General features: G+C 35.7%; 4 protein-coding genes and 1 pseudogene across 5 annotated transcripts in view; 2 read left to right on the top strand and 3 right to left on the bottom strand.

The window, feature by feature from the left end:
- LOC147283690 (uncharacterized) overlaps window positions 1-2,240 on the bottom strand; it is a 3,202-nt gene extending 962 nt beyond the window's left edge. The window contains exons 1-5 of the mRNA XM_086244683.1: window positions 1,467-2,240; window positions 1,109-1,178; window positions 809-864; window positions 566-641; window positions 410-446 (exon numbers count right to left, since the gene is read on the bottom strand). Coding sequence (XP_086100809.1) covers window positions 410-446; window positions 566-641; window positions 809-864; window positions 1,109-1,178; window positions 1,467-1,771 — 544 coding nt within the window. The 5' untranslated portion in view covers window positions 1,772-2,240. The remainder of the gene's footprint in view (window positions 1-409; window positions 447-565; window positions 642-808; window positions 865-1,108; window positions 1,179-1,466) is intronic.
- Window positions 2,241-11,186: 8,946 nt separating this feature from the next.
- Window positions 11,187-12,210, bottom strand: LOC147283689 (secreted RxLR effector protein 161 pseudogene; annotated as a pseudogene).
- Window positions 12,211-15,343: 3,133 nt separating this feature from the next.
- On the bottom strand, window positions 15,344-20,415 carry LOC147283688 (uncharacterized). The gene has a single exon (XM_086245535.1). The coding sequence runs from the start codon at window positions 20,230-20,232 to the stop codon at window positions 17,416-17,418; it is 2,817 nt and encodes a 938-aa protein (XP_086101661.1). The 5' UTR covers window positions 20,233-20,415; the 3' UTR covers window positions 15,344-17,415.
- A 22,940-nt stretch (window positions 20,416-43,355) lies between these two features.
- On the top strand, window positions 43,356-56,615 carry LOC147283687 (Protein prenylyltransferase superfamily protein). Its single transcript, XM_086243533.1, has 21 exons — window positions 43,356-43,850; window positions 43,974-44,103; window positions 44,515-44,846; window positions 45,301-45,382; window positions 45,475-45,787; window positions 46,277-46,335; window positions 48,140-48,229; window positions 50,020-50,111; window positions 50,243-50,341; window positions 50,459-50,536; window positions 51,319-51,403; window positions 51,491-51,549; window positions 51,683-51,752; window positions 51,928-52,019; window positions 52,836-52,898; window positions 53,052-53,118; window positions 53,524-53,790; window positions 54,711-54,827; window positions 55,429-55,581; window positions 55,758-55,915; window positions 56,323-56,615. The coding sequence occupies exons 1-20, from the start codon at window positions 43,432-43,434 to the stop codon at window positions 55,851-55,853; spliced, it is 2,763 nt and encodes a 920-aa protein (XP_086099659.1). The 5' UTR covers window positions 43,356-43,431; the 3' UTR covers window positions 55,854-55,915; window positions 56,323-56,615.
- Window positions 56,616-58,527: 1,912 nt separating this feature from the next.
- On the top strand, window positions 58,528-67,661 carry LOC147283686 (aldehyde dehydrogenase family 3 member H1-like). Of its 2 annotated transcripts, none has more exons than XM_086243374.1 (12): window positions 58,528-58,698; window positions 60,554-60,652; window positions 60,792-61,047; window positions 62,407-62,475; window positions 62,614-62,710; window positions 63,484-63,690; window positions 64,520-64,635; window positions 64,732-64,836; window positions 65,504-65,676; window positions 65,785-65,875; window positions 66,526-66,675; window positions 67,248-67,661. In XM_086243374.1, the coding sequence occupies exons 1-12, from the start codon at window positions 58,661-58,663 to the stop codon at window positions 67,476-67,478; spliced, it is 1,632 nt and encodes a 543-aa protein (XP_086099500.1). In that variant the 5' UTR covers window positions 58,528-58,660; the 3' UTR covers window positions 67,479-67,661. The 2 variants fall into 2 exon arrangements, with proteins under 2 accessions (XP_086099500.1, XP_086099499.1); XM_086243373.1 differs by having other exon boundaries at window positions 60,554-60,658.
- The last annotated feature ends 4,428 nt before the right edge of the window (window positions 67,662-72,089 follow it).

Below are 72,089 nucleotides of genomic sequence, written 5' to 3'. Positions count from 1 at the left end.
TCTAACAGGTCCAAAACCCTAACTTCCATAGTCACAGTATAACTAGTGGATCCCAAAAAAGAAAAGCATTCTGCTGATTTGCACAGACAACATCCATTAAAAGCCTCTGCCTTTTTTGTTTGATAGATCACCAAGTGTTGAAGTTTAATCCAGCATTCTTGACGGATTTGAAAAGAGTATTATAACATCTTTCCTTCATTTTTTATTTGTGTTACTTTATTTTTTATTTTTTCACCTTTTATCTCTATGGCAATGCAAGGTTTTCAAACAGACTCCAGTAGTCCAGTATGAAAGCCAAAGTCAGTGTCACAAGATAAGTTGTTAAAAAACTAAAAAATAAGAAAATTGCAGTGCCACACTCTGAGCAAGGTGAAGATTGAATTGATATGTAAGAATGAAAGGAACTCACCAAAAGTCATGAGTGTGCCTGCACTTCTTTCCACCTCCTGTGTACACACAAATAAATAAGAAAATTAAATATTGCATCCCACCAAAAGCTTCACATTATCATTGCATAGAAGGTAAATGAATAATAAATGGAAAATACAAAAATACAGCAACTAACCTGAACCATCAGTTGACGTGTACGGCGAAGGCTCTCTGTAATGCTTTCTGCGGCAGATGTCATTCCAGCCTTTGTCCTGGAACAAAATGAGAAATTACATGCTTTAAATAACAAATTCATATAATAGTAAACTGTATTCATCCCCATCAAAATTATCCCCAAGTTAAGACAATGCATACGCAAACCAACAAGCATACATGAGTACTCTTTTACTGAAAGCCATTCAAAATAATTGATACATACTGTAAGTTGCGTCTACGAATTGTGGACTCTTCTCCACCTCCCAAAAGAAGTTCTCTCTGAAACAAACACAGTCAAATCAATCGCACATAAATAAACTACAAGTCCATAACTTTTTATGTTTATTATCAAGATGGAAAGTGCATCAATTAACTTATTGTGCCTCAAATCAGGGTAAAAGTATCCACATAAAAATGGTTTAACATGAAGATAATAGTAATAAGTAACCAACATTTCATGATGATGATGTGAAGGAGCAATGTTGAAGACAATAAACTGGCGTCCAGAAAGTCGTTTTGTTACCTCTTTCTGAGCAGCTTTGCTCATGTTAGCCTTTGCTTGCAAGTTGGCATTCCTCATGCTCAACCGCAAACTGATCAGAAAGACAACAAAAACTAGCATTACCAAAACAATTACATACACAGACAGAGCTTTAACATAAAAATGATAGCTGAGAGCTTCAATTGTTGCATTAAATTGAAAGACATAATTAACTTAAAAGCATTCCAAACTACAAAAAACAAAAACTCTTTTTTTTTTTTTTCCTAACATTCAAGATTTTCTTTTCCTTTATTTCTACGAAAACAGAACTGAAAATTTTCCTACGTTTTCTGCCACTTTCTCTGCAACCAAACAGAGGTAGAGAGCATGAAATTGATACCTTTGGGATCGGTTTTTCCAGGACTCAAGCAAGGCCTTGGCGGACTGGACCTGATCGTCAGTAGGCAACTGAGGAGCAAACAGATCGAGCTTGAACTGCAAAGAATTGAGCAAGGCCAAGCAGTCCTGTGCGATCCCGTTCATTCTCGGCAGCGAGTCTTTATGCGTCTCCATTTTGGTACCGGTAGTACTAAGCGCAGGTGATTTACCATAATCCTCAATTGCCTTTATTTGCTCTACGACCTTATTGTATGTTTCGTCCCACTCCTTCTTCACCTTCTCCACCTCCTCCTCTACCATGTCCATCCACACTTACAATTTGTTTCGGCCGAAATGTGGCTTTTTGGAGTCCCCGATACCGATAGGGAGCTGAAGCAAAATCTTCACCGCCGATATTTTCGATAGATATCGCAAATCCCCGGTATAAATATTATACCGAAATTCAGAGGAAAAAATTGAAAAAAAAAAAAAAAAAAGGGGAAGAACGAGAAATTAAGCCAAATTAGCCCTAATTTTCCATACCCAACTACTAATGAAGAAACCTAATCAATGAATTAACATTAGAATATCAAAACCCAAACTAAGACTCTCAATAAGTTGCACCAATTTATGAGAGTTTCAGCACCCAAAATTTGAGCAGGAACCTTCAATCAGCAACTGTGAGCTTTGTGTTCTATATGTCTTGCTTTGTGCTCTCTCTGTCTTGCTCTGTCTGTCTCTCCTCCTCTTTCTCTGTCTCGCTCTCTCTATCTCACTCTTTCTGTCTCGCTCTCTCTGTCTCACCCTCTTTCTCTCTTTCAATCGCGCGGTGTCTGTGGGCTTAGTTTTATGAATCTTTTATTAATTTTGGGTTTTTTATTAGTGGGTTTGGGCTCAAACTTTCACCACTAATTTTGGGTTTAAAATAATATTATTTGGGCTCTAAATTTACTAGTTTTTTTAGAATTATTTTATTAATTAAATATCTCAATTTTACATTATAATTTAATATGATAACATTCTAATAATAATTTAAAAAAATGTATAAGAAAATGGTTTTTTTTAGGGTTAATTTTAGCTAAAGGACTCCAACTATACCTCATATCTCTATTCAGGATATGAATTTCAATTTGTGTATATTTTGTGTCAATTAAGGAACTTGTTTTTTTTTCTTTTTACCCATTGGCCAAAAAAAAAAAAAGACCTTATTTTTTTTAGTTTTTATCTCAACTTTGGTCCGACGTTAGACCCATTAAACCTCCACCAAATTTAGAAAAATTATATTGGGTTTAAAGATATGCATCTCTTCTTTGTAATCATATAAAGATCACTTAAATCGGACCTCTATAACTCCAAATAATTGGCCCCAAACTAGAATACTCAAAACTGTCCAATTTTCCAGATATTTTCCTAAAGGTTCGATTAGACAGTTTCGGGTACCTTACTTTGGGGCTGATTATCTAGAGTTGTAGATGTCTGATTTGAGTGATCTTTATATAATTGTAAAAAGGAGATGCATAGCTTTAAAGTTAGTATAAGTTTGCTGAATTTGGTGGAGGTTTAATAGGTCTAACATCAGGCCAAAGTTGAGATAAAACTGGAAAAAAAAAAATAGGGTTCTTAATTGACACAAATTGAAAGTGTCAATCTTTAGTTGATACAAAGCGAAATTCATGTTCAAAATAGAGACATGGGGTATAGTTACAGTCCTTTAACTAAAATTTTCCCCTTTTTCTTATTTAATAATCTTGTATTTATATACTAGTTTTTATAATAGCTATGTTTATATTTGATTATATGTTTGTAATTTAATTTTAAAAGCTTTATTGTTTACTGATATTTGTAAATTGGACATGTCTTCTTTTTGTTAGAGTTTTACAATTACATACAATAAACTATTGTTAATAGGTTTATTATATAAACTATATACTTAAACTGTTATGAAACTTACCTATCATATACTTATTATATAGGCCCTAATTTAGGACATTTATATGTTTAATACATGCATTAATAATTGATTTACCATTTCCTGAAGTTTCATTTAAAAATTATGTGTTTGAAGCCAATATCTATTGTTTTTGTGAACGGTTGCTGATATTGATTTTTCCGTCGATATTTCCTTATTTTAGAGTCTCAATAATATCTCCACGACCTATATTTTGAACCTTGGTTTCAATGAATTGTTATGGGCAAACGGGAAGACAATAATTGTTTGGCTTCTGAGAAAATATGGGAAAGAAGGAAATATGAGATTCTGTATGGTTACTTTAGTCATAAAACGTACACTAGGGATGACAACATGGTGGGTCGGGGCCGAAGGTGCCACCCCTATCTCTGAATCCGCCCCAATTCTCTGGGTACTTAAACTGGAATTCCCCGTCCTCGACCTCACTGGGAGTGGCTTCCCTGAACCCACCCGAAATCCCCGACCTCGTTTTTTTTTTGTTTTTTTGCCTAAGTAACATTTATAATCATGTTCTAAAGTGCCAAACAAATTATAAAGGGTAAATTACAATTTAATACCTCAACTTTACCTTGGATTTCAAGTTAGTACCTCAAGTTCAAAAAGTTGCAATTTCACGTCTCAACTTTCATTTTGTTTCAAGTTAATACCTCCGTTAGATTTTTTGTCAATCGACCGTTATCTTTGATGACGTGGCAGAGATATGTTTATCTTTTCACCCTAATTTTGTCCACTTAAACTCTAATTAGCCACCTAAGTTGCCACATGTAAAAAAAAAAAATATTTTAATATTTAAAAAAACTTTAAATCATTTCAACAAAAATTTTTTTTTTGGTCAAAAACAAAAATCTTCAAACTCACCATCTTTCTCCCCAACTCCTTCACTCTCTCTGCAACTTTCTCTCCCCGGCCAGTTGTCTTCCTCCCCTCTCTCCCCTCTCCCCCGCCCCCAAACCCTCCTCCTCCCTACCCCTCCCTGCGTCCACCTCCCCTCGTCAGCCACCCCCCCACCATGTCCCGGCCTCGTCGCACCCCCCACCCGAGCAATCCCCACCTAAACTAGCATCTTCTTCACCACTTTGCCCCCACCCAACACCACCAACCCCCTCCACGCCCCTCTCCCCCCACTCAGAACCACCAACTCCCTCCACACCTCTCTCCCCCAACCCACCCAACCCAGCCCGACCCACCCCTTCCCTTTTCTCTTCCCTAACTTCTGCAACTCTCTCTCTCTCTCTGACGAGTTGGTCGGCGTTTTAAGGCTAGTTGCAGTGGACGATAGCAGCGCTGTTGGGCAATGGAGGATCGCAGCTACGCCGGCGTTTTAAGGCTGGTTGCAGTGGAGGATCGCAGAGTCGTTGGGCAGTTTCCGGCCATGTCACGATGTCGAACTCACTGGGCTTTCACCCCCTCGGCACGACGAGTCCTTTGGCACCTTCAATTTGTTCATCTGAGCTGCTACAGCACCTTCCAAAGTCTGGGTTTTTTTCTTTGTTTTTTTTTTTTTGGTCAAGATCTAGGCATTTTGGTTTTATTCTTGAGTATATGAATTGGTATTGTTTCTTGGTTTTATTCTTGGATCTCTAAAACAGTTATTGCTGAAGATGGTCTTGTTGTGTTGCAGGCGGGTTTGGGCTGGGGATGTTAGGGGTTGCTGGGAATGGCAGGGGTTGCTGGGCGAGATGGCAGGGGTTGTGGACCACTAGGCCGCCGACCAGTCGGGAATGGTTAGCGATGGAGTAGGTGTGGTTCGGGCGAGGGAAGAGGGTTCTTGGCCGGTGGCCAGAGAGGGGGAAGGAGGTTGGTAGGTTGGGTGGCCAACAGGGGAGGCGAACAGAGGAGGGTTGGGGCCTGCGGGGTTGCTAGGCTCTCAGCCTTCTTTTTGTTTTTTGTTTTTTTTTTGTTTCTTTATTTTTTTTTGTTATTCAATTATTTATTTTTTATATTTTTAATCATTTTAAAAGTTTAATTAGGTTTTTTTATTAATTTATGTCCACTTGGCTATTTTTAAAAGTCAAGTCGATATGACACATCAATACTTAATGGACTTTCTAACGGTCAGACTAACGAAGGTATCAAATTGACACGAATTCGAAGTTAAGGCATGAAATTGTAACTTTTTGAACTTGAGGTACTAACTTGAAATCCGAGGTAAAATTGAGGTATTAAATTGTAATTTACCCAATTATAAATTAGCAGTCCATACGTACATAAAACTATATATATATATCCATCAATTCTTAAATTTGTAGTCTATAATCCATAATCATGTAATCAACAAAAGTACTTAAAAAAATTGAATCCATAATCATGTAATCTGCATAATTTTTCATAACCAAAAGAGAAGACAATCTGCACCCAAGAAATAAAAAGAGAAGTCAACCAAAGATTAATTTCTCAAACATTACACCAAAAAAATTAAGAAAACATATAACTTGAGTTGCAGCACATACCTTAGTGAAAACCCGAAGCAACAAAGGAGAGGGCGGCGACGGTGGACCTCTGGATTGACGAAGAGGAGGAGGAGGGAGTGGTCTACCGAGTGGGGAGAGGGCGTTCGGCGAGAGTGCGATGATGGGTTTCTAAGAAAAGAGAGAGTGAGAGTCTAAGAGAGAGGGCGGTGAGACAAGGGCTAGTTTCTGGGTTTTGGATCGAGACTGGGAGAGAGTGGGAGTCTAAGAAAAGATAGAGTGAGAGTGAGATCGAGAATGAGAGATGAGGTTTTTTTTTTTTTTTTTTTTTGTCAGACATTATTAGGGTATTAAAAATGTAATAAAACCTAATTATATATTGTTTTATAAACTAAAGTTACTAAACCAACGAAAACAATATAAAACAATATAAACTAAACTATATAAACAATATAGTTTATATAAAACAATATAAACTAAACTATAGTTTATATTGTTTTATAAAGTTATAAACAAAACCTAATTAAAACAATATGGGTTTAGTAATTTTAGTTTATAACTTTATGTACTAGTAAGTAGCAACTACTTTATAACTTTTAAACTTTATATAACTACTACAAGTTCATGTTATACTAACTAGTATAAAACTTTATATAAGTTTATTACTAGTTTGTAACTAGCTTAGGCTTTATTATTAGTTCAGGGTTTAGGGAATTAATAATAAATTTTGTGTATTAATTAATAGAATTTAGGGTTTAGGGTTTATGGTGGTTAGTAAGGGTTTAGGGTTATCTAAAGTGTGTATAAATATATACAATGGAAGAATAAATCACAAATTCTTAGTAGTATGATGGGTAAGACCATGATACCTCATTGTGAGCCACTTTATGCTGTGCTTATATTTTTAACATTAAAAATAAAGGTAATGTATATATATAATCGGGATGGGTTCGTTATTTCGTCCAAGCCAAACGCTGCATTTTATTAGGGCCACTCCAATAGGCCAGAGATCAACTGAATCTGAGTGGCCCACAAGTCACATATTTATGAGTCCAAAAGATTGGTAATATGGTATTCATACTTATGAGCCCAATAGAGGGAGAGGCCAACCAAGGCCCATCACTTCTATATAAAGTTTATATTTTTTTTATTCTAAGTTTTAAACTTTAAAAAAAATGGACAATTTTACTTACATCCCCTGAGATTTGATGAAATTACATGCACACCCCCTAGGTTTCGAAAATTACACGCACACCCCTGCCGTTAGTTACTTTTGACAAAAGTTACTTTTTGATTGTTTTGACTTTGAAAATGTCCTTTTTAGCCTTACATCTAAACTAATAAGTGACTTTTTTTTTTTTTTTTGTCATTTTGTGTATCTAATATCCCGTTTCTCTAACTTTTGGAATTCTTTAAATAAAATAAATTCTATTCAAATTTTTTATTGTTGGTGGTGGCAATGTTAGAAGGTTTTCAGGCCTATTTATGAATTTGTTTACAGGATTATTTCAAAGTTCCATTTGTAAATTTACTGAAAAAAAAACACTACAAAATTGTTATGCATAGGTTCTGCAAATTTTTTTCTTCAAACTTTATCATCCATAATTTCCTTCCTTGCACATCTCAAAATGACTGAACTATAATTTGCTACAAAATTTGAAAAATTTGCTACATAAAACATTTAAGGAGGCATGCCACATAAAACATTTAAGGAGTCATACTCTATAGAAAAAAAAAAAAAAAAAAGGGTCATAAACATAACATTAATAGTCATAACAAAACATAACCCAATCAAAGGGGACACAACCCCATCAAGAAAAAAGGGTCATCATTCATAATGAAAACATAATCTAACGATGACAACCCCAGTCAACAAAAAGAGAATAATAGATAAATATACTAACTTATTTTTTTTTTGGCCCAAGATAAACATACTAACTTAAACTAAGTGTATGACAACAAAAAGAGCATATTTAAAACAACCTAACTCTACTGCTTCCCAAAAGTTCCTAACTCTAGTGCCTCCCAAAAGTTCCACCATTGAAAGCTACATGCTTTGCAACCTGAGTAACGTACCAAGCTTTGTCTTAGAAAATTATTAACAAAAAAAAAAATCAATAATCAATTGATGGTGAAAGACTTACCAATTTAGAATCCAGCGTATTGAGATCCAGATTCCTCAACATGTGAAGCTTGTGTTGAAGTGTTATGTAGATATAAATGGATAAGAAATTAGGAATGTCAAGTAATAACTCAAAACAAATTCCTAAATTATATAAAATCACAAGTTGCAATGGCAAATTACCTATGTTGATACTTGTGATGAAAGTGTTCTGTAGATATCCATGGACAAAAGTGAAAGTTTAATTTAGGTGATCTATTCACTCAATTAACTTGATTAATTTCACTTTCAGTGATCGGACCCCAATTTTTGGTTTATGTGATCACTCACGAACTAGTCAACCAAACACAACTCTGACGGTCCAGTAACAAAATGTGAAACTCCACATTGACTTCTAAAAAACAAAAGTCACTTCAGTAAAACAACACAAGTCAAACACACCAAGGATCAAGTGACATCCTATACACTCAGAGGACCCATCACAATAGGCATCCCAGTGTTATCCACAACTACAGTGGTGTGTGATTATCTAAACAGTTATATAAGTCATATATCAATTTTAAGCAAATAGCTCCAGTACAGATTTGTGTTTAAAAGATGAGTGAGTCAGTAATCATAACAACACAAATATGGAAGACAGAAACACACAAGATGTTCACCCAGAAAAACCACAAAGGGTAAAAACTGGGGGTCTATCCAGCTGACCAGGCAATCCACTAAATCAGAAGTTCAATACAAAAGAGGGTACTCAGCACACAAGCTCTATCACTAAGTCCTAGACTAAGTGGCAGCTATCTTACCCATTTTGTGCAACTTCCATACGCAAGGCAGATGGTCATTCATGAAGAAGGCAGCTCCACTCCAAGCTCATCAACCCATGGCACCAATCCGCACCAAGCTCAGTGGTTTCATCAATGCATGAACATGATATGCAAATGTAGGATTCACAAACAAAGATCAATCTTCTCAAGCTATCGGCATGAAAAGATCAATATTGAATCCTTCAACTTAAATCTAAAATGAATGTGTTTGAAGTATGTATGAAGACATTTAAGCACTCAAACCCATATAGAATTTCAGATTTAACAAAAAACAATTTCAGAAAATCTCTATGTGATTTTTCAAGAATTAAAAACCATTTTCTGAAAATTATGAAGATGAGCACCTCACATGGAAAATACCCAGCAGTGAAAACCCACGAATTCACGCTCTAAAATTGCTCATAAAACATGCCGAACAGATCTCCACCAAAACAGCCCATATACCCGTACACACTCACGCAAGAGGCATGTTCGCCCATGCCACGTGGAAGCCAATCAATGGCTGTCCACAAGAGACGGATTAAAGGCATATTTCCTTTGTCCTAGAGGGGTATCCTAGTATTTACTAAGGATAGAAATAAGCAGCTGTCAAAAAGAATTTTGCATTTAAAAATCAGAATGAAGAAGATGATGAATAGTGTGTGTGCGTGAATGGGAAAGAGGAATCAGATCTGATTTGAAAACATTGGGGGAACCAAGTCATGTGTTGTGCACATGCATGTCTAATACCAAACAGAATATGGGCTTTCAAAGAATTGGGCTTAAAAAGCAAAACCCGAAATGACCCACTGTAGCAACTGTGACTTAAGTAACAGTCACTGTACGTGAAAAACAGTGTTCATTATGATCAGTGAATGACTAGTCAAATAGACAAAAATCTGTTAATTTCATGAAATGAATGAAGTGCAGTATACCTTGTGACTTGTTCATTCTTGACTTCTTCAAAGCAGCAGACCTTGTCCTAAATCTAGCCTAGAGCTTGTGAGTGAATAAATACAAATTAATACAATTGTTTTGACACGGAAAATAGCCAACATTAACAAATCCTAGAAACTAACAATCTCCCCCTTTGGCTTTCCTTGACAAAACAATAACCCATTCACCTCACAAGACTCTCAACACACAGCCCAACACTTGTTATAATGTACCTGCAAGAAGAAGAACTTGCACAACACAAAATATGATAGTATGCAGTTTAAACGCAGCAAGCAATGGAGATTAAACAACAACCAATGTACATTCTCCCCCTTTTTGTCATGGAAAGACAAAAGGATATACATAAAAGAAAATTTAGTTCAGAAGCACAGAAAAATTGGAGCGAAATGCAATAGAAAAATACATGCTCAAAGAGTAAATTCCATAAAATTCTAACTCCCCCTAAATTCTAACTCCCCCTAAATGCTAACTCCCCTAAAGACAAACTCCCCCTAAAGACAAACTCCCCCTAAATGCAACATCTCGATACCGGGCTTGCAGAATATAGACATGTAATATGAGGGACAGCTAGAGAAGAACATAGGTATGCAGAAAAGTCTGAAATGCCCTTTAATTAACAGTAATCCAAGGTGCAGAATGGTCCTGTGAAAATTGACTGTATTTGACGATTGTTAGACTAGTCAAAATGAACAAATTGCGTACTGGAACATAAAACAAAAAAGATAGAGGAATCCTTAGAGAATTGGAAGCAATGACACACAAAAAAATCTAGGAGTTAGATGTGCTTCAGGGATTTTTATTTTTGACAAAGCAAATGTGACAAAAACAACAAACACAATTGAAAAGAATTATCCACCAATGTCAACACTCTCATAGATATGGAAAATGAAGATTGCAGACTTTGTGCAAGAAAATAAGCATATTTGGGATATAGGGAGGTCAATGCTAGCATGCAAGACTTGTTCAAGATGGTAAAACAATGTCAATGACAATCAAAGAGGTTAAATAAGTTTCATCCACTACAAGAGATTGGAATTTAACCACTCAAGAGAATTTCTAATTTGGGAACAAATCTTGAAAGCAAAGATTTTCAACTCATGACAATGGCTATGAGAAAATTATTTTCATTTGTTTTGTTTAGGCACATCCCAAGTCAAGTGCAATGATTTGGTCCAATTTTGCGACTCTTTACCCTAGAACACCATAAAAACACCTTGTTTCTTCCTAGGGCCGTGACTTCTTTGGTCACACTTCCTTTTTTTTTTTTTTTTGTTATTTTGTATGGTGCACATTTGTTCAAATGAGAAAAGTGTAGCTGAAGATGGATCACAAATGAGGAATTATATTGAAGGGCTAAATTGCATCCTCAAACAAATTGTCTTTGAAAAGCATTTAACAAGTTTGATTGATTATGACAAAGTGTTTAAATAAATCAAGGCTAATATTTGACAAGAAGGAGGGATTATGCTTATAGACAAGACTCAAGTTATGCAAGAACCTTTTTGAATATCAAAGAGAGTGTGACACATAATGTTAAGACCTTTCAAGGTGGTTATTTTCTTTAAAAGAAAAACTACTTAACCAAATAAAAGAAACTTAAACAATGAAGCACATTTAACTACAAAGACTCATGCATGTGTACAAATGCCAATTGACTTCCGAAGACTAATGTGCTTTGGATTCTCTAGAGCTTTTGTAAAGATGTCTGCAAGTTGTTGTTCGGAAGGAACAAAAGTCAAGGTAAGAGTGCCACTCTCCACAAGATCTCGAATGAAATGATGTCTTATGTCAATATGCTTGGTTCTAGTATGTTGCACCGGGTTCTTGGAGATATCTATAGCACTCATGTTATCACAATAGATGAGAAAAGTTTTCTCATCAATTCCATAATCAGCTAACATTTGCCTCATCCAAATGAGTTGTGTACAACAACTCCCTGCTGCTATGTATTCAGCCTCAGCAGTCGACAAAGAGACAGAATTCTGTTTCTTGCTATGCCAAGACACTAAGTTATTCCCAACATAGAAAGCACCACCCGAGGTGCTCTTCAAATCATCACTACACCCAGCCCAATCGGAGTCACTAAATCCAACCAATTTAGTGTTGGTGTCATGGGTATACCACAACCCATAGTCAAGAGTCCCACTTACATATTTGATGATTCTTTTTGTTGCAAACAAATGGGATTCTTTGGGATCACTTTGGAACCTAGCACACACTCCTACCGCAAACGATATGTCCGGTCTACTAGCTGTGAGGTAGAGGAGACTTCCTATCATGCTTCTATACAAGGTTTGGTCCACTTGCTTACCATTTGGATCCCTATGAAGTTTGGAGCTTTTACTCATTGGAGTAGTAGCCACTTTGGAAGACTCAAGCCCAAACTTTTTGACCAAGTTTCTAGCATACTTAGATTGGGAGATAAATATCCCACTATCTACTTGCTTGACTTGAAGCCCTAAAAAGAAATTCATTTCACCAACTAGACTCATTTCAAATTCACTAGACATTACATCAATGAATCTCTTAACATGAAAATCTGAAGTAGAACCAAAAACAATATCATCCACATAAACTTAAGCAATCAAGACATCATTTTTCAACCTTTTTACAAATAGGGTCTTGTCAACCGACCCTCTTTGATACCCATTGGACAACAAGTGATGAGAGAGTCTCTCATACCAAGCTCTTGGAGCTTGCTTCAGCCCATACAAGGCTTTCCTCAATTTATAGACACCATCTCTCATGTGAGGATCCTCAAAACCTTTTGGTTGTTCTACAAAAACTTCCTCATTCAAGTATCCATTTAAAAACGCTGTTTTGACATCCATTTGATACAATTTGAACTTAAGATGACATGCAATGGCACAAAGCAACCTAACGGACTCTAGTCTAGCAACGGGTGCAAAAGTCTCATCAAAATCAATACCCTCTAGTTGAGAGTACCCTTGAGCAACAAGCCTAGCCTTGTTTCTAACGACATTCCCAAATTCATCGGATTTATTTTTGAATATCCATTTGGTTCCAATGACATTTGTGTTGGTTGGTCTCTCTACAAGAGTCCACACTTGGTTTCTCTCAAATTGGTTCAATTCCTCATGCATTGCACTCACCCATTCCTCATGATTGAGTGCTTCTTTGACATTTTTAGGTTCAACAATGGACACATAGCACACATGAGCAAGTTCATTTGCCATTTGTTTTCTAGTCCTAACTGGCTGGTCTAAAGAACCTAGAATTACATCTTCACCATGGTTACACCTCACCCATCTTGGTTTTTCAGATCTGTCACTCAGAGTTTTGTCATTTTGTTCGCTCTCTGACTTGTCAAACTCAACAATTTTTGAGTCACCAGTAGGTTCATCACTGCCTGACTTGGACTCTTCTTTAACCAAACTAACCTCTTTAGGATCAGATTGTGGGAACAATCCATCCTTATCTGCAGCCATTTCAATAGATGCATCATGATCATCTATTTTCACATTTATGGATTCCAACATAGAATTTGTTCGCAAATTGAAGACTCTAAATGCTCTACTGTTGGATGAATAGCCTAAAAACAGACCCTCATCTCTCTTGGAATCAAATTTTCCCAAATGTTCTCTATCCCTAAGGATGTAACATGCACTCCCAAACACTCTAAAGTGTGTAACCTTAGGTTTCCTACCCTTCCACAGTTCATAGGGAGTCTTTTTGGTTCCCGGCCTAAGATAGACTCTATTTATGATGTAACATGCCGTGTTTACCGCCTCAGCCCAGAAATGTTTAGCAAGATTTTTGCTATTCAACATCACTCTAGCCATCTCAATCAAAACCCTATTCTTTCTCTCAACGATTCCATTTTGTTGGGGTGTTATTGGAGCTGAGAATTCATGTTTGATACCCATTTGACAACAAAACTCATCGAATTGAGAGTTTTCAAACTCAGTACCATGGTCTGATCTGATTCTGGACAGGGTTGACAGACTCGACATACCTTCACTTTTCTGCAGTTTCACAATCTTGACAAAATGATGAAATGTCTCCGACTTGTCCTTAAGAAATGACACCCAAGTGTACCTAGAAAAATCATCTACCATGACTAGAATGTATTTCTTTCCACCTATTGACAAGGTTTGGACCGGACCAACTAAATCCAAGTGAATTAGTTCAAGTGTCCTAGAGGTGCCTATGTCTTTGACTCTTTTGTGTGGTTCTTTGGTTTGCTTCCCCATTTGACATGGACGGTGAATTTCCTGCAAGTATACAGGGTGGATGTAATATAGTATATGGATAAAAGGTTGTCGTACCCACGAGGATTATTAATTTAATTCAAAAATTTAAATTCCTTATTTGGATCTAATAAAAATAAACACAACTTGAAAATTAAAAATGACTTTAGAAGAGTAGTGTGATGATTTATGATGAGAGCAAATGAAAACGCAACAATTAAAAACAAGGATCAAGAACAATAAGTAAACTAATGAAAATAAAATATTATGGTTTAACAATCAATTGGAAGAACTAGGGATTCGGAATCAACCACAAGCAATCCAGTTTAGGTTTTAATACATTCAACAAATTCTTTGAATTCTTTAGATGATAATTCTCGTATCTAAGTTCCTCTCAGACACTTAGACCATAGTTTTCCTTAAGTGCATGATTCTTTCCTTCTCAGGCAAAGGTCGTATACCCTAACATGCAATTTATCCTTCTCAGGCACAAATTTAACAAATAGGATTCATTACGCTCTAGAAAACAAGAGAACCAAGCAAATCATTATTCTCTCTCGAGCAACAATGTAATTTACCACACTCAACCACAAAAAGCTAATTCAAATTATATTGCCTCTCAGCCTCAAATTCAACTTCAAATTACTAGATGCAAAGCCCTAAGATGCGCAGTCAAAGAACTTAACAAATAGCAACAATTAAAACAGTGATTAAGCATTCATCTAAAAGAAACTAGAAATCCATTGAATAAATATTAAAAACCATAAACATTCATGCTAGGGCATCATCCTATCCCTAGAAAAAGAGTTTAGTTGCTCATGTTTAAAGAAAACATAATTAAAAATCTAGAAAACATTAAAAAAAACTTATGAACTATGACGACGGATGGAATAAAACAATGATGGCAGCCACTTCTTCTCTCTCTTTCTTCCCTCTCAGCTCACCCGAAAAGATGATGATCTCCTTCCTTTAAATAAGAAACAAATCTTTTTCTTCTTTGGTAAAAGCTTTCCTTGTTGGACTTGGATTACTCTTATGATGAGTTGTCATTGATGATTTGGCACCCAAAATCCCAACAAAGATAGGATTAGACCTTAAAAGAATAAACCTGGATCCCTCTAGATATTTCCCAAATACACATAACATCAATTGGGCTCCAAGAAAGAAATCTAAAAAAAATTACTTTGCATTTTCGCACAAACTTTTCTGCCTGAACTGCCTTCAGTCAAATAGCCATAACTTCTCCTAGAAAAATGCAAATCACGAACCGTAAAATTCCTCGGAAAGCTAACATCCGTATCTTTCCAACGGTATAGGGCACAACATCTGGTTTGCTCCGAGGAGGTGCAGTTTATTCCGCGAACTTGACTGATTTGCCCAGTAATTTCCACTTCAAAAATATCCCTTTTGCTTTGTTTTCTCCTCTTTACTCTTCAAACCTATAAAAATATAAAACTAAATTAAAACGAACTAAAAACACTCTAAAACATAACAATAATCCAAGAACAAGAGTATAAAAGTATATGAAATAATGGTCAGATCAAATACCCCCAAACTTGAACTTTGCTTGTCCTCAAGCAACAAAACAAAATAAAAACAGAAATTAAAAACACAAACACACCAAGAATAAACCATAAAAAGTCCTAAACCTTCCAATAATTACCTCAGAGAACTAAAGTGCAGCATTAGAGTATCAAAGGTTCATAAAACATTAAAACAGGTCCATCAGAACTCTTAATCACGTGTGGACAAAGTTCATATCAATCATGCTCAAATATAGTGTAAAATAGTCATGAGTTCATGCAGAACTTCAATATCCAAATAAACATGTAAGAATTAGTTTTAACTCCAAAATCTCACCAAGACATACACTCACAATGAAGCACACAAATTTTCTGGCTAGTCCATAACTTTTCACTCATGTTTATGTGAGAAGAATAATGTATATGACAACAAATAGCTCACATAAATTTATTATAAAAGAAAGCTCTTTTTCTGAAAATAACATGATCTCAATAAAAGATAGGAAATTGCTTCCATATGCTCCCTTCTTTACCTTATCTCCACAGATCAAATTCACATAATCTCTAAGATCAAAAGGTCTTTACTCATGGTTGTAATGGGGCTTGGGGGTAAGGGCAAAAGAAAGAAAGGATAAGGATATCACAAAGATTCTATGAAAATTAGTAGAGCAAATGATGATCACAAGGGAATTAGTAGAGCAAATGATGATCACAAGGGAATTAGCAGAGAATACATGATCAGGGTAAGTTGGAAAATACTTCAAAACTGTAGGCTGCACAAGAATCCAAATTTTCCAAACCCAAAATCAATTCTAATGCCAACAATTCGTAGGTCCAGATGAACATTTATGCTGAGGTGAAAACAAAAGAAGAATAATGGTATCTGAATATTGATCAATGCCATGTACTAAAGATTTCAAAACCTGATGGGATCACGGCTGTATCTACAATTCCTTTTTTTTTTTTTTTCAATTCTTTTTTTTTTTCTTTATTGCTTATTTTTCTTCTTGTAGACACTCCAACCTTATTCTTCTCAACAAAACATACTAGTCTCAACACATCATGCCGTCAATAATCAAAATTGCTTTTTTTTTTTTTTTTTTTTTTTTTTCTTTGTCAAAAGATAAGCAGTGAAATAGCTATAAATTATTAGTAAATTAATGCAACTGTCACAAAGATCAGATATTCAGAGTAATATAAGAGTTGTGTACTCAAATATGTCCAAGACACAATTTCCATGACTTACTAACACCTTCCAGCCCCCACATTTTTCTTTGAGCTGCTACTTGCTGACTGAGAACCAATCTGAACCATTAATAATCATGCATTCCCTTATAGCAATTTTTCTCTACTAATCTCATAAAATAGGGTAAGGATATGTGTTTAAGTTCAGGACTGAGGATGATGTGGTTTCATGAAAGAAACGGCTTATTTAGGCACAAAGGGGCTATCTAAAGGATAATATGTTAAGGACACAAGCTTGTTTGGTCATAGTGGTTAATCCTACATGCCTTAATCACTTCCTAAAGATCATGAAAATTAATTCAAAGTCTCAAGAGGTATTGAAGGAAGTTCTAGAGTTACAATTCAAAAATGAGACCATAAAAAAATACAAGAAAAAGAAAGATGATGAAACAATAAATATCACTCTCAAAGATAGGTAACTAGGCTCAATACTCACAGGGGTTATACAAGTCCAACTTAGTTCTCACATAGTTTTTCAGATATCAAAAGTTCCACACCAACCTAAGCTACGCACAATGAGAATTTAAGCATGATGAAAAACTACAAATTAAGATCTAGACCCAAATCAATGCTCAATGTTCCTTCTAGCTCTTGCAGATCAAGTTCCTATTCCCATCATTGGATTTGGAAGGCAACTAAACACACAAAAATGATTTTTTTATTTTTTATTTTTTTTATTTCAAAAAGAAATTAAAAGACACCACCCCCAAACTTGAATAGAACATTGTCCCCAATGTTAAAAGATTGAAAATAACATGCAAGGAATCAGATAAATAAGGGAGGAACAAATAGACACAGTAAAGAAGAGAAAATATATATGTGTAAAGATCAAGGAGGTTAAGTTGAGAGCTCCCTGGGTATTAGAAGTCATGGTCGGCAGCAGTGCGCGAATACGAAGGTCAAGCTCCCATCTCATCCATCCCAACACTTGGGTTGCCTCCCAAGAAGCGTTGAATTTAAAGTCGTCAGCCCGACTCAGCAAATATACATATTTTAAAGTCTTTGGAAGGGGCTTCAGTTCAAGTGTTGGAGGTTGGATGATGGAAGGAACGAGTTTGGCATGTGAGGATGGCAACACTTCGAACTTAGGATGGCTTGTAGGAGGGTAAGAGTTCACAGCTTGAAGTTCTTGGGCTGCTGCTAGTACTGAGACTTTGTCAAAATTCATGCCATGTTGAGTTATGCAAACTTCTAGAGGATCGGTGGAGCTTGATTCAATAAATGTAGTCTCAATTATGCGATCCACAGCTTCCACATGAAAACAATCATACAGATCCATGGGTTTCTTCAAAACCTCAAAGACCTGAAATTTAACAGTAGTATCTTGCACAGTCATGGTTAGTAACCCTTCTTTAACATCAATTTTTGTGCCCGCAGTGGCCATGAAGGGTCTACCAAGAATGAGAGGTAGCTTGCGGTCCGGAAGTTCAACTTCTTCCATGTCCAAAACAATAAAATCAGCAGGGAGAATAAATTCATCAACTTTGACAAGTACGTCCTCAATGATGCCTCTTGGATATTTTACAGAACGATCCGCGAATTGTAGAGATATTGAAATAGGTTTCAGCTCACCCAAACCAAGGTGTTCATAAACAGAATAAGGCATTAAGTTCACACTTGCTCCCAGATCCAGTAATGCTCTGTCAAAATTCCTTGCTCCAATTGTACATGGTACTGTAAAGCTGCCAGGATCTTTGAGTTTCGGTGGCAATTTCCTTTGAAGCACAGCACTAACTTCCTCTGACAACATCACCTTTTCATGTTCATCAAATTTCCTTTTGTTGGTGCATAAATCCTTCAAAAACTTTGCATAAGAAGGAATTTGTTTGATAGCCTCTAGCAAAGGAATATTAATTTGCACCTTCTTGAATTGCTCTAGAATATCTCCCATGTTCTTCTCTTTTCTTGCTTGCTTTGCACGTTGAGGAAAAGGCAAAGAAGTTATTGGAGGGCTGGGCAAGGTATCTTGCTGCAATGAAGCAGTTTTAAAACCTTGTTGGTCTGCATTGGAACTAAAGGACACTTGCTGGTCTGATTTGGCAGCTTTAGCAAGGCTAGTTGTCTGCTTGTCATGCTCAGATTCGACCTTTCTTTCTTCCATCTCTCCATGATTTCCAACCTTGTTATCTATTATTTTTCCACTCCTCAAAGTTGTAATAGCTTGAACTTGCTCATTATTCCTTGGATTAGCTTCCGTTTGGCTAGGAAATTGTCCTTGTCCTCTCGCCAAACTACTCACAGCAGTAGCTATTTGACTTAATTGAACCTCGAGCTTTGACTGACTTTTCTCCAAAATTGATTGGCTTTGTTTCAGTGATGCTACCTCTTGTTTATAGCTTGACATCTCCTTTACGAGATGAGTTAACATCTCCTTGATAGAAGGGTCCTCTTGTTGCACTGGAGGAGCTTGATAGGATTGCTGATACGGCCTTGAAAAATTAGATGGTCCCAAGGTATTCTGTGAGTTACTCCAAGAAAAGTTAGGATGTTGTTTCCACCCCGGATTATAAGTGTTTGAATAAGGATCATTCCGCGGCCTTCCATTGAATGCATTAACCTCTTGCACATCTTCTAATGTAGGATTCGACGGACAATTTGCGGTGTCATGAGCGATGCTAGCACACAAAGTACATGGTTGTGCTGTGACCTTGGTCACTAATGGTGCGAGAAGCTTTGTTAGAGCTGCAACCTGTGCTTCCAAACCTGTCCTAGAATTAACTTCATACATGCCTCCTTTCTTTGTTACTGGTGGAGCCGTAACTTGAGAATCTGTCGTAGGAAGGTCCCAATGCTCAGAGTTCTCACAAATAGTCTCAAAAATATCGATCGCCTCATCTGCAGTTTTATCCATTAAGCTTCCACCCACTGTTGAATCAACCATACTCCTGCTCTGAGGTTTAAGCCCTCTATAAAAATACTGGACTTTCTGCCAAGTATCTATCCCATGATGAGGACATTGAAGATAAAAATCCTTGTAACGTTCCCAGCTTTCATGAAATTGTTCGCCGTCCAGTTGACGGAAACTCATAATGTTATTCAACACAGCATTAGTTTTTCGAGCAGGAAAATATTTACTCAGAAATTTCTTGGATAACTCTGTCCAAGAGTTGATAGATGCCGCAGGAAGAGAGTCTAACCAATTCAATGCCTTATCCCTCAACGAGAATGGAAACAAACGGAGTCGAACTTGTTCCTCAGTTATCCCAGCATAGCTGAATGTGGAGCAAATATTGAAAAATGTCTTGAGATGGTTGTAAGGATTTTCTTCTTCTTTTCCATGGAAGATGGGCAAGGATTGAATGGTTTGTGGACGAATCTCGAAACGTTGCACGATCGGAGTTAAGACAATACATGAAGGAGCACTGTATTCTGCAGGGGCGGTGTAATCTCGAAGCTTCTTGGGTGGTTCTGGGTTAGGTAGTATTAGTTGATCCCCCATAGTTGGTCTTAAAATAGTCTGCTGCGTTTTCTCCCTTCGCTGATTACGGAGAGTGTGCTCAAGTTCGTGATCGATTGGAATAAGCGCTAGATTGAGCGATCGTCTCCCGTGCATACACTTTGTGCAAACTTGTACTTATTGACCCCCAAATTAAATGGGCAAATAGAGAATACCAACAAATACCGGAAAATAACCAATAAAATCCAAATACACTTTGTGCTATTTACCTCTGTTTCAAATGGATTGGCAGCAAATCCAAACTAATTAGAATCTCAAATTAAATATCAACTCACCAGAAGTCTGGAGCGGTTAATCGACGGGGCTCCACTGTGGGCTGTCGTCAAAACAAAGCTATGATACCCATTTGCTCTGCTCGACGGGGAGAGAGGGATTCTAGTGGCTGGAAGTCTTGGGAAGCGTCGACTTGGACTCAAATCGGTAGTGCCAACTTAGCTGATGGGTCAAACTCAGATCACCCAAAAACGTGATGAATCTTTGCTGTGATGCCAATGGGCTTTGCTGAGAAAATAGGAAAGGAACTTGCCGATAATGCCGAAGTCGAAGATGGTGGTTTCGGCGTCGAGCTTGATGTTGATGGAGCTTTGCTGATAAGAGAAGAGAGATCGGATATCCTTTTGAGTTGAAAAAAAAAATTCCGCTTGCTGCAAGTGAACGAGCCTTTTTGATTTGAGAAGAGATATATGTATTGCTGGTAGGAATGGATGCTAGAAAGAGAAGAAGCCCATCTCTTAGAGTAGATAATGGGTCCTACACCAATTAGCTTTCCTTGTCTTCTCCTTTTTCAATTTCAACCCCACTTGCCAAAATCAATCACGTGCACATTTTTTTTGGAAGGAAGAGATATTTCTTTTTCTTGCTGTATCTAGGAAATGGGCACAAACAAAAAAATTCAGCTCCTTATCTAGAAAGGAAAGAAAAGTCAAAATAGTCTTTTTTTTTTTTTTTTTTTAAGAAAGTAAAAATTGTATTCCTAAACTAACTAGAAAACAAAAAAAAATTAGATGAAAATTAGCAATCCAAATTCTAAACTAAATTAAATAATCCCCGGCAACGGCGCCAAAAACTTGGTGAATTTCCTGCAAGTATACAGGGTGGATGTAATATAGTATATGGATAAAAGGTTGTCGTACCCACGAGGATTATTAATTTAATTCAAAAATTTAAATTCCTTATTTGGATCTAATAAAAATAAACACAACTTGAAAATTAAAAATGACTTTAGAAGAGTAGTGTGATGATTTATGATGAGAGCAAATGAAAACGCAACAATTAAAAACAAGGATCAAGAACAATAAGTAAACTAATGAAAATAAAATATTATGGTTTAACAATCAATTGGAAGAACTAGGGATTCGGAATCAACCACAAGCAATCCAGTTTAGGTTTTAATACATTCAACAAATTCTTTGAATTCTTTAGATGATAATTCTCGTATCTAAGTTCCTCTCAGACACTTAGACCATAGTTTTCCTTAAGTGCATGATTCTTTCCTTCTCAGGCAAAGGTCGTATACCCTAACATGCAATTTATCCTTCTCAGGCACAAATTTAACAAATAGGATTCATTACGCTCTAGAAAACAAGAGAACCAAGCAAATCATTATTCTCTCTCGAGCAACAATGTAATTTACCACACTCAACCACAAAAAGCTAATTCAAATTATATTGCCTCTCAGCCTCAAATTCAACTTCAAATTACTAGATGCAAAGCCCTAAGATGCGCAGTCAAAGAACTTAACAAATAGCAACAATTAAAACAGTGATTAAGCATTCATCTAAAAGAAACTAGAAATCCATTGAATAAATATTAAAAACCATAAACATTCATGCTAGGGCATCATCCTATCCCTAGAAAAAGAGTTTAGTTGCTCATGTTTAAAGAAAACATAATTAAAAATCTAGAAAACATTAAAAAAAACTTATGAACTATGACGACGGATGGAATAAAACAATGATGGCAGCCACTTCTTCTCTCTCTTTCTTCCCTCTCAGCTCACCCGAAAAGATGATGATCTCCTTCCTTTAAATAAGAAACAAATCTTTTTCTTCTTTGGTAAAAGCTTTCCTTGTTGGACTTGGATTACTCTTATGATGAGTTGTCATTGATGATTTGGCACCCAAAATCCCAACAAAGATAGGATTAGACCTTAAAAGAATAAACCTGGATCCCTCTAGATATTTCCCAAATACACATAACATCAATTGGGCTCCAAGAAAGAAATCTAAAAAAAATTACTTTGCATTTTCGCACAAACTTTTCTGCCTGAACTGCCTTCAGTCAAATAGCCATAACTTCTCCTAGAAAAATGCAAATCACGAACCGTAAAATTCCTCGGAAAGCTAACATCCGTATCTTTCCAACGGTATAGGGCACAACATCTGGTTTGCTCCGAGGAGGTGCAGTTTATTCCGCGAACTTGACTGATTTGCCCAGTAATTTCCACTTCAAAAATATCCCTTTTGCTTTGTTTTCTCCTCTTTACTCTTCAAACCTATAAAAATATAAAACTAAATTAAAACGAACTAAAAACACTCTAAAACATAACAATAATCCAAGAACAAGAGTATAAAAGTATATGAAATAATGGTCAGATCACCACAAACAAAAGTTTCGGGCTTTCCTATCTTTGGAAGACCTCTAACAACCTCATGCTTAGACAACTTGTAAAGGTCATGAACATTAATGTGACCAAGTCTTTGATGCCAAAGAGAGCTAGTGTCATCAATAGCTCTATTGCAAGTATTCTCAATTTTTCCAACATTGCCATCAAACACATAGCAATCATCCCTAGACCTAGGGGCATTCAAGATCTCCCTTCCTTGGGAGTCAACAATTCTACATCCACTCTTGGACATACACACTTCACCACCCCATTCATCACAAAGTTGGCTAATGCTAAGCAAATTAGAATTTAGCCCATCAACAAATCTTACATTTTTCAATTCGGGTATACCGGGTATGTGTACAACCCCCTTTCCACTCACATAGGACTTCTCTCCTCCTCCAAAAGTCACACTACCACCATCATAAGGAGCAAGAGAGGTAAAGACCTCCTTATCTCCCGTCATATGTTTGGAACACCCACTATCTAGGTACCAAATATTCCTCTTAGTGGCTGAAAAAGCATTCAAGGTTACTAGACATTTAGTGGAGCTCTTCACAACCCATCTTTGATGTGGACTTGGCTTATTTTTGGGAAGTGGGGTGACAAGTAAGGCAATTTTGGTTACCTCCTTGAGTAGATTGTTCACTTGCTCTTGTAGAGAAACATTTCTCTTTGGTTCACTTGATTTCTTTCCTCTAAGTTTGTTGCAATTTGGTCTAATGTGACCCTTGACATGACAATGATGACAAACCGGGACAAACTTTGTTTTTCTAAGTGAAGTAGAACAATCAATTTGTGTGACACTTGATGTGGCTTGACTTGACTTAGAATGAGATGCATTTTGACCAATGTCAATGAAACCTAGACCCTTTTTGACACTATGATCAGATTCTGACTTGACAAAAATGGTCTTTGTGTTGGATACACTAGGACTATTTTCACTAAAACCCAAACCGGTTTTGTCACCATGAAGCTTTCCAATCCTAAGCATCCTATCAACCTTTTCAGCCCCAATGGTGAGCTCAACAATGCTCTCATTTGCTTCATGAACTTCTTTTTCAAGCTTTTCATTCAAAGATTTAAAGTAGATGTTGCTCTCCTTGAGCACTTTGACTTGACTCTCAAAATTTTGTTTCAAGATAGCCACACTTTCTAATTCACTCTCTAATGATTCAATCTTCTCACACAATTTCAATTTAGCATTCTTTAGTTTCTGATTTTCTTCCTTTATGCTAAGAGTTTCGGTGAAAAGTAAGTCATACTTATCACAAAGTGCAGTGTAAGACTCATCATCAGGAACAGATTCTGAGTCAGACCCACCATCTACTTGATCAATCTCCTTGATTGATGCAACAAATGCAACTTCATCACCCTCAACATCGGAAGAAGACTCACAATCATTTGAGTCATCACTCTCACTATCACTCCAAGTAATTTTCATGGCTTTATTCTTACTTGAAGAATGATTCTTTCTATTGTTTGCACATTCAATTGCTATGTGACCTATTCCACCACAAGTGTAACATTTCACATCTCTCTTGGTTGTTCTTCCCTCTTTAAAGTTAGGCTTCCTCTCTTGTTTTCTCTCAAATGAATTCTCTCCTTGAGGTTTGAATTTGAACTCCTTAAAGTTGTTACCACTAGTTCTAGCTTCTCTCCCTTTATTTCTAAGAATTCGTCTAAATCTTTTGACAAAAAGGGCAACCTCATCATCGGACATGGATGATTTTTCACTCAAGTTTTCACTCATCTCTTTGACACTTTGCAAAGCAATATCTTTTGACTTCTTGCTATCCCTTTCATCCATTTCAAGTTCCATCTCAAAGGTTTTAAGCTTTCCTACCAATTTACCAATTTTGAGTTCATCCAAATTTTGGACTTCTTGTATTGCATGCTTCTTAGATTGAAATCTCTTAGGTAGAGATCTAAGAACCTTTTGGACAATGGTAGACTCCTCATAAGGTTTACCTAGGGACATGGCTTCATTTGTGAGGGCTTCCAACCTTTCATAGAACTCGGAAAATGACTCGGACTCTTTCATCCTAATTTCTTCAAATTTGGCATGTACCATTTGAAGCTTAAGTGACCTAACTTGTTTGTCCCCCTCATGAACAACCCTAAGTTTGTTCCAAGCTTGCCTAGCCGTGACACAATGTTGTATGTGTGCAAATTGTGAGGAAGACAGTGCAGTGACAATAGCATTTCTAGCCTTCTTGTTGGAGCTAGAGGCCGTGACTTCGGCAAAAGACCATTCGGACCTAGGCTTAGGAGTTTCAATCCCATCAACAATCTGTGTGGGAGGAATCCACTCAACATTGAGATACTCATATGCCAACTCATCATAGGCATCAAGAAAAATTTCAAATTTTTCTCTCCAAGCAGCGTAGTTGCTGCCATCAAAGAATGGAGGAGAGTTGCAAGATCCTGCAACGCGATCTCTTTCCATCTAGACACACCTAGAAAACAAACAACACCCTAGGATCTCTCTATTTGCTTTTAGAGTAGCGCTCTGATACCAATTGAAAGTTTAATTTAGGTGATCTATTCACTCAATTAACTTGATTAATTTCACTTTCAGTGATCGGACCCCAATTTTTGGTTTATGTGATCACTCACGAACTAGTCAACCAAACACAACTCTGACGGTCCAGTAACAAAATGTGAAACTCCACATTGACTTCTAAAAAACAAAAGTCACTTCAGTAAAACAACACAAGTCAAACACACCAAGGATCAAGTGACATCCTATACACTCAGAGGACCCATCACAATAGGCATCCCAGTGTTATCCACAACTACAGTGGTGTGTGATTATCTAAACAGTTATATAAGTCATATATCAATTTTAAGCAAATAGCTCCAGTACAGATTTGTGTTTAAAAGATGAGTGAGTCAGTAATCATAACAACACAAATATGGAAGACAGAAACACACAAGATGTTCACCCAGAAAAACCACAAAGGGTAAAAACTGGGGGTCTATCCAGCTGACCAGGCAATCCACTAAATCAGAAGTTCAATACAAAAGAGGGTACTCAGCACACAAGCTCTATCACTAAGTCCTAGACTAAGTGGCAGCTATCTTACCCATTTTGTGCAACTTCCATACGCAAGGCAGATGGTCATTCATGAAGAAGGCAGCTCCACTCCAAGCTCATCAACCCATGGCACCAATCCGCACCAAGCTCAGTGGTTTCATCAATGCATGAACATGATATGCAAATGTAGGATTCACAAACAAAGATCAATCTTCTCAAGCTATCGGCATGAAAAGATCAATATTGAATCCTTCAACTTAAATCTAAAATGAATGTGTTTGAAGTATGTATGAAGACATTTAAGCACTCAAACCCATATAGAATTTCAGATTTAACAAAAAACAATTTCAGAAAATCTCTATGTGATTTTTCAAGAATTAAAAACCATTTTCTGAAAATTATGAAGATGAGCACCTCACATGGAAAATACCCAGCAGTGAAAACCCACGAATTCACGCTCTAAAATTGCTCATAAAACATGCCGAACAGATCTCCACCAAAACAGCCCATATACCCGTACACACTCACGCAAGAGGCATGTTCGCCCATGCCACGTGGAAGCCAATCAATGGCTGTCCACAAGAGACGGATTAAAGGCATATTTCCTTTGTCCTAGAGGGGTATCCTAGTATTTACTAAGGATAGAAATAAGCAGCTGTCAAAAAGAATTTTGCATTTAAAAATCAGAATGAAGAAGATGATGAATAGTGTGTGTGCGTGAATGGGAAAGAGGAATCAGATCTGATTTGAAAACATTGGGGGAACCAAGTCATGTGTTGTGCACATGCATGTCTAATACCAAACAGAATATGGGCTTTCAAAGAATTGGGCTTAAAAAGCAAAACCCGAAATGACCCACTGTAGCAACTGTGACTTAAGTAACAGTCACTGTACGTGAAAAACAGTGTTCATTATGATCAGTGAATGACTAGTCAAATAGACAAAAATCTGTTAATTTCATGAAATGAATGAAGTGCAGTATACCTTGTGACTTGTTCATTCTTGACTTCTTCAAAGCAGCAGACCTTGTCCTAAATCTAGCCTAGAGCTTGTGAGTGAATAAATACAAATTAATACAATTGTTTTGACACGGAAAATAGCCAACATTAACAAATCCTAGAAACTAACAAAAAGAAATTAGGAATGTCAAACGACAAAGCCTCAAACAAGTAAATGCTATTTAAAAAAAAAAAACACCAATTTAAAATTGAGAAATTACATGTGTTGATGTTGATGTAGAAACCCCAACTCTGGACCTCATCTTGTCCCTCTTAAGTTTGGGGCAAGACCTCTTGTTATGCCTAAAACATCACACACTGAACAACGAAGTATGTTGGACCTCTTCCCCTTCACTGGCTCATTTGGTTCTCTTATTTTGTTCAGCTTTGGTCTCCCAGGTGGGATCCTTCTAACTGGTGGCTGCAAATGATCACATTCTATTTCTAGCCAAGTGGTTTCATCAGGTATTGAGTGGATCATAAAGCTATAAGTTCTCATATAAGCTTATTTGGTTAAAATCGGGTGAATATATTGAGCTGGATCTACTCTCTTGTTATTGATGCATGTCATGGCATGCTTACATAGTTTCCACTTATTTGCCAACTTCGACATTCACATGATCTAGCATTCAATTCAACAACATCGGTTCTACCCTCTTCCAATAGTTCACATTCATCACCACCAGCCAAAATCACCCTTACATGCCTCCCTTCCTTTTGTGCATCATCCAATTTTTGTTTTACAGCAGGTGAAATTTGAGTAGGCCAGTTAAGAGCCTTTTGATGTCTTATTTGCAACTGCATCATGATCCTCTTTCTATAAGTCTCCAACAAAGTTAGAATTGGTCTCTGTCTAGACTTTCCTAAGAAACTATTGAATGACTCAGTCATGTTGTTGGTCACATGATCAGATTTGACCAAATAATCAAATGCATGACAAGACCAATGATGTGGATGAACATTCATTAACCATGCATAAGCTTCACGATCTTACTCTTGAATTTGGGCCATAGTCTCATTAAAATTTCTAGTATTTGTTGCCCTCACAGCCTTCCAAAACAAACCCCTCAATCTGATTCTAGGAAACTTTTGTCTAAAATTGGCATACATATGCCTTGCATAGAACCTTACATTATCATAAGGAAAAACCTTTTGAAGTGCATTTAGGATACCTTTCTGCCTATCGCTCATGAATGTAATGGTTCTTTCATCCCTTTCTCCTATATATTGATGCAGGTTAGTCAAGAACCACTCCCAAGTTTGATTTGTCTCACCCTCACAAATCCACACTGCAAATGGAAACAACCCATTATTAGCATACAAGGCAACTGCAGATAAGACCACTCCCCCAAAAAGACCTTTCAAGAAACACCCGTCTAAGCCAATGAATGGCCTACAACCAGTAAGATATCAATTTCTTTGTGAAGCAAAACTAACAAAAAATCTCTGAAATTTGGGATTCATTGATACATCAATCCTATGTGATTTAATTTGCACTAAACTGCAAGGATTTCTCAACTTCAAAATATTTCCATACTTGTGTAGTTTGGCATAGCTACCAACATGGTATCCACTGTATTTTCCAATGGCCTTGTTCTTTGCTCTATATAACTTTGCTTTTCCTGCCTCTACCCCATATTTCTTCGTCAACTCTTCAAGCAAAACTTTTATTTTCATTTTTGGATTGGTTTGCAATATGGACTCAAACTTCTCTGCAATCCATAAAGAATCACTCGATCACTCAATCAATATGGACTCAGAGTTTTTCTAGACCCTCTCACAAGTGTGTTCACCAACATAAGAATTAATTTGAAATGTCACTCGATCACCCATAGGAGAATCACAGATCCTCCATGGGCAACTAGAGTTAGAACACTTCGCAGTGAATCTAGTCCTCTCATTTTTTATCCTATTTATGATGAACCCATCTTGAATGATATAATCCTTCAAAACCTGTCTAAAGTGGTCCACATTGTCAAAAATCTGATCTTTTTGCAATGTAATTTCCCAATCACCAATCCGTTTGAATTCTTTACCTTTCATGGACTTGGACATTCTAGAAACAACATCATCCTCCCCCGAAAAAGCATCTTGTATCCCCTTGATATGGTTAGAATCATTTGAGCTTCACTATCACTATTAGGAATTTCATCATCTTGGCCCATATCACCCTGGAGATTTTGCAAATAAGCATCAACATCATGATCTTCATATTCACTCCACCCAAACCTCCCACCTTCGCACACAACCATGTCATCACCAAATTCCTCCATTTCATAATCATAGCCATCAAATTGATTTGGAGATTGATCGAGTTAGTGCATTATCTAGGGATTAAGCTGAAGATTTTTGTGGGGAAGTATGTATAGGTGACGGTTCCACTACTACATGTTGATTTGTTGGTGGGGTAGATGCCACTATTTTAGGTTGCAATGGGACAAGGTCAAGAAGAACATCAATTTTAGCTAGGCTCTTTCATAGACTCATGAAGCCTAAACACTTCCAACAAATGTTTATTAGTCGTAACCTCCAATTTATAACTAGTCTTAGGTACAAAAGCCCATAAAAGCATATCATCGTCTGCACAAATTTGCCCTCCATCAATGGCATTTTCCTTCGCATCCATCATCAAATTAGTGACATTGTACTCTTCTGGTACTACATTACTAATCACTTACTCATGGCCCAAAAAGTGAAAAACAATGTCAAACCTCATTGTTCCTGCATACATATGCTTCAAATCAATTTAACCATAAATAAATTAACACAAAATCAAATAATCAATTGAATTTCATTTTAATTCACATTACCAGATATTTCTTTCAAGAAAAAACCAAAGTAATGTCATATGCATGCAACATAATATTAATTCTATTACAAATCTCAATACCTTACAAAACTAGAAATTTAAATATTTATACACGTACAAAATCACTAACTTACAAAATCGTAAAGTAACAATATCTCAAAAATTGAAATTTATACACAAAAATTGAAATTTAATAGACATAAAAATGACTAAAATAATAGATTGAAACCCCAAATTAGGTATTTTTGTTAGTTTGTTGTAATAGAGAAAAAAAAGGGTTAAATACATTTTTGGTCCACGAATTTTGGGCAGTTTCTCAATTTGGTCCACCGGTTAATTTCAAAACGTGACAAAAATGACCATGAATTATCCAATTTGTGTCAATCCAGGATCTTCTCTCCAAATATCTAACGGATCGAGGCTGATATGGCCGTTAAATGCTGACGTGGCGCGCTGGATGTGCACCACATGTCATCTCTTTTATTTTATTTTCGGATTTTTTCTATTTTCCTACTTTTATAAATGTTAAAAATTAATTAAAAATAGCTTCGAACTCATAAAAATACAAGGAAAATTCATACGAACTCATCTTGACTAGTACTAATTTAATATGAGATAAAAGTACCAATTTTCCCTTTGAGTGTTTCCAAAAAATTTGGGAAGTCAAAATTTATTTCTAGAAAATTAAAATACTATAAATTCTTTGGAAATTCATAGGATAATCCTTTTGAAATTAAGGGAGTCTACAGGTTGTTGATTGTTATCTTAGAACAAAATAAAAACATACCTCATTCTAAGTATACTCGCAAGTGCACGAATCGCATTAGTAGCAAAGCGTACAAGCACGAGGTCGATTCCACAGAGAATGGTTAATACACAACAAATCAATTCAACTAATCGATAGAATAATTAAACAAGGGGTTTAGGAAAGATGGAACTCACGCACACCACACCACACCGCACGCACGCACGCACCCATTATCCTATCTTGCAATGTTAAGTTTTCAGCCATCAAATCAAACTTGCATACTCTAACCATCCAAGGCTAATGACAAATCAATTCAAACACAATATATCAAAGTTTGACTGCTAAAAAGGTTTGGCTAGTTACTTTCTCGCAATTGTTCTCCTAAGGTATAAATTAAGAGCTTCTTAGACCTCCCTTAATCAGTTAGCTTACATGTTCCCTAGTACTAAGCTAAGGCAGCTGTTACCCATGTAAGAGTCATTAAGATCTATGAGAACGTCAAACACGCACAACATACAAGCTTTGACTATTTTCTTGTAGCGGTTCTACGAAACCATTATCAAGAACAATTTCTTATTCCTTTGTTACTTATGATTTAGTGTCTTTGACTATTTCACAACTAAACCTAACAAATAAACTAGATGCAATTATCCTAAAGTGGCCAGTCAAAGGACTCAAACAAATTGTGAACGGATTCAAATAGATAATGAGAATTTGATACATGCAAACATGAAATTAATTCATCAAGAGACGGATAAACGATTTGTTAAAGCATGACATATTCAATAATCAGCCTACAACTAACATGCAAGATAGAATAATAAACTACATAATTAAAATAGAAAAAAAAATATGAATAACATAAATAAATTCCCAATCTATAATGAATAACACACTAATTAAACAAAACAATTAAAAACTAAAATTCTAGAAAAAAAGAGAATTGAAAAACCAAAGGAATCATCAAAGGGGGGGCAGCGGCAAGAAGAAGAGACGAAGGAGACACCTAGCAAGCTGGAGGAACCCACGACAAGGTGAGCTAGGGCTTGCGGCACAAGGCTTGGCTCCTTCTATCTTTAGCTTGTCACGCCAATCACTCTCACTTTTCTCTCTCTCTAGCTTTCGGCCTCTCTCTCTCTCTAAAATTCTGAAAGTGTAAAAAATATCTCAACCCTAAATTATGAGAGAATATGAGGTATATATAGAGGTGAGAGAAATCCTTGTGAGGCAAGGTATATGAGGGTGTGGCAAGGCTAGGGTTAGGAATCTTTGGGCTGTGCGGCATGGGCTTGGCTCTTTGGGCTTAAGTGACTTATGCATAGGCCTTTAGGGTTTCACTTACACATATGCACATGGGCTGCCACATGGGTTAGGCGTGATGGGCTTCTTGGGCTGCTAGGGTTGGCTCATGCATGCATGGGCTGCCACCTTGCATTCGACATTCACATAGGCCCATGGCCCATTTGACTTCATGACATGTCATAGTTGACCCTTGACCATTGACTTTGACTTCCAATTTCGCCCTTCATTTCCCTTTGAATTCGAATTCATTTATTCCCTCCATTTGATTCCATGGATGTCTACCACCTTTTAGAAGCTTCTGGAATCTTAACTTGATTGAGTTGACTTTGACCAACTTTTCCTAGTCCAACTAGGATTCCTCGTAGATGTAGGATTCCTTATCTATTTTGACTTCTTGTAATGACCATATTGCCCTTAGAGTCTTCTAGTGTCATTAGAACTCCTTTCCTTAGTCGAGTTAGGTTTCCTAGTTCAACCAAGAATTCATGCTCCAATTAGGATTTCTCATTTCTGGCTCGACAATGATGGTTCTGGGCTTGTTATTTCCTTTTGTGACTAGGAATTCTCATTTGACTAGGATTTCAGCTCTTTTCTTAGTTTGACCAGGAATGGACCATTTTTCCTAGTTTGACCAGGAAATGTCCCAAAATGGCTCCATTTGCTCATTTTTCCTATTTATGCTTAATTTGACCTGAAAACACAAAAACAAGACAACAACACAAAAAATATCGAGTTCTAACACTCTAGGTTAAGGAATTAGTATCATAAAGTAATGCAAAATGCACACTTATCACACCCCCAAACTTAGATTTTGCTAGTTCTCGAGCAAATAAAATGAAGAAAAGACTCAAAACTGACTCTAACATCCCAACAATTAAATCCATGCGCATAACCATTAATCACATAGGAAAGTAAAGCATATAAATTGCATTCTCCAAATTTTAATAACATTTCAAATAACATATATCTCACTCCTTTATTGTCATATAGGCCATCCTTGATACAAATCCAAGTGTTAGATAAACAAAACTAAATCAATATATACACAATAGATTCAACTCCAATCCTCATTATGACATACTCTCAATGATAAACACTAAAGAATTTGATTGATATGTGCACTCAAAGATATATGTGAGAGGAAATATGTAACAAAAACAATTAGCTCACATATGTACATGAAATAACGGCACATTTAGAAAGAAATACTGATCTCATAGAAATGAATCAAAGTGCTTGAAATGAAATCAATGATCATAGGCTCCCTTCTCAAATAGACTCCACATAAGTATAATACATGTCTTTTGAGATCAGCTAGGGTTTAAATAGGGTTATAATGAAGGCTTAGGCAAGGATAGAATATTGAAATGAAAGGAAAACACAAAGGGCTAAATACTATGAAATTGCAAGCACAATAGAACATTCTGAGGCATACCTTGCTTCTTTGCACTACATAGCTCAATTTGAACTCTTTTTGCTCACTTCTTCCTTTGAAAACCGTCCCAACTCTTTCTTTTTCTCTTTGCTTTTCTTTCTTTTTACTTTTGGGCACATCATACATACTTTTTCAGCACATTTATGTATAGGCTATGCATTTTCACTTCTTTCCACCTCAATTAATATGTAAACACATTGCAATACCATAGATAGGGTACAACGGGTAAAAGGGGCGTAGCACCTCCAAACTTAGGGTTTTGTATAGGGTAACAAAGAATACGGCTTAAAAGACTCAAAATAGGTAACTAAGGATAAAACAAGTAATGGGTAGGCTTTGTAGGCTATGGGTTACACAAACAAGGCCTAAATTCATCTATCAAGAGTCATGCAAATACAACCTGCTTTGTGTACATAAGAAAAGAGTGCTAGCTCATTGATTCATAATTATGTAAATTTTAAGCAAATGACCAAATGAAAGATAATGAGATCAACACAACGACTCAAATGACAACAAAAGAATTAGAGTGGCGCGCAACACTCAAGAATTTAAGAACAAGGCTCAAAAGCTCACTTAGGTCATGCAAGTCTACTCTATTATGCATATAAATCATTAGTCATGCAAATCACTACCTAAATTCATATCAACAAGGCTAAATGACATAGAATTGCAAGATATGTTACGGAACACTATTAGAAAGAAAAAAACACCAAATATATACACAAACTAAACATGCTCATAACAATCATACACAATCAAATCAATTAGTTGGGGACTCAAAACTACCCAAAACAAACAAAAAGACTCAAAAACTTTGTTTTTAAAACAATGTCGCACACTTCTAAAGATTCAAATCCATCACTGAGATGGATTTTGATGTGGGTTTGACAATGAGAATTTGATACATGCAAACATGAAATTAATTCATCAAGAGACGGATAAACGATTTGTTAAAGCATGACATATTCAATAATCAGCCTACAACTAACATGCAAAATAGAATAATAAACTACATAATTAAAATAGAAAAGAAAATCTGAATAAAATAAATAAATTCTCAATCCATAATGAATAACATACTAATTAAACAAAACAATTAAAAACTAGAATTCTAGAAGAAAAGAGAATTGAAAAACCAAAGGAATCATCAAAGGGGAGGCTGCGGCAAGAAGAAGAGACGACGACAAGGTGAGCTAGGGCTTGCGGCACAAGGCTTGACTCATTCTGTCTCTAGATTATCACGCCAATCACTCTCTCTCTCTCTAGCTTTCAGCCTCTCTCTCTCTCTCTGAAATTCTGAAAGTGTAAAAAATATCTCAACTCTAAATTATGAGAGAATAGGAGGTATATATAGCGGTGAGGGAGAAATCCTTGTGAGGCAAGGTATAGGAGGGTGCGACAAGACTAGGGTTAGGAATCCTTGGGCTGTGTGGCATGGGCTTGGCTCCTTGGGCTTAAGTGACTTATGCATAGGCCTTTAGGGTTTCACTTACACATATGCACATGGGCTGCCACATGGGTTAGGCGTGATGGGCTTCTTGGGCTGCTAGGGTTGGCGCATGCATGCATAAGCTGCCACCTTGCATTCGACATTCATATAGGCCCATGACCCATTTGACTTCACGACATGTTATAGTTGACCATTGACCATTAACCATTGACTTTGACTTCCAATTTCTCCCCTCATTTCCCCTTGGATTCGAATTCATTTCTTCCCTCCATTTGATTCCATGGATGTCCACCACCTTCTAGAAACTTCTGAAATCTTGACTTGATTGAGTTGACTTTGACCAACTTTTCCTAGTCCAACTAGGATTCCTCTTAGATGTAGGATTCTTTGTCCATTTTGACTTCTCGTAATGACTATATTGCTCCTAGAGTCTCCTAGTGTCATTAGGATTCCTTTCCCTAGTCGGGTTAGGTTTCCTAATACCAAGAACTTCTGCTCCAATTAGGATTTCTCATTTCTGGCTCGACAATGATGGTTCTGGACTTGTTGTTTCCTCTTGTGACTAGGAATCCTCATTTAACTAGGATTTCAGCTCTTTTCCTGGTTTGACCAGGAATTGACCATTTTTTCCTAGTTTGACCAGAAAATGTCCCAAAACGGCTCCATTTACTCTTTTTTTCTATTTACGCTTCATTTGACCTAAAAACACAAAAACAAGACAACAAACACAAAATATCGAGTTCTAACACTCTATGTTAAAGAATTAGTATCATAAAGTGATGCAAAATGCACACTCATCACAGATCATATGAAATTATCCATTTGAAAATTGAATGCCATCTCATCTACCTGTATTATAAGACAAATTTTCCAATGCCTTAAATTGGAACTAAGTTTAAGTTTATATAGCATTCACCATCTTTCACAAACAGAAATACAAGATTAAATACAAATTTCACAAATCACAAAGTAAAATACAAACCTAAATACCTAATTATTACATAACCAAATGGTCCAAACTCCAAATCAGTGAAATCAGTCATCATTTAATGACTACAATCTACATTACAAAATACAAAGTACAAACTAAATTACATAACCTTAAATTAATTATTACACAAGCAAATCTCAAACCAAATCTCAACTAATTATTACATAAATCCCAATCAGTTTTCTCAACCAAGAATACATGAAATTACATAACATTACAATTTACAAGTTGTTAGTAGTGGCATTGGCAATTTGGCAGCCTGGTAGTGGCACTCTAAAGTTGTTGAATCTTGAGTATATGGAAAAAAAGAAAAATCAAAATACATAAGAACAATTTCCAAAATAAACTGAAACACATAATTAAGTGAGAGTGGTGGTGACTGGTGAGTTAGGTCTCGGGTGGTGGTGAGAGAGTGAAGGTCGAGAGAGACTGAGAGTGAGAGAGATGCAAACTGAGAGGGAGAGTCGAGAATCGAGAGACACTGAGAGAGATGTAGATTGAGAGATTGAAAGAGAGATGCAGATCGAGAGATTTGAGAGATTGAGAATCAAGAGAGACTGAGAGAAGATTCGAGAGACTGAGATAGAGGGATGAGTGTTTTCAGTTTTTTAGGTTTAAGGGGAATGAGGTGTGGTAGGGTGCATGATAATCATATGCATCCTAAATCAAACGGTCCATAATGTGCCACGTAATTAAAAAAATAAACAAATAATAATAAAATACACATGTTGGTTGGTATCTCGGTTTCACGATCCCAAAATCGTGTTGAGCCCCGACAATTGTCGGTCGGTAGTAAATATTGACCGAAAACCACTTATGAGCTGAAACCAAGAAAAACCGGCCCACTGACCGGTTCGGTACGGTCGGTTTTTCGGTTGAAAATCCCACCCCTAGTCTTGTGCATTAGTTTGAACACTTTTCTTGGGTGCTTCAAACAATTCATATGTGAATTTTGTTTGGATTACGACTTAAAAATACACTTTTTGTGACTTAAAATAAATTTCATTGCTTACAAATGAATAGAAGAAAAGAAGAAAGAGCTGGTGTTTGGAGCCTATTTCTAAAAGCCCCAAAAATGATTTGCTTTCTTTATGGTGTTTTTGTAAAGCCCTTGAAGTTAATCAAAGTGGTAAAAATATATAGAAAGATAATATATATATATATATATATATATATACAACACCCTTCTAATAAGGGATCCTGCATTTAACTTTACATAAAGGATTGGCTTGGCTACTGTTGGATCTCTTTTAATGAGATCTGACAATGGATGTTATAATCCAGCAAATAACCCATATAGCCCAGATGATAATTCGTTCCCAGCAAAGAACTCGTTTGAACAAAACACCCAGCTTGAGACACACAACGCGACTTCTAATGGGACTGAGAGAACACCCAGCAGTTGTGAGAAGAATAAGCTGGCTCGCGAAGATCCCGAGTCGGTGTGAGCCTCTCAAGAAGAAGGTCTTCAGATAGAGAGAGACGCGAAGAAGAAGAAGAATCAGCGCGGGTTGTAGAGAAGATCGCGATGGGTTGCATGGAAGCTCACGACGGGTTTCAAGTACCTTCTTAGTTATCCCGAGTTAGGTTTTTTTATTTGTCCTGTTATATTCTTCTTGGTTTTTTGATTTGTATGATGGGGTTTTCTTAAAATATTTAGGGTAGGGTTTTCGATTTGGGGAGTTATGGTTCGGGATTTGGGAATTTAGAAAAATCAAGAGATTTGGGGTTTTTTTTTCTTTGTAATTCCAATTTGATTTGTCTTGTACAATTTATGCTTGCTATTGAAAGAGTTTCTAGATTCTTTAAATTCTGTTTCAACCGATTGGTTGCAATTTTTTTTTTTTTGTGTGTAGATTTTTGCAGTTCTAAATGTCATTGCATAGAGTTGCCTTATTTTGGTCTTCATTGAATAATAAGCATTGACAGAAGTGCATAAAGGTAGCTGGTGAATGGTGATGAATATGTTCAGCACTTTAGAACATTAATCCTGAATTTGGGACTGATTTATGCTTCATCATTAAATTTCTGATTGTTTGCAGAGTGTCAGTCTTATTGTTGTAATCAGTGAAATCCACAATGTCTAATCGTAATGGAAGCAGTAGCAGCGAAGTTCAACATAGGCCAAGACAACAACAATGTGTGTGTGGGAGTGTTTTGGAGTTGAAAATGTCTAAAACAGATAGGAATCCAAACCGTCTGTTTTGGACATCCATGAATTGTGAGAAATTTATCTGGGCTATTAAGAAATTAATTAATGAGATTCATTAATTAATAAGATTTGATATAATTGAGCAAGAGCGTCAAGAGCTTCGAACAATGAGAAATTTGAACGAGACTGTGATTCGATTATCTGCATGGTTAGCCCATATTTCAAGGAAAAATGTAGCACTTGAGGAAGAACTTTGGAGGAGGAAACAAGCTAGATTTGGCTTTCTCAAGAAAACTGTTGTACTACTTTTGGTGTTTTTATGTTCAAATTTACATTGTTATAATGTTTATTCCTTTTGTAACAAGAACAAACTTGGTTGTGTTTTCCTTTGGAATGTGGTATTCAAATCCTTACTTCTGAAATGGTTGTGCATGAATGATGGCCATGTGTGTTATAAATTGCTAAAAACGAAATATTTGTAGAATGATTACTGCATTACTCCTTTTAATTATCCAATTAGCATCTACAAGTTTTAAAAAAACTTGACATTGTTTCTGCTAATTTTATTCACCCCTCTATACAGCAATATGTACCTTCAAACACATACCTATATTATAAAAACTCTTTATATGACAGCAAGTATAAGAACAAAAAATGCAATGAATTATGTCCATTCAACATGTCATAATGAATTGTGTTAAAGTTACACAGCAGCCCATCATCATGAATGGGTCAAAGTTACACAATAGTAAAATAAACTTAAAAAACTTTGAATGGATAGCAGTAAAAGGAAAACATAGCAGCCACTTATGGTCCTAAACACAACAGTCCATCATCTTGAAAAAAAAAAAAAAACAGAAAAATAGCAAATGAAGAATTAATGGCAGAAAGTTACAACTTCTTACCTGTATAATAGCAGTGGACAATTTATTTTGTCATGAGACACTCCAGTTTTCTCACAACCATTAAAACGCCTACCATTTTCACGTCGCTTTCCTTTCGACTTCTCTTTTCCTTTCTTAAGTCTTTTTCCACTCCCTTTAAACTAACTAGATCCGGCTTATTATAACTAACAACACAAGTAACACTTGGTCTATTAGAAACTCCAACACAAGAGCCACCACTACCAATGTTTAAGATGGCCTCAATCCGATCAATAACAGAATTCATAGCCTCACAAAATATTAGTTTTGTCTCATCATTTAAGATGACCTTATCAATCTCGTATGAGTATCAGTGCAATAAGGTATTGCGTTTTTCAAGTAAGGATTTGTCAATATTGATCTCTACACTAGAGTTGTCCACCACAACATTAGCTTTAGCAGATCTAGTCCATCTCTTCAAAATGTATTGATCCGACAAGGTATGGAGTTGACGTATCTTCTGTAGAAATGATAAAATATGGCTGCATGGAATTCTTGCACTGTCGAACATCTGACAGCTACATGATGCAAAGTCTAGATATTTGTCATACATAATCTCTCGGACTCTCCCACTATGATCATCCATGTAACTTTTATAAATGCAATTAGTGACACTCTCTTTGATAAGCTCTGTGTTATAGTTGTAACTCTCCCACAACTCATCTTGAAATTTATAAAATATTTGCGCGTGTAAATGTTAACCATTTGCTTTTCCATTTTAATAAGGCACTTAAGTCTAGGCTTCTTAGTGATATCAATGTGATCCGCTATAACCTCCTTTTGAAGCTGCCGTAAAAGTCTCCTATTGAATTGAATCATGAAGTCCACCAAAGAATTGGTATTGGCCACATATCCCTTGAAAAATGAGTGTCCACTTTCTGCTCGTTGACTACTAGACATGTCAGCTCCAAAAACATGATTTACATAGGCCGACACTCATTTAAATATAATTTCATATAGTGATTGCAACAACTTATTTTCTTTTAACCCACTTTTTTCAAGAATATCTTTTCACCTTGAGTCAAACTCATCTTTAGTCTTTGATGTCCAAACACAACGTTTGAAGTCATCCCAATAATCTGTATATTTGATCGTGTCAAGTTTCTCGGAGAATTTATTTATAATATGCCAGCTACAATATCTGTGATATGTGTTGGGGAGAGGTTCTAAAATTGCTTTTGTTATTGCTGGATCTTGATAAGTAATGATCATCTTAGGAGAATGACCTGACATAACTTTCAAGAATTATTTGAATAACCAATTGAATGAGTTCGTAGTCTCGTCACTCAAAAATGCCCCAGATAAAATGATTGTATGACCATGATTGTTTACCCCCATCATTGGTGCAAATATTATCGTATACTGATTAGTGGTGTAGGTAGTGTCAAAAATAACCACATCAGCATAGAAACCATATGTTTTCCTAGAATTTGCATATGTCCAAAAACAATGAGTTATCTTCTGTGAATCATCTGCTTCGATCTTGTAAGTGAATCCATAATTTCTATCTTGTTCTAACAAAAAATGGTCCTGTAACATGTTTCCATCATGCCCCTTCAACTCAGCACGCTTATCTCTGCGATATTTGTACATATCTTGCATTGTACAACCAATGTTTTCAATTCCTCCTAATTGCACTCCAAAAATGTCAAATTGTCGATGAGGGGGTATGTTCACCATGCTTAGTTGTTCACTTAATGATTTTTAAGCACTTGAAAACCGACGACGATACTTCATCAAGTAGCGTCTTCATAGGCTTATCAAGTCAAGGGTGTGAGCCTCATCAAAGATGGTGACTACAAATCCACCTACTTTCGACTTCACAACTATCAATCTCGCTTTACAACTCTCTCTTCCTACTTCACGACGCCTTTTTTAGTACCTTTCAATTCTTTTGGGCCTTCTCCCTCTTTATTATACACAAACTCCTTCCTTGTGATTTCATTATCCTTACTCTTCTTAGTTGAGTGACTTCGAATGTCAAATCCAACATTATGTGCATACCTAGTGTAATAGTACTCAGCTTCTTCCACTGTCTGAAATTGTTGATCTTTGAATGGCTTCAACTCATTGTTTTCTTGATGATTGACATCACACATAAATGAATTTACTTCTGACTCACTTTGCAATGGAGCTACCATCTCATTAGCTTCTACAACTACCATCCCAAAGCATTGCACTTGCATTTTGAAAACCTCAAAATGTAACGACCCGACCCAAATTTTCACTAGAAATTTAAATTTTTATTTAACTATGTTTTTAAGAGGTCTATAAAAGATGTTGGACTGTATTTTAAAGATTTTGGGATTTATTCGGAAAATAAAAAGGGCTTGGATTTAAAATTTTTATTATTGTTTTAATTTAAGCTTGACCCAAAGTTGACTTTTAAAATGAATGGGTTTTCGATTTTGACTTCGGGTCTGTTAGATAGGTCTTGAGTCCACGAGTTCGTAGACACGCGGCACGCGTCAATCGGAGTTACAGTTTGAAAGATATGGGCGTTTGAAGCGAGGGGCAATTTCGTAAAATGACAAATTGGGGTTTAAAAATAAGATTTTCTAGACATTTCTCTCTCTCTCTCTCTCTCTCTCCTTTATATCTCTCTCTCCCCGCACTCTCTCTCTCCCTGTCTTCACTCCACCCCCGCACCCTTTCCCCTGCGCGCACCAGCCCCAGCCACCCCCACTCACCTCGCCGTCGACCACCACTCGCCGACCTGGCCTCTGGCTCCGGCGAGCTCCCCCCAGACGCCAAACACCCCCAGCCTTCTCTCTCCCCGAGTTCTCTCTCTCTTCTCTCTCCTCTGCGCGCGGCCAACCCAGCCAACCCAGCCACTTTCGGCGGCTGTTCCATCGACCCCGACCACCGGCGACCTCCCCCGTCGGCCGATCAGCTCGGCCCGACCCTCCTCCAGCCAGCCCAGCTCCCACACGCGCGAGAACGAGGCCAGAGGAAGCCCAGCCCGCCGCCACTGCTCGCCGGATTCCGGCCAAATCTCAGCCCATTTCATCCCTATTTTTGGTGAGATTTCTTCCTCTTCCTTTGGGTTTTCATTTTCCTAATTGATGTTGATTAATTTCGAGTATATAGGAATTTGAAATTTCTGGGTTAGTCCATTTTTAGGGGAGGTTCTGCCGAATTTTCGGTAGAATTTTCCTTGAATTTGGATTCCCGCAGGACCTCTCCGGGTTTCAGGGTGGAATCCGGGGGCGGTCCTGTCACAAAATCCAAGAATAAAACCCCAAATCCAAGAACAACCCAATTTCAAATCCTAAAGCAAGCAAAACTCAATCCATACAAGAAGAAGAAAACAAATCAAAAACTCAAATTGAAAATCCAATAATAAATCCAAATCAAAGAACGTACCTGAGAGCTCACACCAACTCGCGAGATTCTCTTTCACGAGCTTCCCTTCCCTGCAACCCGTCGCGATCTCTCTCTGTCTGAAGATCTTCTTCGTGAGAGGCTTACACCACTCAGGATCTTCGCGAGCTAGCTACTTTTTCTTCTTCGCCCGCTAGCTTCTCTGCAACTTGCGAGCTAGTTGCTTCTTCTTCCTCGCGAGCGAGCTTTCTCTCTCTTAATTGTGTTTTGTCCTCTCAATCCCCAGTAGAAGTCACGTGTTGGGTCTTGCTGGGTGTTTTGATTAAACGTGTTTGGGATTAGGAACGGGCTATCAGCTGGGTTATAACATCCACCGTCAGATCTCATTAAAAGAGATCCAACGGTAGCCAAGCCATCCCTTATTTAGAGTTAAATGCAGAATCCCTTACTAGAAGGGTGTTATATATATATATATATATAGACTTGTTAGTGATGAGAATCATCATGATGAGACTTGAGATTTTCAATTTGTCATGTAAATTATGAGATTGAATTGATGTAAAAGTAAATTTATAAGAACTTGTGACTAAGTGGTGTGTAGTGAAAATAAAGAAAGATATTCAAATAATAGGCATCATTCAAATTCCCCCTCACTATATATATATATATACAGGCTCTTTTTATTGAGGTATACCTCAACTTATTTATGTTAAGGTATATCCTATTGGGGCCCACACGAGTCGTTTTGTGTCGATCCGAACCATTTATTTTTTACATTTTCATTGATAGATCATCCTTGCAAAAACTTAGCCAAATCGGAAATCATTTGCCTATCTAACTTTTATCAAATAAATGGACGAACCAAATATTTTCGATAAAACCGTCCATTTGTTTTATCAAAATTAAATAGGCAAATGATTTTCAATTTGACTATCAAATGATTTGCAAGGATGATCTATCAATGAAGATGTAAAAAATGAACGGTTCGGATTGGCACAAAACGACTCGTGTGGGCCCCAACAAGGTCATACCTCAACATAACTAAATTGAGATATACCTCAATAGAAGGAACCTGTATATATATATATATAAAGTTTATATAATTTATTTCCTAAACTAATTTTATGGATAGTTAACTCCATATAAGACAAAACATCCCCAACTTAAAAAAAAAAAAAAATAGTCTTCTCTCTTAGGCACACGTGGCGCTCAAAGAAGGTGGTTATATGATTGACAGAAAATAATTTGGGGGGTGAAGTGTCAAAAAATTTAGTTTGAGGGTAAAATGCAAATTTCCCGATAGTTTGGGGATAAATTGTAAATAACCCTAATTGTTTTAAAGAAAAAAAAAAAACAATTCGTTATGGATTGCTTCTTACAATGGACTTTACCCCGTGGAACCATACCTCTACTCTAAAACCCAAAACCCCGACAAACTCTCTCTTCTTCACTCTAAAACCCTAATAACGTCCACCTTCCTCACCAACGTCCGAAACGTTTCAATTCATTTCTCACAACATGTCCGAAAGGTCGCAGGAACTTACGCTCCTCCGCGGCTACGAGCTGCGTCTCCTCCGCTGCACCCTCACATCTCCTCCCCCGTCCGATTCCTCACCCTCCTCCCAACCGTCCGATCAATCCCTCCTCCCCACTCACCCCCTCCACCCTCTAATCAACGACCTCCTCACTTCCATCGAATCCGGTCGCTACCTCGAAGCCCTCACCTCCTCCGACGCCAAACGAGTCGTCTTCAAACTCACCGATTCCGACTCGCTCGACAGCTCCACTCAGTGCGCCGACCGAGTGTATTCCGAATTGATCAACCGAGTTGAATCGTTTGTTACCAAGGAATGCGAAGACAAGGCGTATAGAGTCATCGTCGTGCTGTGCATTGCCGTGGCTGCGTTGTTTGGTTTCACTCAATGCAACGTGACTGGGTGAGTCCAAAAAAGAAAAATTAAAATTAAGATTTTTTAAATAAATTATATCTTTTTTTGTCTTTTTTATTAATTTATATATATTTTTTTGTTAATTTCAATTTTGGGAATTTTGGAAATTAGACCGTTGGAGGAGTTGCCAAAGTGTCCTCTGCCCCTGAAAGCGCCCAAATGCGATGAGTGGGAGAATTGGGCGCGTAATCAGCTTATGGCTGCCGGGTCTGACTTGCTTGGAAAGTTCTCTAATATTCAGGTACTCTCTGTTTTTTTTTTTTTTTTTTTTTTTTTTTTTTTTTTTTTTTTTTTTTCCATTTTTAGATTTTGTCAATTATTTATGTTCGTACTATTGTCCTAATATAGGCCCAGAATTTCTCATTTCTGAACTAATTTTCCTACTTTCCATGTGCAATTATTTCTTTGAAATTTTGCACAAATTTGAACTGGGTTTAGCTTTATTTGTTATAACTCTAATATGTGTGTTTTATACGTATAAAAAAATTAAAATTTATGCTTGGATATTGTAAGTTTTAGTGACAAGCTTTGCTTAATTCTTTTTGGTCAAATACGAGCATTGACAAGCATTTCTTAATGTGTGTTGTTTTTAGTTGTTTTACATAATCGTACACACACATATGTGACATGTGAAATGGTCTGTGTTGTGTAGTATATAGTTTATGCAAAGATGTTGGTCATGAAGATGAGAGATTTGTTATTTGAAGGAAGTGTGTCTTCTGCATTTGGAGTTAGAAGCATTTCATGGTGGCTTGCCAGGCTCACCCTTCTCCAACAGAGAATTCTCGATGATCGGTCTTCCTCTCTGTTCGATCTATTGCAAGTATTTACAAGTGAAACTTTGAATCATTTTGGCACATTGGAGAAAGTAACAAGTTATTGGGGTAACAATTTACGTAATGGTGAGGGTTTGGCACTTGTCTCAATGGTTCATATTGAAGCTGGAATAATGGAATACACCTATGCACGAGTTGATTCATGCAGGTGAGTTGTCATGGGAATTTTCATCTTGTTGGAAATTTGGTTATTATGTTCTTACTAAACATCATATTAATAATCTCCTATAGAAAGCTATCTTATTAATAATCATATTAGTATGTCATTGATTAGATACAATGTATATTGTGAAAGCTCTCACTTATGTCAAAATAAATTTGAAGTAATGTTTCTTGTTAATTTCTTTACTACATTCCGGAAGTAATCATGGAAAAATATATAAAAATTAAAATGTATGTGGTTCCTTTATTTTGTGGTACAGAGAGAGTTTGGGGAAAAAAAATAATCTGTTAAGCATGTATTTCATTTCAATATAATTATTAGATAATTTCAACATTGCAGGTATTTCATGTGTAATTGGTGTATATATTTGGATGCTGATTAGCCTTTGTTTTTAATTTTATTATTACATTCATCTTTATTTTGTTCTTTGTGGTATCAGGTTACATTTTGAATCAGCTGAAGCAGCAGCAGGTCTTCAGCTTTCTCTTACGGGGGTTCTTGGCGTTCGTACTGTACATCAGGTAAATGTTGAATGTCTGTAAGAAGTATTTTATTATTTCTGTTTTTAATATTAAATTTACTTCTTAGCATTACATATCATTCTTTGATAAAGGTAGAACCAAAGGCACAAATGGTACTTCTAGCAAAACCAGCTTCACTAAACAGTGGCGATAGCTGCCCCTCAGAAAGCCCTGGCCCCCAGACATATGATTCTAGTGTTGGCAAAAAAAATATATATCTGCATCCATCTGAAACCTCTGAGGTCTCTGACATATTGATGACCCCAAAATTGTTGCCGAATGATAGTGATTCTGGAATTCAAGTTGGTGGTACTGCTGCTGTCCCTTTGAGCGCAATCCATCAGGCAGTGATCCTGGCTAAATGCCTTCTAATTGAGAAAAGCACACGGCATGATGAAATGCAAAGTAAGTTATCTTGATATATATATATATATATATATATCTGTGTCAATATGAGAGCTCACTACTGCTCCTGTGCCAATATGTCATCAAGTGCCTGATTGGGTATTTTCTGCTGTATTCTAGTTCTGATAGAACACAAACATACTTGTATGCCAATTATTAGCTTTTGTTGGTGTAAGAAAACCAGGGCTAGAATGAAACAAAATCTTGGACCGAGAAGGCAACCTTGTATCCAGGAATATGAGTTAATCTGTATTAACTTATTCAGATTCATATTTTTGAGGATCCTTCCTATGGAAATGCCTTGTTTACCCAGTAAAGAAATTGACTTAATATGTTGGTCCTATTCCTGTAATGTTCAAGCAGTCCAATAACAACTTAATTTCATGTCTACTAATTTTTTTGTTTTATATAATGGAGTACAATAATTTTCTTACTAGATATGGTTGAGTCCCTACTCTTTGATAATCAATAACCCAATGTCTGATACAGGATGGGATATGGCTCCTTACATAGAGGCAATTGATTTTCAGAAATCAGCATACTTTATTGTAAGTATGAAATCACAACATTGTATACTTTTTGAATTTCAATATATTTTTCAGTTTATTGAATCATTCTCTCTAATAACAGTTAACAATTTCTATGTTTAATCATATTCTAAAAGTTTGATGACTTATCTCTTGTATACCAACGAGGGTTGAGTTGTTAGGCCCATTGTTTGTTCCCATGTGGTCTGGGGTTCGATTCCTCAAAGTTACCTTTCTAGCTATTTGCTAGAGTTCCCTGCCTCCCAAAATTGTAGGGTTTCGCCGGGGGCTCCAATTTCGAAGACGAGTCCGCCTGAGGGATTTTTTGGGTATCAAAAAACAAAAAAAAACTCTTATATGTGTGGAAAGGAACTATTCTGGTTGGTAAACCAAGACTGTTTGAAATATCTTCCAAGTGCTGGTTGATGCAGCTAAATTCTGCACTAAGAGATATATCACTGTTAACATCAAACAAATACTAGGGTAGGTTGTCAAAGGGAGAGTTCCTGACAAAGTGACTTAACTCATAGTCCTTGGATGCTTTAGTCACTATAATAACTTACCAGACCATGTAGGTATACAAGTACAGGGACCAGAAATATGGAGAATCTACAAAGAGCATAAACCCTCTTGTAGATATGCATATTTCTTATGACTCATCCTGAAATAAGGTTGCTTCATTAAATCTCGAATAAGTGGAACGGCAATGGAGTCCACTGTATGCCTAGAATTTGTCCCTGATTTTGTTGTTTATGATTATGTTGATTCTTGAAAATTGGCTCTCTATGCATTTGCATTTCAATCTCTTTCACCTCTTTCAGCGAAGTAAAAAAAGGAGTTGGAAGGAGAAGTTTTATAGTTTGGATTGTCACTTTCTATATCCATTATCATGTTTCCCCATAATAATTGGTGAAACCTTCTAATATTGTTCTTGCTTGTACCTCATAAAAAATTCCATACAAGGATTGCATTTCAACCAAATATTGTTTGAAAACTTTTCACAAGCTCTGGAAAATTCTAAAATCCTCACTTTCCACAAGCACTACTATATCAGAGGATTTTTTATTGTCCCTTTGTAGGCTCCATAAAAAATGAATAAGTAATGCACAAAAACTGTAGATGCAATATCTTGTTTCTTATTAGTGATCAAATATCCATTACTTGAATCCTAGTGATATATATATATATATATATATATATGCTTGAGAACCTGGTTTTTCAAATCCAAATTGTAGGATATTTCAAACTCTTTGCTGCTAGCTCATGAAGCACTATAATTGAATACATTTGCAAGGTTTTTTCTTCGGGTGTAAATATTCCAACTTTAATGTATAAAACAGTTGTCACATTGATCCATCCTTCGTCTTCCATGATTGGCAGCATCGAGTGGTCAATTGGCATGAAAAGAAAGCAGGATGAGATCACTGCTCTAAAACCAGTATTGGAGCTTTAAAAAGCTGCCACTAAAGGAAGTCTGCTGCTATGGGTATCCCAGCAAACTACATGTTTTGATATATTCAACAGAAGTGTGGCATTCCATTTGAATCCCAGAAAACTACATGTTTTCGTATTCAAATAAGTGTGCCACTTTTTTTTTTCTGAAAACTACATGTTTTGGTATTCAAATAAGCGTGCCACTCTTTTCTTTTGTTTTAGAACAATGCTACTTTATAGTCCGATATGGATGCATGTTGTAAGTTTTTAGCAAGCACTGACATTCTTGTACTTTGCACTCTTTAATGAGATTGATTTATTGTACTTTGCATCTTAGGTTTCTCTTGATTTTGATAATACTTAATCTGGTAAGTTTCTTTCCCTTCATCAGATACGGTGCTTCTGTGACATTTTACGTATTCGGTGGGAGTCAACACGTAGTCACACAAAGGAACGTGCATTGCTGATGATGGAAAAATTGGTATGATGTGGCATTTTTTTGAAGATACCAAGCTGTTTTTTGGGCATATTTTCTGTTTTACACATAATCTTGCAATGGGTGAATTTTGAAATTGTGATAATCTGTAAGGGGGAGGAGATAGTGAGCAAAAGGCTGTTTCCTGTACCCAATACTCCTCCCAAAACCTCACCCTTTTCCCATTCCCCAGGCGGTAATGAGAAGAGAAAGAATTAAGACCTTGGGAGATATATTTCCATGAACATCAACTTGAGCCTCTGCGCACAATGTTGGAATCCCACTCTTTCTCATGCACCCCATACTTGCTCTTAATGACAGCATGCCATGAAGAATCCCACTCTAGCTGAAATCTCCGTAACCATTTTCCAAGAAATGACAATTCATGCATCTATAAGGTCCTAAACTTGTAAACTTAAGTGCGACCATGTTGCGAGATCACGTTGAGCCTTGTTATGAGCTCTCCCCTAACGGTTGCTGTCAGTTCGCTGTAGCAGTACGACCACTGTAGAAAAAGGACTTTCCAGCAATAAACAGTAGACAAAGAGAGAGATAAAGCCTATGGGATCCAAGTTGGAATGTTCATAGTTGAGTTATAGGGCAAAGAAACCCAAGAGAAACTCGATAATCTGAAATTTCTGAAAAGTACTGTGAAAAACTGCATATAAAGCCTCTATATAAAGCATTTATACTAGGGTTACAGCAGCCCTAGCATCCTAGCCCTTGATTACTTGTTACACTATTTAATCCTAGCCCTCCAAAATACTTAAAAGCTCACATGACCATCACATGACTATTTAAAAAGACTAGGAGCATAACTATTCTATCAAATTAAATAAAGCATAAAAATCAAATAAAGATAAACAAACAACTAAAACCCTGAAATAATTAGAACCCAAGCCAAGTGGCTAGCGGGTCCAAATAGTCATGGAAAAGCCTTGTAGATGCTACTGCATCATGGTTTAGGAAAATGCACATATACTTTTTAATTTGTCCTGTGTGGTTGAAGATAGTTAAACTAGGGTCAACTTGCTATATGTCTGTTTATATCAAGGACAAATTTCATCCATCTATAAGGTCCTAAACATGAGAAGTTAAGTGAGACCATGTTGTGAAATCATGTTGAGCCTTGTTATGAGCTCTCCCCTCAGACGGTTACTGGTTATTGAGCATGTATAGTTAAGCACATATCATTACATCATTGAGGTCATTATTGTGAAGTATGAAAGTAGAAAGTCAGATCTGAAGTCATTTAAATTTCACTACATTCTCTGGTTAAAGTTGGAAAGTTTCAGAGGTCATGGTTAAAGAACAGATACTAGAACTTCGACAAACACTTGTACGCTTTTTCATCCAGTATTCTTTATTCATTAACTTTGGATGGAATTTTGAATCCAGGAGTAACATAATAGATGCATGATAGATATGCTTACCAAGTTGGTATGAAGTAGGGGTGAGATCATAGATGCCAATCATAGGAAGCTGCTGGTGGTCGCTCTTTCTCCAATGAAATTTCAAGGGCTCCTAGTTGGCTTGTTCATGCCTTGCTGGTTCATTAGGTGTTTTACCTAGTCAGTAGTCACTATCATTATTAGACATTTAATAACTTTTTTATTTTTTATTTTAAGTTGATGGATTGAGCACTGCTCTATCTTTGCTTCTCTTCATGCAGATCTGGCTTTAAAAAATCAGTACATGGGGATCTTGTGTTCCAGCTCTAGTTTTCCAATAATTCCATTTACTTATTGTAATTTTGTTTTTCAGCAGTAACTCAGAAATATTGTTCATTATTTTAGGTTCAAGGTATCTATGAGCCTTCTCCAGGAGTGGCAGAAAGGATTCATTTCTGCTATGGGGTTTATATTCCTACAGTTCCTGCCTTGCGGAAGTATATCTTCATCTTTCATTGACTTTAATTTTATAGTGGTTTTGCTTTACCTCTAAAAATACTTAGTTTCTTCTATATGTTATTTCTTATTGACAGTTCTTGTCTATTTTTTCTTTCTGGGTTCATTTTAGGGAATATGGTGAACTTTTAGTCCGCTGTGGTCTGATAGGAGAGGCAGTTAAAACCTTTGAGGACTTAGAGTTGTGGGATAATCTAATATTCTGCTATCGGTATGATGTCACTTAATGGTTATTGAACATTCAATTCTTCTTATATACATCATTGTTTTTTTTTTTTTTTCATCCTTTGTCACCACATTGAGTCTCAGAGATATCATATGAAAACAGCCTATTGGAGAAGAAAGCAGCAGCTGTTGAACTAATCAAGACACGGCTTTCTGAAACACCGAATGACCCCAGGTTATGGTATGTGTTTGGTTTTCCTTTGCTTTTTAAGTATGTTTACTAATCAAGAAACCTTCTTCTCACATTGAATGTTATCATTTGTCTCTTCTACTGCCTCAACTTATAAAAGTCAATAAAAGTTAAATTGGGTGTTGATATGCTCAAAACAATTGTAAGTTATGATATTATTCAAAGTGAGCAACTAATGAAGTTACTTGTGAGTTCTTTCCTTATTAGTTAGTGTGTTTGAATTTGAGAGAGATGTCTTATGTTCACAGTTCGAAAGCCTACTTAGCGGTCTGTGTACAAAATATGAGAAATGTTATGTTTGCATTCCTGATCTTTGTGCATTGTTTGTGAACATCCTGTTATCTGATTATGGAGATTGACTAGGCTTTCAAAGTCTCTATTTCCATGGAGATTGACAAGACAAATATATATATATTTTCTGAACTCATTGTCCATGTCTCATATTCTTTAGAGTCTTAAATAATTTGTAAGCAGAAGAACATGACCTGTAATTGTTGTAACACCGGAGATTAAAGTTTTTTCATTGCAATACTAACTTCGGTCTCACTTCTTGTTTTCATCTTTAATTTGTCTTGAATCTCTATTTCAATATGGTGGTTCTGAAACTCCATTTTATTTTCCACCACTACTTTTGTCTCCCTGCATGCAGCAATGCATGTGAGTACTGATTTGCTTTATTTTGTTCTTAGGTTCATTTTAAGCATATAAGCATATGTGTGTGACAGAATAGTTTAAGAGCAAACTATTTATCTTACTTGAAAAAAAAAATGTAGGTGTTCGTTGGGTGATGTTACTAATGATGATGCCTGCTTTGAAAAAGCCTTGGAAGTTTCAAACGATAGGTCAGCTCGAGCTAAGGTGGTGCCATTAAACTCTCCTTGTAATACACTTTCCTCAGTGCACTTTTTTGTAGATTTTCTCAATATGATCTTTTCTATTTGACAGCGGTCTCTTGCTCGCAGTGCATACAATAGAGGAGACTATGAAACATCAAAAATCTTGTGGTATTTTTTTTTTTTTTTGTAAATCTTTCCTCCTCCACCCTCCTGCCAAGATATGATTTTATTTATTTGACAAGCTTTGGAGTTCACAATTGATTTAGATCCACATAATAATATTCTGTTGGTCACATTTCAGGGAGTCTGCAATGGCCTTGAATTCTTTGTATCCTGATGGCTGGTTTGCACTAGGGGCTGCTGCATTGAAGGTAACTTACATGATTCATGATATGTTGCATTATCAGATTTACTTTTCCAGTTTCCATCGTACATTCATTTATAGGTGGCTATGATGTATGGAAAGGGAAGAGTCATACTCTATCTTACCTTTTTATCTTTGTTTTCTTTACAAGTTTTAAACCTATTGCTGGGGATATATTTCAGGCTAGGGATACTGAAAAGGCACTGGATAGCTTTACTCGGGCAGTTCAACTTGATCCTGAAAACGGGGAGGCATGGAATAATATTGCTTGTTTGTATGCTCTCTTCGCCTTATGTTGTCTTACATGCCCACACTTAATATTGTTTCTTTCTTTTGTCTGTTTCTTCATTTCTGAATATTGTGATAATATTTGAGCTTTTAAATTATTCACTTTTACATACACTCGTATCTTTGAATTAGACATTGTAATTTTAATGGGGGCATTGTTGAGTTTTGTTTTTTTGTTTTAGTTGGTTATTTATATCTTCAGATATGTCTTCAGCCTTGGTTTAATTGTTTCTATATACCTAAATAAGGGGAGGAAAGATCATAGAAGAGTCAAGATTTTGTAATAGGGATTAAGTAGTTGAGAGAGTGCAGGATTGGGTTTTACTTCTGTTTAGTTGTTCTATGGTTATTTTCTGTTATTTTAGGAGTGATCATCTCTTCTCATTTGTGAATACATACAGATTTCTGTGAAACAACATTCACCTCTTGTTTCCTCTTTTATTGTGGTAACTGTTCTATTGTGCATTTGTTGAATCATGACTTGGGGACACTTTTAACAAATACTACCAGTCCTCTTTTATGCATTATATACATGTTACTTATGCCATTTTCAACTGTATAAGACTGGAGAAGGGTATTTTTTTTTTCTTCTTGCAGTATAAATGAACTATAGATGATAGATTTCTAAGTCAATTTTGATTTTCTTTTTTTTTATGTATATATAGAATTTTTTTTGGTGCAGTCTGAATATACAATTTTTATAATGCAAATAATAAGGCAGTTAAGATGTATTAGTTATTAATTATAACTTTGTATAATCATTTGAACTAATTTCTTTCCTCTTGCTATACCAACTATGCAGGCATATGATAAAAAAGAAGAGTAAAGAAGCGTTCATCGCATTTAGAGAAGCCCTGAAGTTCAAGTTCGTCTTTCTCCATTACTACTGTCATTTTCTACCACACGTTCTCTCTCTCTCTCTCCCCCACTCATTCAAACATTTGCATGCCCCTTGCTTGGATTACTTTTGTCATTGACAGTTTGAATTATGTAATGACTGAACATGACTTGGTCACAGGAGAAACAGCTGGCAACTGTGGGAGAACTACAGCAATGTTGCTTTAGATGTCAGAAATGTTGGTCAGGTAAATGCTTTCTTCCAGAGAAGTAGCATATTTCTTTTGAGGCAGCTCACATTGTAAGCCTGCCTTGGTAGGCTTAACATGGTTCATGTGGGGAATCTAATCATTGATGATGGGGTGGGAGAATCTTGCCTTCTTGTGGAGGATGGTAGAGGACATTCCCTGAACTGAAATATAAACAAAAAAAAAAATATAAGAAATAAGTCTTGGTTTTTTGGAATGCGATGTATGAAGTCTTTATTTATAAGGTCCAGCATGTCTACTCGTTGTTCACTGCTTGAGATCACCTATCTTAGGTCATTCCGCTATTATTTCTCTTGTCACTTTCAATTTTCTTCATGTGGATGGATGCATCATTCTATTTTGCTTTTTTTCAGCTGGTCTTATTCTATTTATTGTTTTTTATAGGCTCTAGAAGCTGCACGGATGATGTTGGATATAACTAATAATAAAAGAGTTGATGCTGAATTATTAGAAAGAATCACGGAAGAGGTGGAAAGAATGGCTTCACTTAGGTCTCCAGCAATGATGGATGAACATAATTGTCCGAATCAAGTTTGTTCTGTTGATTCTCAAATAAATTCTGGTAATGGGTCAACAAATGCAGGATCTGAGGTGGAAAAATCTCACGAAACTGAGCACTTAGTAGAGTTTCTTGGAAAAGTTCTACAGCAGGTATAATTTCATTATCATTTCATTTATTCTTATGCTTCCCCTCGTACATGTTTTTACTAAAATGAACAGAAACTATTTGCCAGTTGAGACTGTTTACTGATTGATCATTTGCCATGATTATTAGACTGCTATATCTGTTGTGGTGTGAACCGACTATTATTTTATATTCTAATACTTCCTCTCATGTTTGGGCTTCACTCCACAACTAGAGGGTCCATCGCGTGGAATTGACTTATATTGGGAGGTTGCAAATATAATTACAAGGATTTAAACTCAAGTTCTGCTTTGATACCAAGATATTTTGTTGGTTTACCACTATTCTAAAGTACTTAAGCTGTTAGGATGTGGGCCAACAATTATTTTATTTCTAACAGTTTTATGTTTTAATTAAAAAAATTTATGAATATTCGAACATAGACTTAGTTATCGTTGATGATTTGGGGTTAGAAGTATTTGCATCTTTTCTTTGTTCAAATAGAAAATGAGTAAGGAGAGGGTACCTTGCTACAGAGGGTGGGCTCTTGATCTCTGGTATGTTTAAATATACATATGTGTGGGCACTGCATACTCTCTCTTCCAATGTGTGTAACTTTACTAATGAGAAATTTGCGGGGATTGGACTTTGGGTCTATTGTGCTAATAGTTTTTTGTTGGATGGAGTGTGCCGATAAAATGGTGTAGAACATTTAAACAAGATCGATTTAGCTGCTTTTTGAATGATCAAGTCATGTTCTTCTATTCTAGTTTCCGTCCAGTTTTTTTTTTTTTTTTTCCTTTTCCATCTTTCTTTCTATTGTTAGTCTCATGTCCCTTCCTCTATCTGGAAGCCTCTTGTTGTCTTTTCAATATATTTACGTATAACAAGTTACTAATAAAAAAAGGGTAATAAGTTGCATTTAATATATTTATTTTTGATGTAGATAGTTCGCAGTGGAAATGGAGCAGATATTTGGGGCTTGTATGCAAGGTGGCACAAAATGAAAGGAGACCTCACAATGTGCTCTGAAGCGTTATTGAAGCAAGTTAGATCATACCAGGTATCTCTGGCAGTGTCTTACTAATTTTGAGTTTTCGCCATCACAATTACTTTTAGTGCATTTGAATTTTTTTGAAAACTGGTTTATGCATAAGTAGAAATTTAGGATATGCCTTCAAGGAAAAAAAACAACTGAAAGTATTTTCTATACATGTGTGTGGAAGTTGTTAGGCACTTGCAGTGTCTTTTATAAGTGATGGTTTGGTTTTAATAACTACTGATATCCTTGGTAAGATCTCCTTACTGTTTAAAACATCATAGAATTCCCAATAAGACTAATTTTAAATCATGTGGGTTTTGAGCGTAAGTAAAACAAATGTTTGTAGAAAAAGAAAATAAATAAATGAATAAGTGTATAAATGAAACATAAAGTTGTCATAAAATTCCTCACTCATTGGTTCAGGACTTCAGGGTAGGGTAGGCGCATTGATTTATATATTCTTGTCTTCGTTTGGTTTATAGTGTAATTTTTGTCATTGGACGCAAATCTCAAAACCAGTTATAGTGCCTTTATTTGAAACATATAGATAAGTTTAATTTGGAATGCTGTAATCTCTCTCTCTCTCTCTCTCTCTCTCTCTCTCTCTCTCTCTCTCTCTCAGGGATCTGATTTGTGGAAAGATAGAGATCGGTTTAGAAAGTATGCACAATCCTCCTTGCAACTCTGCAAGGTGTATATGGAAATTTCCTTAACTACTGGTAGCCGTCGGGAACTTTTTACAGCCGAGATGCACCTAAAGAACATAATTAAACAGGCAAGATACTTAGTCCTTTCAGAAAACAACTTTGAATGTTAATTTCCATTCCCTTTTTCACATATTTATTTTGCTGTTGTAATATAATACAATATTTGCATTCATTACTAATTTCATTAATTCAAATTTATGTCACTTGTATTGTAACTAAAGAAGATACATTTGGGTAATCTCAGGCAGGGAGTTTCTCGGACATGGAAGAACTTCAGGATCTTAAAGCTTGCCTTGATGAAGTAAAGTTAAAACTTGAATCCAATTCCCTGTCTGCTTAGCACTTCAATTATTTGGTATTGGTAGTGCCTTCTTGGAATTGCCGTGTACATTTAAAATCAAGGTTAGACCTCCTCTTACACTATCTTCGTTCAAAATATCTTCGAAAGGTGTTTGAGTTGGCAGTGCTAATTTCCGAGTTTTTCTATTTCATTTTTTATTTTTGCATTTTCTAGAACTTCTTTAATTCTGTGGGCAAATAGCTTTTTTTATTGTTGGTTTTGTGTAGCTTATTTATCTTGATTATTTTAACGTATAAAAATCTTAAGTAGAAGAGCTCTGTTGCTTCGCACTCATGGCTGTATTGGAAGTTGAAAAGCCAACCCCTTAGTATTTTGTCTACTCTGGTTTTTTTCTGATCATGTTTCATGTTTATGATCTGTTTGTTTTGTGTGCATTGCAACTTTGCAAATATATTACGGACACTTGTGTTGTTCCTGATTGTGCATCCTTAATCAATTTTAATTGCAGGAACACTGAAGCTTAGCCAACTGTAATGTATACAATCAGAATGTGGCGGTCTTTTGCTGGATCTTCAAAATTAGTTCATGTAGAAAATATGTTCGCTCCTTTTCTACTGTTTTGTTTCTTTTTAACCTATCGTCTAATTTTTCTTTTATACATTTTTGTCCGTAACTTATTCTATAAGAAATTGTTCCCCGCCCTATAGAATTAGTGGACATTTTTGTATCATTAGCCAAAAGTTAAAAACGAGTTCACTCATGGCAATAATGCAGTACATATATCAGTTGGATTATGATTTACTGTCGTCTTAATATTTTCATGACTTTATTTTGTTGTTTCATACTGTCGTTTCTTTGTAGAACACCGCATTCAAATTGTAATTTGGCGCTGATTGAGGTCATCCCCTTGATTGAGTTTATTTTGTTTTCTTTTCCTTTGTTTGGTTCATCCGCTCGATGGAGTTCATCTCCTTAATTGGGCCCTGAAATATTTTCCCCCAGATATATATATATATATATATATATATGCCTAATTGAGGTTTGGTGGTGGTTGACGGCTATCTTCAGCTAGTCCGTTGTACTCCGCTGTGTCGGTGATTGGCTCTGCAATTTGCTTGTAGAAGTCGATCTTTTCTGAAAGAGGTTGCTGGATGACATGCTCTCCTAGGTTCGAATTTCCTCCTGGGCGTGTTTGGTGTTTGTGGTTCGGTTGTAAATAGCTCCTTCCTTGAATTTGGGGTAACTTGGTCCAGATGAACTTGTCCTGCATGATATTCGGTGTAACTTTCCTTGTGGTTGTCCACCTCCCCTGGCCGCGTGTCATGACTTGAGCGGTGTGATTTTTCATGGCTCATCAAACCCAATTCTTGAAGCCATCTCTTTCAACAACCCAAGTCTTGAAATTTCTAAAGGAGACATTGAAAATTTGGGATTGACCCATATGAGATGAGCTGCAACTCGAACATTTGAGAAGAGCAAAAATCTAAACCAAGGGGAGAGAGAGAGAGAGAGAGAGAGAGAGAGAGAGAGAGAGAGAGAGAGAGAGAGAGATGGTATGCTTTCACTTACATGGGTTTTTCTTCGTATTCCTCAAATTAAAGATGTAAAAAGGGATTTGTTTTCTCCTGACCTTAGGAAGACTCATATGGCCGATTTTGAGGACATACAGAGGGAGAACAAATCCCTTTTTACATCTTAATTTAATATCTAAAATTAGATAAATCAGAAATTATTAAGATATCTAATTTTAATACAGAAAAAGGGTATTAGAAAGAAAGAGAAGTGTTAGACTGTTAGGGATCTTAAATTTATATTCCAAATAATATGTTAGTATTTATTGATTCATACATAGCTCATCTTAAAGATTATTTATTTCACAATAAGTAAAACATTAACATGTGTAATAACACATTATTTAAGATCCAAATTTGTGATCCATAGCATTATTGAGAAAGAAAATAAAGGAGAAAAAAAAAATTTTAATACATTTTAGTTATTTTACAGGAACATTTTTAAATTGAACATATTTGAAAATACATGCCCCTTCTAATGAGGGATTCCTTATGAGACTCATTCCATATTATATTTTGATAATCGAAACCATTTATTTTAGGCCTCAATTTAAGGATCAATCTTACCAAAAATTAGATAAATAGAAAACATAACACTGTTCGATTAAATGGTCATCCCTCAAGTGTTTATTGAAAACATTAATTTATATTTGTCAATTTATCTTATCAAAATTAGATATCTTAATAATTTCTGATTTGTCTAATTTTTTATATAAATAATTTTTAAATAGATACCTAATACAGTATATAATGGGCGTATAAAGAATCCCTTAAATAAAATTATTAAAAAAATCTCTTAACGGAAGAGGCTGCTTGAAAATAATTTATATACAAATTAATTATTGATTTAGTCGTATTTTTGACCGTGTCGTTGGAAAACGTTTTAAGTTCGGGTTATGTCTTCCTGAAAAACAACAAAAATGGGAAAGTAGTAGTTTTCTGGAGCATGTGACATTGTGACCCCTACATTGCGGTGGTACAATTATATCGGTACACCTAGCTATGATGCAAACAGCTAGGCCGGCCAATGAAGTGTCTCCAACATTATCTTCTTCTGTTTTGAGTGGCTGAGAAAGCATCATACGTTTTGGCTCCTCTTGCTTTCAGTGGCTGGCGGGTTGATAGCTCAGCTGGTCCCTGCGGCAAGTGATGCTCAGCAGAGACCACTGTTGTTGTTCAACAAATGCTCAGCAGCTAGCCATTCCCAATTTGCCATTCAACTCTGCCTCTCTCTCTCTCTCTCTCTCTCTCTCTCTCTCTCTCTCTCTGTGAATCATGAAAGGCCTCTACATTGATCTTTTTAAGAATTGCAGGTGATTCTTCTACTCTTATTTATTTACTACTGTTATTCAAATTAATGACATTATTGCTAAGTATCTGATATTCCAGACCATTAAAGATTGTGAACTAGATTTCTAGAAACACAACTCAATATTCCATCATTTCCTAAGTTTCTTACTTTATTCTTTCTTGTTTTTTCCATCATTAGTAGTTGAACCTTTCCTAAAAGGATTGTTTGGTGCATGTTATTGCTTTAGGAAACCATCAAAAAGACCAAATTACCCTTGCACAGTTGCACGTGCAGGGTTAGTCTTGAGCTTTTTTGGGGCCTGAGGCAAAACTTAAAATGAGATTATACATACACTCGTCCATTCTCAAGCAAAAAATGAACAAATTAATATAATTAACAAGGTCTAATTGTTTATTGTTTATAGCTTAATAATTATTTTTGAATCATTAGTTAAAAAGGAATTTTGGCTCGCACATGAAAACGAATTGAGTGTCTTTAAAAATAGGTTTTTCTACAATCATGTTAATTTTTTAATTTATTTTCACATAGATGTGAAAAAGTTTTGGTGCCCCTTAATGTAGGGTCTGGGCAGTTGCCCTTGGCCCCCTACCCATGGCTGGCCTTGCACATGTGTATAGCACATGGGAATATTAATTAATTGACGGAAGTTTAGATTTGACCTTAATTGCAAAGTATTTTTTTTTTATAGAAAATTAGGATTAAATATCAAATTCTAATAATTTTTTGGTATAGCATAAAGACTATATAATATTTCAATTGAACTACCAAATTTAAATCTAATTTTTTAGATTAGGTCACAAACATGTTGGCCTTTTTAATTTGAGCATTTTCATTTAACATTTTTATCTTTTGGCCTACATATGATGAGTGTTAGTTAAAATTTATAAGGTTTTAACAAAATTGCCCTTGAGACTTTTATATTATCTTGAAAATTTGCTAATGTAGTCTTAATTTCACATTTAGTTGTGACTGTACGACACTCACAACTTCAAATTTAGTTATGACTAAACGACAGTCACATCTAAGTTGTGACTTAATTGAATTTTTTATAGAGAAATTATACTATAATATAGTATAAATAGATATCAAAACAATACTTTTACTCAAAATAATATATAGTATAGTGGTGTGAGTTGTCTATTTCAATTTACCAAGACAGTCACAGTTAAATTGTGATTGGATTGATTTTTTTTTTTAAATATAATATAGTATAAATTAATAGAATATTTGTAATGTAATATTATTTTTATTTTTTTATTGTAATGACATGTGATGTAATATTTATAAATTCTAATACCTTTTACTTTATTATTTTGTTTGATTTTTTAATTAGTACTTAATCGAAAATATTATTTAATTTTGGTACCTAAACTAAAGAGTTATTGAAATTTAATAGTTAAAATCAATGGACCTTTTTTTATTAACCAACTGATGTCATAAGGTTTGAACTCATAATTTACTCCAATAAAAGAAGATGAGTGACATCTACTAAACTAAATAATTATTGGTAATTACAAAACTTAATTAACAAAACATAAATTATTTAATATATTACAATAAAAAAGGTTTCAAGACAAATAGTTAGATTTTTTTTCAATATTAAGCACTCATGTCATTAATATTATTTGCCCTTTGAATATTATGTTCTTGGATTAATGATCAATTTCATACTTTCGAGTATGAATAGAGAAAGCGTAAGTGGAAAATGAATCAAATTAACTAAAAAAAAAAACTAAGCACTGGAATTATCTCTTGATTTTATTATGTATCTACTGTACTAAAGTATCTCTTTTCTCGAAACAAAAACTAAGGGCTAAAATTGTAATTTGACCTTACCCGTTTGATAATGGAAGCAGTTTAGTGGGTAGTGGCAGTAGCAGAGCTTTGGCTTACGGATTTCAGAGAAAGAAGAACTATCAGACGCACCTGTCTTTCCCGAAACTTATATTCTCTTCGTATTCGTAACATCTCTCTCTCTCTCTCTCTCTCTCTCTCTCTCTCTCTCTCTCTCTCTCTCTCTCTCTCTCTCTCTCTCTCTCTTTATATTCTGGTTGATATATATGCATTGTGTTTGTTTGTTGGGATATATGGTAGCTCTAAAAGTTGTAATGCAACTCTATCGGCCGTGACGGCGGAGGTGGAAGAAAAGCAAACATGGGATGTTGAGAAAACAGGTTTGCTGGTTAAGGAGCTCCGGAAGAGCTTCAATTCGGGAAGGACGAGAAGCTATGAGTGGAGAATGTCACAGTTGGAGAACATTGCAAAGATGCTTGAAGAAAAAGAGAGAGAGATTACTGAAGCTCTTTATAAGGACCTTTCAAAGCCCGCACTTGAAGCCTTTATATCCGAGGTCTCATTCTTTTCCCGTTTTGATTTTCCATATTAGTTTTAGTGCCTTTTCAGCTAATCTGTTTGTTCATATCGTATCATATAATGGTGGTTAAGTTCACTACAATTTGAATTTTGAAGTCTACAATTCATAGGGACTCTCTGTTATAGTATCAGTTAACGTGGTACGACACTTCTGTTTGTATGTGGATCATATGATTGTGTGTTCAGTCCCCTGCCAGTTATGTAGTGGATTGAGAAAAACTTCAATGTAACGAATGTATACACCCATTGCGTCTATCTCTCTCATCGCGTGTATACACCCATGATAAGTAAGTTTTTCTGGTAGTGGGTTAATGGTCTTTATAAGCATTTACTGATTTACATGGAGTTTCACAAGTAACTAGCCCTTCTGGGTATTGAATGCATCTTGGGTCCTAATAAATGGTATAATAGCTAACTAGATACATAGGCAGGTATAGTCAAGATGGTTGAGGTGACTGGAAGATAGGGTAAGGGTGAACACAACGTTTACGTGTTGAGTTCCATATCGTCAGGTGAAGTTAAAGTGAAGTCTCATATGTGTCAACTCATGAGGGTTGGGTTAACTACAAAACGAACAATATCTGACCATGTGGATGCAGCATAATAGAAATTACAAGCATATGTAGTTCATGTGGTGAGTCCTGAGTTTCTGGCTGAAACATGCCACTACAATTATTAATCAGTTGATTGCTTAAAGGTACTTTGTAGATGATTTCTATAGTTAATAAATTGCTTAAAAAAATTTGCTTTCTTGTTGTATCAAGGGAAATAATTTATAAGTGAGCAGCTACCAAATGAGAAAGGATCTCTGCTGTACTGAGGATGAAAGCAAAAGAAAATGTGGACTACCATTAATAATGAAGCCTAAACCTATTCCTATGTCATTCATGAACTTGAGGGATGCTTCCATTTCTGCAACAAAATATCTTAGTGTAAGATGCATGGGTTGAACTTAACATAACCAATATATGTTTCCCCTGCCTTGATGGTGAACTTCCTGTTTTTGTTTTCTGTAACTCAAAAGACTTTCTGTAACTCAAAACTCTATCATTCACCCATAACATTATCACAATAGGTAACACATTCAAATTCCCATGGTGAAAGTTCTAAATCAGATCTCTTTGGGCAGTCCCTTGAACCTATTGTTTGTTGGTGACATCTTGTACTCTGTAGTATTTTCATGTATAAATGAATGGTTCTACTTCATCAATGTATTAGTTATGTAGGTTTTGGGTTCTTCTCTATATCATGTGGAATATACAATGGAGTACATGGGGCCGGACTGTATCTAAATTTGCATATAATTGTTTACATGGAATACATTTGCTTAATGCAGATTGCTACGGCAAAATCCTCATGTAAGGAGGCGTTGAACGATTTGAAACATTGGATGATCTCACAAAAGGTAATTAGAGTAAATACTCTTTTGGTCAGGTACAAGGATGAAAAGTCTTCTCATCAATCCTTGTTCCGGACCAATACATCCTCGAATATTTACTATAATTAGTATAATCTAAGGTAAATTTCTCAATACATTTTTCAGGTCAATACTTCAATTACAACATATCCATCATCAGCAGAAATTGTGTCAGAACCTCTAGGGGTTGTGTTGGTCATCTCAACATGGAACTTTCCTTTCTGTATGTTAATATGTTGCTGCACAATTCACAACTAGCTAGTTATACAAAACACAAGTTACGTACTTCTTAGTTCAAAGTCCTACCAGAGTATTCAAAGTATAAGGTGCATTTAAGCTAGCTTCCATGGTTCAAATAATAGGTATTTTGATAGTTGCTTTTGTGTTGTTTGTCCTTCTCTATGCTCTACATCCTTTTCTGTTTGCTTTCTAGACCAGAATTGCACCTTAAAAAGTACAAGAGTCATATGATACTAATTTATTTTCTGTTTACCTCTTGATATGTGATTATTTTTTTCATTGTTCTCTAAGTCTTTATGTGAGGTCCAAATGCCAGTAAGTATACCACATGTGTGGACACGGGCATAACCATCTTCTAGAAGTCTTCGTCTTCTTAGAACACACATGATATCTGGCCTGTGGCCTCTCTCTCAGACACATATACAAACATTGTTTGCAAATGTATACTCTTTTAGTTTGTTGGGTGCGTTCACTTGTTAAAATCTACATCGAAAATATTTCATCCCCTTTATATCATTACCTTTAGATGTTAATTATCTCCTTTAAAAGTTCATGAAATGTGGTGCTTGTTTTGAATAGTTGATCACATTTGATGTGCTAGTCTTGGAGACTTTAATTATTTGATTAGCTTAGGTATGTGTATATTCAGATTTGATTTCTCATCGCCCACCTTGTTGTAGTTTCCCTAGCTACTAAACTGTGCTCATAAAGATAGGTTTCTGTTTTAAATAATATGTGTTTTGTTTTATTTTCCAGTGTTATCTCTTGATCCAGTCATTGGAGCTATTTCAGCCGGAAATGCGGTTGTGCTAAAACCTTCAGAAATTGCTCCAGCTACATCTTCACTTCTTGCACAACTAGTAGAGGAGTATTTAGACAATTCTGCTGTAAAAGTTGTTGAGGGGGCTGTTCCGGAAACAACTGCACTATTAGAGCAGAAGTGGGATAAGATACTCTATACAGGTTATCAGTCTTTCTATTATTATGATCTTACTGAATTTTATATGACATCCTTAGATTGTGAATGGGTTTGTAGCTTATATATAGTATTGCTCAGGGTAAAAGAAATGGGCTATATTATCAACATTTTTGAGAACTCAAATGATTTGTTCAACCCTTGGCACCAGTAATTGATGTATTCTCTACATTGAGGTAGAGGTTTCTGTTGTTCAAACACAAGTTCATTCATTAAATTAAAGCTTTCCCCTTTAAGTACAGTTTTTGGTAGGCTGTTATTCATTTCAGTTAATTTTTCAAGGCAACTTAAAATGGTTATCAGTGAAATCTACTATGATTAATTTAATGAATATTTGCAGTCCCAGGTTAGTGTGCAGAATTCATTGCTAATACCTAATAACTCTTTACTTTTTAATTATAATTATGAAAATTCATTATGGCCTTGTTTGGTGCTCAAGATTGGATTGGATAGGTTAATTCACTAGATTCAAGGTATATTGAAGGAAGAAATGGAGGCTAATTAAAAAAATTTGTCCAAGTTGAAGAAAAAAGATGGATTAGTCATAAGGAGATGATATCCCACCATTTTGTGGGCATTGGAAGGGATAAGTTTCCCTCATGACTAATCCATCTTCTTCCTTCAACTTGGACAAAAGTTATAAGTTAGCCTCTATTTCTTCCTTCAATATACCTTGAATTTAGACTAATCCAATCCTAGACACCAAACGTGGCCTATATATGTAGCATTGTACTTAAATAGTTCTTGTTCTTCGTGCCAGCATTGACTCCTAGCTAGCTAGAAAATATCATAACGTAGTATTTGTATTTTTTGCAGGTAGTGCAAGAGTAGGGCGCATTGTAATGGCTGCTGCTGCAAAACACCTTACACCTGTAATTTTAGAACTGGGTGGAAAGTGCCCTGCTGTTGTCGACTCAAATGTCGACTTAGAAGTAAGAGTTTCTAACTTTCTCTTACATCAACCGCCTGAGTGACGGATTCCTCCAAGTTTTTTGACATGGCTTCAACTGTTTCTCTTTAATTTTAAGGTTGCAGTCAGGAGAATAATAGCAGGCAAGTGGGCTTTGAATAATGGACAAGCTTGCATTGCTGTTGATTATATCATCACAACAAAAGACTTTGCTCCAAAGTTGGTGAGATGGTCTCGTCCAAAACCTTGGGAATAGAGTAGTGTATGTTTAGTTGAGCACTAGTCTCATGTTGGTTGGGCTAAGTGTCTAATATAGGTATATGTACTTAGCATTGAGGCCTCGTTTGATGCATAGGATTGGATTGGATAGGATAAATGGCTAGATTCATTTGTATTCAAGGAAGATGCAGGATGTCTTATAACTTGAAGGAAGAAGATGGAAATAAGATGGATTAGCTATAAGGGGGAACTTATCCCCAACTAATCCCACCATTTTTGGGAAGATTAGAAGGGATAAGTTTCCCCATATGATTAATCCATCTTCTTCCTTCAACTTAAAAGCTACTTCCTTGAATACACATGAATCTAGCCATTTATCCTATCTAATCCAATCATATGCATCAAACGAGGCATGAGTCTCTCCACCTAACAGTTTGAGCTTTTGGGTTGGATACTTTAATATAGTATCGGAGCAGCCACATATAGTTCACTCTAATAAATTTTACACCTAACAATCGCTAGTCATCCAAAAAAGGGACTACTCGTCAACATGTATGACCACTCAAAAGAGGGGTTCACATGACATATGTGTGGGGGTATATGTATATACCTATTGAGCCTCTCCAGCTTACTTCAAAATGTTTTTTTCTGAAAGCATGTCTACTTAACAGATAGAATCTCTAAAATATGGACTGGAGTATTGCTTTGGGAAAGATCCAATGAACTCAAAGGATATATCCCGCATAGTGAGCTCAACCCAATTTGCACGTTTGGCAAAGCTCTTGGATGAGGATAAGGTCTCTGATAAGATTGTCCTTGGAGGCCAAATGGATGAGAACCAATTGTGAGTATGACAGTGCCTCCCCATGGTTGTTAACGAATGTTACAAATTTATATAAGCAGCATGTACAATTGTTAAATCAATTATCCTTATTCCTTATATTCAATGCAGGAAAATTGCTCCAACTATCTTGTTGGATATTCCAGAAGACACTCAGATTATGAAGGAGGAGATATTTGGGCCACTAATGCCTATTATTACTGTAAGTACTCAGACTACATTATTACTTTTAGTATTTAGCAAAGAAGGTACATTATGCTTTGGTGCCAGTTACTGAGTATGACCAAGGAAATGTCTCTCAATTTCTTTTTTTGGTAAATGAAGGAATTTATAACCTGAATAAGCTTAAAGGGCAAAATTTCAAACTGCATCACAAATAAATAAGGCCCTAACATCCTAAAAGGCCTCCACAAACCCTATGCAAAACTGAACCAATGGAAAGCTCAGGCTACAGACTGCAGGTAGAACAGAGAAGCCAAGTGAAGCAGCCTTCTCAACCTCTGACAATTTCAGAAGGCAACTCCAAATCCCTCAAGATTCGATAATTGGAGTGGTGAGGCTTAAAATGAAGAGGGGAAGGCCATCTATATTTGATGTGGAAGTAGACTTGTTTACTTAATAAGTATTCCTCATCCCAAAGCAAAAAAAAAAAAAAAAAAAAAAAAAAAAAAAGGAAAAACTGAAGAAGATTTCATGGCTGGCAAAGATAAAAACATTCCTTCCTTTCTTTCCATTAAACTTCGCAAATTCATCTATTCTGATTCCTTAATTTCCATGTTATTTTTTCCTGCTTATTTATCATTTTTATTTAGTGAAATGGTCCCTCTAATTTTATCTTTTGATTTGTCGTAGGTTGAAAAGATAGAAGGCAGTTTTGACGTGATAAACTCAAAGCCAAAGCCTCTTTCAGCATATCTCTTTACTAACAATGAGGAGCTGAAGAAGGGCTTTGTGGAAAACATATCGTCAGGAGGAATGCTCATCAATGATACAGTCCTACATGTGATTCTTCTCTTCTCAAACTCATACAATACAAGTTTATATTTCTGCATATTCACAAACCAAAATCAAATATTTTCAAACTTAATTAATGATCATGATTAATCTGTAGCTTAATCAGTGATTGAGAAGGTCCAATAGCTACCAATCTGAAACTTGCACAAATGACTTAGGACATACTTACTACAAATTTTTCTCTAGAAAGAATGTCCGCATTTTTCAAAATTTGTGGATGCCGACACAGTGCTGACATGGGGTAGACAGTGTGTCGACACAGATGATGTGCTGCAGCAACTTCTGCTGTGTTGCAGCAAGTTTTGGAATTTCGTGTCAACACATTGTCTACCCCATGTCGGCACTGTATCGGTATTCGCAAATTTTGAAAAATGCAGACATCCTCTTTAGAGAAGGACTGTACTTACTACTATCTCAAGGTTCACATGTAAAATTATAAATATGATGTTGTCGTTATTTATGCCGATAAACTAATTAGTCATGTTTTAGTTTAAATTGATCTGTGTTAACTACTAGGCCAATTAATTCTTGATATAAATGTTAGAAACTCCACTGTGCAGGTTGCCACTGCTGGTTTACCTTTTGGAGGAGTTGGGGAGAGTGGAATGGGTTCATACCATGGAAAATTCTCCTTTGATGCTTTTAGCCACAAGAAGGCAGTTCTTTATAGAAGTTTTAGTGGAGATTCTACTCTGAGGTACCCACCATACACACCTGAAAAGCAGAGATTACTCAAGGCCGTGATTAGTGGCAACTTATTTAGCATAATCATGGCTTTGATTGGATGGTGACGGTTTAAAGAATAAAAAGACAGATGTAGTGTTACTCCTTTGTTTTATAGTGTATGCAAGTTGTTGATCTGGATTAATTAATAATAGTAATTTTTACAGTTGAACTGAATAACGCGCATTTGCAATATGTTCCTATAACTGCAGTTCTTGTCACTAATATGTTATTTTTACGGTTGATCTGCATTTGCAATATGTTTTTCGGTATTTATGGTTGGAATCATTTTTGCTCACTATGGTGAGCATTACCACCATATTGGATGGGTGAGACGAGTTGACACGAGTCACCTGATCACCTTTTTATGACACGTGTCATTCATTTACTATGATGGTAATGCTCACCATCACCTTTTTGTGGAGAGTAAAAATGAACTCATTTATGATTTGGGTGATGTTTTAATGTTACAGGTTTAAATTTTTTAATTATATATTTGTGTATTCTCACCAAAAAAAAATTTATACATTTGTGGTTCAATATGTTTTTAATCTTATTCATTCCGTCAAAATGTGGTTAAGATATTATCACGTGTGTGTCATATGATGTGAATCTCAATGAAAATTTAAAAAGCATATGCTTTTCTAATATTCAATTCCAAATGTAAGTAATTTATTGATGATTTTAATTAAATTTTGGTATTAGAAAGCTATGATTCTCACATGAACTTCTAGATAAATGCTAATTTCTTCTATTTAGTTTTTGTAATCAAATTGAGATTCCATTCATATTTTAAAGAATAAACTACAGTATGACACCTACTTAATCTCTATACTTATTGTTAAAATGTAACAATAAGGTAACATTTGTAACCTATAGATCACTTATGTTATTTAATTTATTTTCAGTTCGTTTTTTTTGTCAATCTTGTTCATTTTGAATTTTCTTCTCTCGAATTCTCTTAGTTTCTTTGGTATATAAAACTTATATTTGTCCAAATATGTCTGTATTCTCAGTTTCAGTTTACAATTTCAGTTTGGCGCTTACTGAAACTATTTTGGGTGGGTTAGACTTGTGTTAGTTTCAATGTTACCTACAAGTTTTGTGTATTATGGTAATTTTGATTAAATTTTTAACTTATCAGTACCTTAAAATTAGGTCACTCAATTTTAAATCCAAATAAAAACATAACAGAGGTAAATATTATCCTGGTATAATTAAGCACCTTGAATTAGGTTGCAACTTGCAAGCAGTAGTGGACATAGTCCACAGGCTTGACCATAGCCCAACAACAACTTTAAAAGTAGGACCCAAAAGTGGTGGAACTTGTAAATGGAATTAAGTCCAACCACAGCCCACAAACTCTCCATCCCTGGATATATCTGATTCATAGTATATACTATATAGTCTATATATATAATAATTATCATAAATTAAGGTCCAGAGAGAGAAAGAGAGAGGTATATAAGGTCAAGGTTGGCAGCTTGTATGAGAAATGAAGAAGCTTCCCAGAAGCAAGTAACCTGATATCATGTTCATATTAGTAACAACATGTTCATTTCACTTGGACCTCTTCCTATTTCCAGTTGTTTGTGGACCCAAAGTGCTAGTGATAGTGATGCTTTTAAGAAACACTCATAATCAGCTTTAAGCTTCTTCTTTTTGTCAATAATCAGCTTTAAGCTTTTTTAATTTTATTAATAATCAGCTTTAAGCTTTACTTGGCAATAATTATTTTGTTTTTGGACATTGTATAAGAGTGGCGGCCACTTTATATCATTAAAATGCACAGGTTCATCATGAGAGATTTTAATTTTTTAAAAGTACCTATTATTACAATTTGAAAATGACAATTCCAGAAACAAATATAAAAAATTTGCCTAGGTGGATCAACATAGAATTATGTGTAAGAAAAACTTTGTGCAAAGTTTGTATCATGGTGCGGCAAGAGAAAGTGGGGGGCCTAATTGAATGGGATTAGGTGTATGCATGTAATTTCAATTGTGGACGTTCACATTCAAGAAAATTTAATGTTGACGTTTTCTCTCTGACCTATGGTGATGTGGTCAAAATCATCCAATTTTTTTAGGTCAATTTCCGCTAATTAAATAAGAAAATTTTAAGTTATTTGATAACATCATTGTCGTTTTAGTTTTATCCAATAAATTTTATTTATTTATTTATTTGATTATAGTTAAATGATTAATAATTTATGAATTTATTGATTTATTTTAAGAAATGATCTTTGAATATAGAACTAAAATATATACATATTAGATAATTGAACTATATTGCGTGGTGGTCTAAACAAAAAGATGTGCAATTTGGTTAAATGCGAAAATCCACATTTGAAGCTTTCTATGGATATTTGTCTGTATGTGTGTTTAAACTCCAATAACTAGCCATTCGAACCACTGTGTTTCTGAGTTCTTAATTTTGATCTTGAAAAAAATTATTATTTTAGGGTGTAAAATCATTTAAGGTTTAGAATTTAAGAGTGATATTAACACTCAAATCCAAGAATAAACCCTAAATCATAAACTTTGAATGAGAAAAATATTAAAAACTAAAAATGGCTTGCGAACAGTAAGGGATGCTCGAAAAGGCGTGGGTTAGTCACACTATGAACGCCTATTCTTGAACCACACTACATATATATATATATATATATATTCTATTGAGGTATATTTCAACTTATTTATGTTGAGGTATACCCTATTGGGGCCCACACGAGTCGTTTTGTGTCGATCCGAACCATTCATTTTTTACATCTTCATTGATAGATCATCCGTGCAAAAAATTAGCCAAATCGGAAATCATTTGCCTATCTAACTTTGATCAAATAAATGGATGAACCAAATATTTTCGATGAAACCGTCCATTTGTTTTATCAAAGTTAGATAGGTAAATAATTTTTTATTTGACTAATTTTTTGCAAGGATGATCTATCAATGAAGATGATTATTGCGAATGATTCGGATCGCCACAAAACGACTCGTGTAGAGATTAGTCAAACGACTCGTGTGGAGATTAGTCACACTCGTGTGGGATCGCCACTAATCTCATAATCTGAACCATCAATTATTTAGGCCCTACTTCAAATATCATCATTGTAAAAAATCAACTAAATCGAAAATCATGTAGTCATCTAATTGAGATCAAATAAATAGACAATCAGTATTTTCAATAAAAGTGTATAAATAGTTGTTATTGTAATCAAATGACTAAAAAACTTCCGATTTTGGAGATTTTTTACAAGGATGATTTTCAAAATAGGGCCTAAAAAACAGATAGTTCAGATTTTGAGATTACATTGTGCAGTGAGCCCAACATGGTGATTAGCTTTGTATGAACTTACTAATCAGTTAGTTTTAGAGCATTCTTGTATAGATAGATATATATATATATAAGGGCCTTCCAATGAGGGATCCCATATTTAACACTAAATGAGAGATCCCCCTATGGGGCCCACACGAGTCGTTTTGGTCGATTCGAACTGTTCATTTTTTATATCTCCATTGATAAATCATCCTTGCAAAAAATTAGTCAAATCGGAAATTATTTGTCTATCTAACTTGATCAAACAAATAGACGAACCAAATATTTTCGATGAAACCGTCTATTTGTTTGATCAAAGTTAAATAGGCAAATGATTTACAATTTGGCTGATTTTTTTCAAGGATGATCTATCAATGAAAATGTAAAGAATGAACAGTTCGAATCGACAAAAAACGACTCGTGTGAACCCCACAAGAGGATCCCTTATTTAGTGTTAAATGAGGGATCCCTAATTTGAAGGCCTCTATATATATACACAAAAATGCTCTAAAGCTAATTAGTTAGCAAGTTAATACAAAACTAACTACTCTTTTGGGCCAACATCACAATGTAATCTCAAAATCCGAACCGTCCATTTTGTAGACCCTACTTTATAGATCATCTCTGTAAAAAATCTCAAAAATCAAAATTCATTTAACAATTCGATTATAATAACAACTATTTATATGCTTTTATCGAAAACAATGTTCGTCTATTTATTTGATCACAATTAGATGACTAAATGATTTTTGATTTAGTTGATTTTTTGCAATAATGATCTTTGAAATAGGGCCTAAAAAGTCGACGGTTCGAATTATGAAATTAGTTATGTGGTAGGCCCAAAAGCATGATTAGTTTCGTATTAACTTGCTAACTAGTTAGCTTTAGAGCAGCCCCCTTTCAATAAGGGATCCCTCATTTAGTGTTAAATGAGGGATCCCCATGTGGGACCCACACGAGTCGTTTTGTGCCGATCCGAACCATTTAGTTTTTACATCTCCGTTGATAGATCATCCTTGCAAAAAATCAGACAAATCGAAAATTATTTGCCTATCTAACTTTGATCAAACAAATAGACGAACTAAATATTTTCGATGAAACTGTCCATTTGTTTGATCAAAGTTAGATAGGCAAATGATTTTCGATTTGGCTGATTTTTTGCAAGGATGATCTATCAATGAAAATGTAAAAAATAAATGGTTCGGATCGATATAAAATGACTCGTGTGAGCCCCACAAGAAGGATCCCTCATTTAGTGTTAAATAAGGGATTCCTTATTGGAAGGTCCCTGTATATATGAAAATTTTAAAGTAAGGATGTCCTTACTTTAAAAAAAGTAAGAACATCATATTTGGACCTAC

The sequence above is a fragment of the Dryas octopetala genome, chromosome 5 (genome assembly GCF_963921425.1).
Source record: "Dryas octopetala chromosome 5, drDryOcto1.1, whole genome shotgun sequence".
In the NCBI taxonomy this organism is placed as follows: Eukaryota; Viridiplantae; Streptophyta; class Magnoliopsida; order Rosales; family Rosaceae; genus Dryas; species Dryas octopetala.
The sequence above is the reverse complement of the archived record's forward strand: the minus strand, read 5'-3'. Positions and strand labels throughout refer to the sequence as shown.

Coding starts and splice junctions, on each gene's coding strand:
- LOC147283688 (XM_086245535.1), bottom strand. CDS start 20,232: ATGCACGGGAGACGATCGCTCAATCTAGCGCTTATTCCAATCGATCAC.
- LOC147283687 (XM_086243533.1), top strand. CDS start 43,432: ATGTCCGAAAGGTCGCAGGAACTTACGCTCCTCCGCGGCTACGAGCTG. Junction 45,788..46,276: donor ACGGCATGATGAAATGCAAA/GTAAGTTATCTT, acceptor TGTCTGATACAG/GATGGGATATGGCTCCTTAC. Junction 52,899..53,051: donor AGAGAAGCCCTGAAGTTCAA/GTTCGTCTTTCT, acceptor ACTTGGTCACAG/GAGAAACAGCTGGCAACTGT.
- LOC147283686 (XM_086243373.1), top strand. CDS start 58,661: ATGAAAGGCCTCTACATTGATCTTTTTAAGAATTGCAG. Junction 62,476..62,613: donor ATTGGATGATCTCACAAAAG/GTAATTAGAGTA, acceptor TACATTTTTCAG/GTCAATACTTCAATTACAAC. Junction 65,677..65,784: donor CAAATGGATGAGAACCAATT/GTGAGTATGACA, acceptor TATTCAATGCAG/GAAAATTGCTCCAACTATCT.